A 72,089-nucleotide genomic window follows, 5' to 3' on the forward strand; every position below is an offset into this window, starting at 1 on the left:
ATTAAAATCTGCTCCTTCATCAATTAGAGCATCGATAGTATGCTCTCTTTTCGCGGTGAGTTTGACCCTAAGATAAGCAGGTGGTACTATGTCTTCATCTTCCGGGTCTTGGCTTGTAAATTTAAGCCTTCTGATAGATGCCCTTGAGTTCTCAACTACACGACCAGATGTGGATTCTCCACTGCTGTCTTGGATCGTCAATGCAGTGCTATTCAAGGTACATCTCTCGTCAAGAGTGTCATGTCTAGTCATCTTGGCATTTGTAGCTTGCTAATGTTGCATTCCGCTCTGACTAGACATGGTATGAACACAATGTCTTTGTGTTCTTGTGGTGTGGCCTTTTTGCCCTTGATGGCTAGATTGGCCCATTGAGGTTCTAGGGTCTCTGTTTATCTCTGTTCGGGTATGGGCTTTTGGTTGCTCTTTTGCACGTGAGAATCCATGCTCGTGTAGAGCCATTACTTCACTAGGGTCCAATTTGGAAGACCTGTCACGGCACGCATTTTCTCTCCAACCTACTCGGGGGATGTGCGGAGGGGGCAGAGCCCCCTCTACAGGGGTCCGGGGGGGCAGTCCCCCCCGGCCCGCAGGGCCATTACGGTAGACGCCATATGCAATTTGGAGGACTGTTTATAGCCAAATTTTGAACTACGTGCTCTAAATTTGGCCCGGTTATGGATCTGTGATATGCCTTCAGCTCTACATAGCCTTAGGGGTCAATCTCGGGGTTTAGATGTAACAAAATGTGTGTTCTAGACACGTGTCCGATTTTGACACTTTTTTTGTCCGATTCTCAGATGTCCAATTTTCAAGAGTCCGATTATCAGAATTGGACGTCCGATTTTGGGTTGGTCCGATCGGCCCAGTGGTTCGATTTTGGTCACATCCGATTCTAGGAGTCGGATCAAAAAGTGGTCCGATTCTGGGAATCGGATGGTCCGATCGGATGGGGTTGGTCCTGGTCCGATCGGACGGAGCATTCCAAGTCCGAGTGGTCCGATTTCCAAAATCGGACGGGCTGGTCCAAGTCCGAGTGTCCGAGTGGTTCGAGCAGGATTTTCACAATCTGACGGGTTGGTCCGAGTGCCATGTGGCACCTCCGATCGGGCTGGTCCGATTCTGGGAATCGGATGGTCTGAATCCCGAACTCAGGTGGTCCGATTCTGGAAATCGGACCACAGCGAATTGGTCCGAGTGCATCGGCGGCGGGCGCGATTCCCGCGCGTTTCACCCCTCCTCAGTGTCTGGTGCACACGATCACCACAGACTTTTCTAGATCTGATCAGGGCACTTGTTGGAAAACACCAGACTCACCTGGAGTAGCTCGAATCACCGACGCCAAGAAATCGAGGCAGCGCTTCCTCGTCCTGTGAACCAGAAGTTCTCTCTCTCTCTCTCTCTCTAACACAAGGCAAACCAAGGAACTGAGGTCTGTCCTGGCCTCCCAGGCCTCTTAGGGTCCTTTCCGAGCACTGTAGAACCTCACAGCTAGTTCCTTGTCCCTATCTTACCCAGAAACTTGAATCTGGTCCCCTGTTTCCCTGTTTCAGCCTGTTATACAGCAACAGAGAACCCTACTGTTTGCTTGTTTTTTTCTTCTTTTTCTTTGTTTTTTCCTACTCTAAATGCATCCAAATCACAAAATAAATACCTATACTACTCCATTCCACAACATAATTCACAGAAAGAAAAAAACCTACTTGCCAAGGAGATCGAATACCATCTTCAACCCCCTCGCTTCCTACCTATCTACCTCAAGCACCGGTTCGGGGGAAACCCCTTACTTTGATGCTCGATTCGAAGCGCGCAAGCGCTCAAGGCTTGAATCCGTTGGTCCCGGCAACGGAACCAAAATGTGGGAGCTTTCACTCAACCGCCAAGACCCATGGACCGCTTATTGTTTCAAGCGTTCCAAGCTGAGCACTAATGGCTACCTCTCACATAGCCGACGCGCCATCCATATCTACGGGTGTAGTGAGCTTACCTTGATGCCGTTCGAGTTACCTCCGCTCCCGCGCACTCCGGTAGCTCCACGATCCAAGTGCAAGCTTCAAGCAAGCTCGATCCTCCCGCTCCAAGCTCCAAGCTCCATTGCCGCGAGCAAGACAAGAGAAGAGAAGAGAAGAGAAGAAGAGAGGAGAAGATGGAGAGCTTCTCCTCCTTGGTCCCTCACCCTCACACACTCACTCCCTCACACTCTCACACTCCCTCTCTCAAGCACAAGCTCAAGCAAGCAAGAACAAGAAGAAGAAGAAGAAGAGGAGAGCTACTTTTGGCCACACACAAGAATGAGCTTCTCATTCACTTTTCAACTTTATATACAAAACCCTAAATCCCTTTTGGGTGGTCATCCCCTTTTTCCCTTTTTTACATGGCCGGCCATAGCCTAGACCCTTTTTCCCATTGTCCTTCTATCTTCCTAGCTTCCTTTCCACCACCCGTCTACATTTACAAATTGCACGGGTGAGAGCCCGGTGCTCTTTTACAAGATTTCAAGGTGCGCCTTTTTATTTTAAAATGTGCCTTTCCCCTTTTGCCTTTGCCTTGGACTTTTAAGGTTGCCCTTGCGCTTTTGGCCTTTTCTCCTTTTCTTTCTTCAGTCGGGCTACCTTTTTTTCGCCTTTTCCCTGCGTCTTTTCCACTTATTTTTGCTTTCTTCGTGTTGGGGTTAACAATCTCATTTGGACACATATTTCTCGAGCTAGAGCCTATTTAGTACCGGCAATTCACTAGCAGTTCACTATGGACAGTTCTGAAAATTCTTAAACAGAGAGGGGTATTGCTACTCCTAAATTCAAATCAGGATTTCTACTTGATACTAGACATCCTAACCTTTGAGTCAAGCTATCATACACCTTATTTGGACTTATATTTTTCAAGGAACAACATATCTCTTCAACTTGACTGCAATGGCAGCTGAGATCAATAGCTCCAGCTCTAGTGAACAAGGTTGGCTTCAAACATAGGCTAATATTGACAAACTTGGACAAGGTTGGCTTCAAACACAAGCTAGAATTGACAAACTTGGAGTTTTGGTTGATCAGTGTATTGCTCTTATAAAGGCGGTTATGGAAAAAACAGCAAGACCTGAATCAAATGCTTATGCTTATGGCCAGCATCTATATACTGATGGTACACTTGAATCAAATGCTTATGCTTATGGACAACATGTATATGCTGATGAGTATCATTCCATTGAACCTTGGCAGCAGAATGGCTATTATGGCCAACATGCTTATGCTTATGAGCATCCATCTCTTCAACAATAAGATTTGGATAATGAACAACATGATCAACAAGAGGATGAGCAAGAAGAAGACCAAGAAGATGTACGAGCCCAAGAAGATGTACAAGAAGGGAACAATGAAGAGCAAGATGTACAAGCTGATGGTATCTTCGTTGATGAATTACATGAGGCACTTGCAGATGAGCAAGATGTACAAGCTGATGGCATCTTCGTTGATGAATCACATGAAACATTTGCAGATGTAGATGGTCATGTTGAAGGTTTTAGACTCTTAGAGAAACCTCATGATGATATTTTTGGGCATCAGTTTACACTTAATCAAGGTCTACAATAGCCATTGAACGCATTTGATAATGAGTACTTGATCATGGTTATGATGACTGGCACATGTTTGATGATGATATAATACATGATTTGGGCATACATGAATATGAAGATGGCATTGTGCTTCCCTATGATCCAGGGGATTATGGATGTGATCATGGATTTGATTATGGGGATACTTCATCGTATCCATTTGATCCGGGTGGATTGGAGTATGTGGTTGAGAAGCATTCTATTCTCTTGGACAATCATTATGACGGAATACCTTTTGATCCAGGAGATTTTGAGCAGGATTTTGCACCTTCATTAGGCCAACATCCATATTGGGGTTCAGAATTTTCATCTTTGAGAGGCTTATTTGGCTGAAAATTAGTCCATTTATCTCTGGTTCTACTGCAGATAATTTCTGGACAGCTTACTGTTTTGGTTCACCTTCAATTCTGGTTTGATTACAGAAGAAGGATATCTATATAGGGAGCCATTAGGATTGACGACAAGTATCTTATAGTGGCCCATCCATCATTGTTGAAGCTTTTCAAATTACGAATCATAGGCTAGGACTAAGTCACCTTCCTTGAACTCCTTATGCTTGATGAAGCTATCATGATAGGCCTTTCTACGAGCTTGTGTGGCTTCCATGCACTGTAGAGCCATCCTGCAAGTCTCTAAACATTCTAGCTGCAAGAGACGGTGTTACAGTGACTCGTCATCTCCCAAGCGTTCTTTGATAGCCATGTGCAAAGAGGGTAACTTGAGTTTAATAGGAAAGATGGCTTCTATTCCATATACCAGTTGGAAATGCGTTTATCTTGTAGTAGGGTAATAGGGTATGGACTTACGATGGCGAATCTTGTACAGCTCTATCAATTCTTCCATAAAATTGTTAAGTGAGTACCTCTATTAATTATGAGCTCTAAAGTGCTGCCAAAACACAAGTGATGATATTCTCGTCGTACAGGAACACGGCCACACTATTGCCATCATCTCGCTTGAGAGCTTTGGCTTCACACCACTTTGTCACGTAGTCCATGCATACCAAGATGTATATGTTTTGTTTCCTTCTGGTTGGTGGATCAATGGGACCGATAAAATAATTTTCCATTTCTTGAACGGATTTAGGAGAATAATGGGTTAGAAGGGCATGGCATTGGATTTGGTAAGTTTTTCCATTCTTTGACAAGCATCACAATGTTTGCAATAGTCATAGGCATCTTTGTGGAGGGTCGACCACCAATATCCTGCAAGCAAGGCCTTTCTAATTGTCGCTTCTCCTGCAAAGTGTCTACGAGAAGGCTCATAATGGCATGCTTTCAATACTATTCCAATCTCTTCTCCTGCAACACATCTTCACAATACTTTATCTTTGCCTTTTTTATACAAAGCACGACCTAACAGGGTATAGGAGGCTGATTCCATAGTAGCTTCTTCTTCTCACAGCTCAAGATACCAAGGGGATATTGTTGGGTTGGCTATATCTGCATATCAAGGGGTAACTCTTTCAACTAGAAAAAGGGAAACATTAGGAAGGTCTGGATCATCCTGCTCTTCATCATCGCTCTCTGAGGGATTCGCGACAGATGATCAGCCAGGACATGGGAGTGACCGGGTTTGGTAACTGCTTCAAAGTCAAACTCCTAAAATAGAAGGAGCCATCTCATCATTCTTCCCTTCACATCGGCCTTATTCATCAGGAAGGATAGGGCTTCATGGTCTACATAGAATTTGAAGTGCCTCGACAGCAGGTAGTGTCAAAACTTCTCCAAGACAAATACCATTGCTAGACACTCAAGCTCTGTCACTGTGTAGTTTTGTTCTCTATTGGTTACTTTCTAACTTGCATAATAGATAGGTTGATCTAACTTTAAGGAACATTTTTGGCATAAGACTGCACATATGTCTTCAACTAATGCATCAATGTGCACATGGAAATCCTTCATCCAATCAGGAGGTTGCATGATGGGTGCTTCAATCAAACACTGCTTCAGGGTGTTGAATGCCCTGTCACAATCAGTGGTCCACATGAACTCTGCATCTTTTCTAAGGAGTTTATGCAAAGGGGCTGCCTTTGTTGCAAAGTGTGTAATAAACCTTCTGTAATAGCCTACATGGCCAAGGAATACCCTCAATTGTTTAAGGTTGGTTGGCACTATTAAGGTGGAAATCTTCTCAATCTTGGCAAGATCTGTTACTATCCCTTATGCAGAGACAATGTGGCCCAAAAGAACTCCTACTCACCAATTAGGCTATAGACACAGAGTCATCTAGGTACATGGATCCTCAAAAGGTGTTGAGATATCGAGCTCCACTCGTGATACGCCAGGGTGACCGTTGTGTATTTATGTCACCGACTTGTCAGTTGCAGACGCGGTTGGTACACCGCCCATGAATAATAGCTACATGATAGCTATCCTTATCTACTCTAGTTCATGGCTCAGTTAGTATGCCACCTTAGTTAGTTGAGTTTGGTTTGAGACCCATATATAGGGTTCTTCTATTTCTTTGTACTTGAGTTCTTTTGGCTTACACAACTAAGAAGAGGAAAACTGTTTTTAGCCTCCACCCTTGTGTGTCTTCCCCCATTGTGCAAGCAAGAAAGCTTCAAGCGAGACTCCTTCCTTCTCTCCCACAATCTTGACATGGTATCAGAGCCTTGTTCGTGGTAAGGAGCTCAAGAAAGCAAGCCAAGCTCGCGGTGTTCTGGTAAGAGGAGCAGTGTTGCTTTCATTTTCTGTTTCGGGAGCAGATCTCTGCAGGTAGCACAGCTAGAAAGTGCAGGAGTGCATTGTCTCAGGTTGAGACGCCCTTCGCGGTGAAGCAAAAGGGCAGTATATGCTGCGGGACAGGACTTTAGCCCATTGGCGACCTTGTTTTTTTTATTTGAGGCCATTTCGGGGCCTATTTTGGAGGCGGAAGTTTTCTACACGCACTCAGGAAAAAGCTCTGTTTTATGCCGTGCAACCACTGTTCTACAGGTCAGTGAAAAGTTACTGTAGAAATCGCATCGTATGCTTGTGCGCAAAGACATTGGGAGTTACAGAATCATCCCTGTTGCCTGTTGATGCAAAATCGTCACTAGGAAGTGACTGTGTGGTCAAATACCACTTTCGCCAGTTTTGCAGATTTGCCCTTGTGAGGATGAAGCTGAGTTTTCGCAGTGACATAATTTTTCGCAGTGTTCTGTAATGGCGTCTGATTCTCTCTCACAGATTGTCACTGAAAAGCTTGACAAGAACAACTTCCAAGTATGGAAGTTTAGAATGACGAATTTCCTTATGGGAAAAGGATATTGGAAATTTGTTGCAGGAAATGAAGAAGAACCAGTTCTTCCTTATGTTCCCAATCAACAGCAAATGCAGGCATTCAAAGCATGGCATGAGAGAGCCAGGAAAGTTATGTATTGGCTGTCTATCAGCATTTCAGACTCTATGATTGTGCATATTCAAGATGCAAGTACGCCAAAGGAGGCATGGGATACTTTGTCAAAAATGTATAGCACAAATACGCAAGCCAGGAAAATGCAGCTCAAGCAAGAGTTGCACAATGTGCAAAGAGAAAATATGAGCATCAACGACTACCACATGAAGGTGAAGAAGATTGCAGATGCACTTGCTTCCATTGGGTCACCAGTGAAAGATGATGATTTAGTTTATGTGACCTTGAATGGTCTAGGAAAGAATTATGCACAGTTTCGGACATCCATTTCAGTTCGTGAAAGATTTCCTGATTTTGAGGAGTTGATTGCTCTTCTAATTTCTGAGGAACAGAGAAATGGTGGTGCATCTTCTTCAGGAGGAACTTCAAAAGAAGCTGTCTTCTACTCAAATGCTGGAAGAGGTAGAGGCAGAGATAGAGGAGGCCGATATGGAGGCCGTGGTAGAAATCAGAATATGCAGCAAACTCAAGAAAACCAGTCCTATGGAGGAGGACGTGGTAACTCTAGAGGCAGGGGGAGCCAAAGAGGTCGTGGTGGATGGCAAAGAGGTCAAAATGCAAATAGTAATGTTGAATGCTACTATTGTGGTAAAATGGGTCATATGGCTAAAGACTGCTATAAAAAGTAGAATGGCATCATGAATGGAAAACTGCAACAATGAAATTATGCATCCTCTAGTAGACAGGGTGATGACAGAAATGAGCATCTGTTTATGGTGCAGCACATGAACAATTCTGTGACAAGTGCAGAAGAAAGCAACGATGTATGGTATGTTGACTCAGGTGCATCAAACCACATGACAGGTCATGCAGAATGGATGGAGGATGCAAGGAAAATAGAAAAACCAGGATTTGTGGAGACTAGTGATGACACTACACATCCTATTGTGCAGATTGGAAAAATTCCTTTGTCTATGCAGGATGGAAAAAAGAAATACCTGTCCGATGTATTTCATGTCCCGAATATCACCAAGAATCTAGTTTCTGTTGGTCAAATGGTTGAACAGGGCTTGCAGGTCAGATTTAATCCTCATGGATGCTTTGTTGAGGATATGAAAAATAAAGGTCGCTTGATAGCAAAAGGAAAGAAGAAGGGCAGAATGTTTACATTGGATGCAGACATGTCTGAATTGAGTGCAGCAATGTTTGCACATGGGACCGGTGTAGTTGCAGATATTGATATCTGGCATAAACGCATTGGTCATGTTAATGTACAGCGACTTAAATCAATGCAAGCCCAAAATATTGTTGCAGGATTGCCAAAATTCAAGGTTGCAGAAATGCATAAGGTATGTGAAGCCTGTCAGTTTGGAAAACAGGCAAGGAAACCATTTCCTAGACATGTTCAAGAGAGTAAGAAGCCATTGGAATTAATCCACTCTGATGTGTGGACTACTAAAGCTGCGTCTCTTGGAGGCTGTCATTATTTTGTCAGTTTTATTGATGACTATAGCAGAAAAGTTTGGGTGTATTTTATGAAAAAGAAAAGTGAAGTTTTTGGGCATTTCAAAACTCTTAAAGCAATGGTTGAAAAAGAAACAGGCCTGCAGATAAAATGCCTAAGGTCAGATGGAGGGGGAGAGTACCTCTCAAATGAGTTTGCAAGGTTCCTACAGGAGCATGGCATAAAGCAGCAATATTCATGCAGTCATACCCCACAACAAAATGGAATTGCAGAAAGGAAAAACAGGCATATTGGAGAGGTATCTCATGCCATGCTCAATGAAAAAGACTTGCCAGATTTTTATTGGGCTGAAGCAGTTGCTACAGCAGTCTACATAATGAACAGGACTCCCACTACAGCAATACATGGAATGACTCCAGAGGAGAGGTATACTGGTAGGAAACCAGATATTTCTCATTTGAAAATTTTTGGTTGCATTGCCTATGTACATGTGCCAGATGAGTTGAGATCCAAGTTGGATCCAAAAGCTGAGAAGTGCATCTTTATTGGTTACTCTCTGCAGCAAAAAGGGTATAGATGCTATAACCCTTCTACTCGTAAGTTTACAGTGAGCAGAGATGTTATTTTTGATGAGATGAGTAGCTAGTATAAACCAGTAAATGTGATTGATGATGTAGATGCACAAAATGGTAATGCTGCACAGAATTCACAGCAGCAGTCACAAAATATTAGTGGACCTGGAGCGTCCTCTAGCAATGGTTCACATTCTTCACCATGGACAGGTAGATTGAGATCAGGAGAATCTTCTCAAAGTAATACAGATAGTGGTATGCAGGTATCACAAAAAGGAAAAGAGAAGGTTGATCAACCCATGTTTGATGTGAATGCAGGTCACTCTTATGTGGATGGTGAATCCAGTGGCTCAGAACAGAGCATTGATGATGAGTTGGGTATTCCTTCTATTGTTACACCTGGAGTAAGGAATACCAGGGATGTTTTGAGAGCACCTAGGAGTGAACCTACTTTGCGTAGGTCTACGAGAGCTAAGTATCCTGTGGATAGGCTGAAATATGATGGATTTACAGCCATTCACTATGCATATATGGTCAAAGTGATACAGGAACCAGAACCCACTTCTTTTGAGCAAGCCATGGGAAAAGAAAAATGGGAGAAAGCCATGGATGAAGAAATGGATGCCTTGGAAGCAAATGCTACATGGGAATTGGTACCTTTGCCTAAAGGTAAGAATGCAATTGGCTGTAAGTGGGTTTATAAGGTGAAGCACAATGCAGATGGTTCTGTGAACAGATACAAGGCAAGATTAGTTGTCAAGGGGTATGCACAAACATATGGCATTGACTATGAAGAAACATTCAGTCCGGTTGCAAGGATGGCAACCGTAAGAGCAGTCATTGCTATGGCTGCATCAAAGGGATGGTCTTTACATCAGATGGATGTAAAGAATGCCTTCTTGCATGGTGATTTGCAAGAAGAGGTATATATGGAGCAGCCACCAGGTTATGTGCATGCTGTTCATCCTGAGTTTGTTTGCAGGTTGAAGAAAGCCTTGTATGGTTTGAAGCAAGCACCTAGAGCATGGTCTGACAAGATAGGACAGTATCTTGTCACTATTGGCTTTTAGATTTCCAAGGCAGATTTCTCACTTTATGTGAGGAAAACAGAGAAAGGTATTATGCTACTTGTCATTTATGTTGATGATTTGATTATGATAGGTGACAGTGATGAAGATATCCTTCATGTGAAAATGCTATTGAAGCTGAAGTTTGAGATGAAGGATTTGGGAGAGCTGCGTTATTTCTTGGGCATTGAGGTGATTAGATCACCAAGTGGGATACAGCTCTTGCAGAGGCAGTATGGATTGGACATGCTGTCCAAATATGGGATGACAGGCTGTAAGCCTATTTCAGTTCCTTTGGAGCAAAATGTGAAGCTGAGCACAGATGCAGGTGAGCTTCTAGAAGACCCTACTATGTACAGACGCATAGTAGGAAGTTTGATTTATATGACTATTACCAGGCCAGATTTGAGCTATGATGTTGGATTGGTAAGTCAGTTTATGCAGGCTCCGAGGAAACCACATTTGGATGCGGCTAGACGCATACTCAAGTATGTGAAGTCCACATTGCAGTATGGACTATTTTATGAGACTGGGGTTCAGATACAGTTGCATGGATACACTGATGCTGATTAGGCTGGTAGTATTTCTGATAGACAATCTACCAGTGGATATGTGTTCTCTTTTGGGAGTGCTGCAGTCACTTGGAGCAGCAAGAAACAAACTACAGTTGCCTTGTCGAGCACAGAGGCTGAGTACAGGGGTGCAGCAATGGCTGCATGTGAGGTAGCCTGGTTGCATAAGCTACTTTATGATATGCATCAGTCTACAGATGGACCAGTTGTCATTTATTGTGACAACATGAGTAGTATACACTTGGCAAATAACCCAGTCTATCATGCTAGAACAAAGCACATTGAGGTGCATTATCACTATGTGCGAGAGAGGGTTTTACTAGGTCTTATTGATCTAGTTTATGTCAGCACAGAGGATCAGGTAGCTGACATATTCACAAAAGCATTGGGCGCAGAGAAGCTGCACAAGTTCAGAGACCTGCTTGGTGTGCAGGAATTGGGATTGAGCTCGAGGGGGAGTGTTGAGATATCGAGCTCCACTCGTGATACGCCAGGGTGACCGTTGTGTATTTATGTCACCGACTTGTCAGTTGCAGACGCGGTTGGTACACCACCCATGAATAATAGCTACATGATAGCTATCCTTATCTACTCTAGTTCGTGGCTCAGTTAGTATGCCACCTTAGTTAGTTGAGTTTGGTTTGAGACCCATATATAGGGTTCTTCTATTTCTTTGTACTTGAGTTATTTTGGCTTACACAACTAAGAAGAGGAAAACTGTTTTCAGCCTCCACCCTTGTGTGTCTTCCCCCATTGTGCAAGCAAGAAAGCTTCAAGCGAGACTTCTTCCTTCTCTCCCACAATCTTGACAAAAGGAACACCAAGGAAAAGGGGTTTCTACTGCAAGAAAATCTATCTTGTAACATCAACAAGCTTTTATTTCAAACTTTAGAGAACTACAACAAGGAAAAGAATACCACTAGCAAGAAATATTCACGCAGCATCATAGAAACAATTCTCCCACTGCTTTATCTTCAAAAAAATTGATCATTTTCTTCATATTCTTCATAGAATTCATCAACTAACAAACAGAACACAAGAGAAACACCACATTGAATGGAAAAATATCACATATGATTCATCTTCATTGTCTTCTTAGTTCTCTCTCACAATCTCTCATAGAAAGATACATTGTTTGGCATAGATTTGGCTATCTCTAACTCTCTCTTTCTCTCTCTATCAATAGTACATCATCTCCTCACTAAAATACTCAATAATCACTCATAATCATCATTCTTTGGTTGTGGATGCCCCTTCCAAAAGGTGTGTCTGATATGAAAAGCCACCATAGCAACTACAATGAATCTTCATAACTCATCACTGTCACTTCACTCCAATCTTCTCTTGAGTCTAGAGCAGCTACTTCTTCCACTTCCTTGAGCTCTTTTAAACTTATATTCACCCCTTTCCAAGGCTATAAAACTTTTCCAACATTAGATACATATTCCACATAACACTTACAGAAGATCTACAGAACAGGAACAGGAACAGGAATAGAGGCTCTACAGAAGCTCAACAGAAAGCATCAAAACCACATAAATCATACTAAAACCATTCCAAACTATTAAAAATCAACTTTCAAAATACCTCAAATTCCATCAATCATGAATCCATGTTTCATACAAAAGAAAAAAAAAACAAAACAAAACCAATTAGAATCTCACAAAACCTATTAGAACATCATAGAGCCTCATATTTCTACTGAAAATCATCATGAGCTTTCAAAACATAGTCAATATCATTCAAAACACTTTGAAATATTTCCAAAACAACTAGTCTTCACTCAAAATCCATCAAAAATCAACCCTTCAGGTCTTAAAAACAACAAAAATCAGTCAAAAAACCAAGTCAATTCAGCATTCAACAGTACACCTCAATGAAGTCCTACAGATGGTTTTGGAATGCAGCCATCATCACTCGTTGGAATGTAGTAGGGGTGTTATAGAGCCCAAACGACATCACTCTGTAAGCATAGGTTCCCCATTTGGTTGTGAAGGTTGTTTTGGATTGATCTTCTTCTACGATTTAGACTTGATTATACCCACTGAATCCATCCAAGAGAGAATAGAGCTCATGGCATGCCACTGTGTCCAATAGTTTGTCTGTGAAAGGAATAGGGAAATGATCCTTCTTTGTCTTGGAATTTATCTTGCAGAAGTCCACATATATTCACATCTTTTCATCAGCTTCAAGGAGCTTCAACAATTCGGCCTTTACTAAAGCGGAGTAATTTGGATTCATATGCCTCTATCTTTGCTCTAGGCGTAGTGTCAGGGCTCTAGGTGGATGTGATGTTGGCACACTGTGGGATCAATCCCCTTCAGATCTTTGTATGACCATGCAAACACATCTAAGTTCTTCTTCGGTAGGTATCGTAGGACCAATAGCTCTTCTTCTAGAATATTTATACCCATCTTCAGGGTGTGACATTCAGTACCTTCAGCATCCATGAAAGTTAATTGCTTTTCACCTTCCACTTCATGGATGAATATCCCATGGACAGCTTTTGGATAGAGATCCGACTCTTTCAAGGGGGTGGTCTCCTCTTCTTATGATTCATTGGAACCAACTTTCTCTTTTAGTGGAGACTTAGCTTGCTCCTTGGGAAGCTGAAAGGGTATCATTGTGGTTTCGGGTTTGGTTTAGGGATAGCTCGAGAACTCGTCTTCCGAGGATGAATCCAAGAACGTCAGATAATAGGAACCCTCTAGGTTCTGTTTGAACTGCGGAATTGGTGGTTGTTGGCAAGGTGCATCGTCATCATCGTCTCGTGAAAGGGATGGATTTGTAAAATATTACACGGCGCAGCGAACAGAATCTGAGAAAGAGATAGAGAGTACACAACAGATAAGAGGAGAATCAGTAAAATTCTTTAACTCCAAACAACTGATACAAAGATGGCTCTGTCCACCCGTGCGCTTCCAATGAATGAAGCTTAGATGGCGATCTAGACAGAAGATAGGTGAAGAGCTTAAGGCTAGCTGGAACAACAACTCTGACTGGGTGAAAGATGAGTGTAAGATGGCTGCGAAGGGGTTTAGCTTTTATAGCCCGCGAAGGTCGTTAGGTCGGCCTGCTGACCGACCTACCATATGAGCCTCCACTAGTCGGCCAGGGAATATTCCAGGGAATATTCCCTTTACCATCGGGCCGGGGGCGCTGCCCCCGGACCCCCGCCAGGGGGGCCGCTGGCCCCCCTGGGACCCCCCAGCCAGGGGCCGCTTCCGCGGCCCCCGGACCCCACAATAGGGGCCCCTTTTAACTCCCTTACCACGCAACTCAATGCAATGTGCCTCGAGTTGCTACCAGCTTAACCACTCCGTCTAACCCAAAGATTAGACCCACAACAGTCACCTTTTTGCCATCCGGTCACATAGACCTCATCTGATATACAAGTCAGGACTCAACCAATGTCCGGGCTCACATTTGGCTTCTCCTCATAATGGGGGCCTTACAACTTTGAGCACCATGGATCATTGGTAGCACCTAATGAGGGTGGGGCATTGATCATATCTAACAGGATTAAGCCGGCAAGAACCACTACTGAAGGAAGGCTTGTTATTCTTAATCCATTTCTTATAGAGGTTTTGCATATGAGGTGACTCATTAATCAATCCAAAGGGTACCATAGTCATTCTATCGAGAAGCAAAGGATCTTTGGCTTTTGAGGCTTCCGGAACTTCTTCCTCATCTGTGCCTTTTGCAAGTAGGATAGATTCTTCTAGCTCGCTTTCATAGTCTTCTTCTTCACTGTCATCGTCGTCCTCTTTGGATTCTGTTTCTACCTTTGTGGGGGCTCTGTAAGAGAAGAACAAACTCTCTCTTATGTCTTCTACTTATGCTTGTGTGTCTGCCTCTACATCTATCTCTGTCTCTACCTCTGCATTTGTCTCTGGCTTTGTTTTTGCTACGGCCATGTAACAAGGAGAATAGTACATCCATGCTTCTATCTCACTATCAGAGGTGATTTTAGAAGTCAACTTGGGTTCAGGCAGGAGGTATTCACCCATTGACAAAGATATTGCTTCTTTCGGCAGTTGGCTTACAGTGCCCACTATCAAGGACTATGTCTTTGTTATCTTGAAAAAGATTTGTTTGACAGCTTCTTCATCTCTTGATGTCCCATTTGTTACTTCGATGGGGCAGATTCGGTTACAAATTCGATGGAAGTGGATCCATTGCCTTTTTTTTTATCCATACAACTTCAACACCACTTTATTGGGTTCTCTGCCTAGGGTTAGGGTTCCTTTGAACCAATCTATCCTTGCTCTTGCTTCAAAAAGCCAAGGTCTTCCTAGCAGCATAGGGTATGAGGTCCCATAGGAATTTGATTTGACCAATAGATATGTCAGCCACACCAATAATCTCTTCCTGTGAGGGTTGCCTTCATGTACGGGAGAATGCTCAAAGGCTTAATTCTACTTTGGTCTGCCAATCAAATAAGCCACTGTGTAGGCTACATTCCTTGCAAGCCTAGATATTTCATTGTCAAATCTGTCATTATGTTTACTGATAAGCCTCCATCAATCAATGCATCTACTATAAATCATACTTCAATCCACACACTAATCTCTTGGGTTCAAAGAAACATGAAGGTAGCGTTAGTCACCTCCACTTTTTTCACAGGCTCTGGGGCTTTGTTGGACTTGGTTGCTATTGAGGGAGCAATCCTTAGGCCTCATCTTCTTGTCAATATGATTTTGAATTTCTTTCGATAGCTAGGAAATAACATCAACAACTATCTGAATGTTAGGTTTGGTTTAAAAGTGTCTAGGTCTTTGACTAAGTCATATTCTTTGATAGGATCCACAAGCTTCTCCAATTGGCTAGGGAATGGGGCCACACCCACTTTTATCTTCCCTTTTTCTTCTAAGAGCAGCAACATCTGCGCTTCTTCTCCTTGAGGAGGTACTTCGTCATCCTCTATCTCCTGGACATCTGGTTTTGTCTCTGCAATTGTCTCTGTATCTCTCTATGGCTTTGTAGTGCTCTGTACTACATTTTTCTGTGCTACACTATTCTGTTTCTTCCTAGGAAGGTTGAACTTCACTGTCTTGACAGAGAGAATATTCTAATAGTCAGTTCTCCTTTCTTAGCACATATTATTATGGCAACTTCCAATTCCACCAAATTGAAAGCAGGTTCTTGGGTCTTATGTTGAGTCTTGGAAGTAGATTTTACAGAAGCGGGACTTGGACAGTCTTTCACTTCTCTTCCATCTCCCACTGGAGTGGATATATTGGTAGCATTCATCTTTAGCGTCTGTAGCTATTTTGTAATCACATCCATAAGCTCCTTCTTGATGCTTGTGACTAAATTGGACAGATAGTCCTTTAGATTTTTATCTCCTAGAGTACTTGTAGTAGGATTTTGGGAAGCTTTTGTAATCACTACATACACTGGTTGAGTTACTCTAGAGGGTCATCTGTTCTGGTTCTGATTCAAAGCCCTTGTTGAGACTTGAGGTTGTTGATTCCAATTGGTAAGATTCCACTATTATTGAGTCACCATTGGGGAAACTATTTGAGGCCACTGCTACTGTGGTTGAACCATCATTTGAGGCACTATCGTTTGCGGCCACCACTGTGGATTCGGTGCACTATACTGCGGCACTATTTGCATCTGGGGGTAGGGGTAGGGAAGTGTCCCTAGGACTGCATTTGGTGGGTATGCCATTCTTCGCATGGGAGGAGGTAAGACTCCTCTTCCTAAGGTCATTGACAACCTTGCTTCAACTCCATCATACAATCTTGCACCTTCCACTACAGCTTGTAGGTTGACTCACCTTCCCATTTCCACAAACTTGCAAACTTTTAGTTATATGTCTCTAAGGAAAACTCCCTTTTGGATGCCTTCATCCAATGATGGTTGGTCCATCTCTTCAGTATGGATTCCATTCACGAAACATAGGCTTCTACTCATTCACTAGTGACTTAGGTTCATGAACTCCTCTCGCATCCACTCTTCAAAACCTTCATGAAAGTTCCTATTGCTTGTCTCTCATACCACTGAAATGTCCCACCTTTGAAAGTGGTGGAGAATATTGCCAACCAATGCTCAAGGATTCTAGCATTGTCAGCCACACATGCTAACATAAACTCTACTAGATGAAGATCAGGGTCTTCATTGTATTCTCCCTTAAAGATAGGCAATGGGACTACATTTGCTAGTCTATCATCAATATTTCTAGGATAGATTTGATTAGGAAGGGAACCTTGAGTCGCCATTGGAACTTTTGTAAAGAGTGCTACTAGGATGTCAAAGGAGGCTTCTGCTCTGCTAGCTCATTCTCAGCTTTGATTTTTGCATTCTCTCTTCTAACATACCTCTAGACTCTTTCTAGTGCTTGCCTCTTGATTGTGTCATTCATCAGGGAGTTAGCTCCACCCAGTTGGTCTGTACTCAATTATAATAGAATCATAGGGGACTTTAATCTTTGGAGGACTCTTTGCCAACATTTCTTCTAATTTCTCCTTTTCTACATCTCTGAATTCAGCTTTCAGTCCACTACAAAGGGGAAGATGTTTAGTTCTGAAGGTATCAAAACTCATTCTTTTGAGCATCGTTGTGGTACCATCATCATAATAATGCCAACTTCTAATAGTTTCAATAATGTATGTTGTGAAGGAACACTCTATCTATAGCTTCTAGTGGATTGCCAATTGGACAAATAGGAGATTGTCAATGCACCATGCATCCCACGTATCCTACTCCTGAGCATCCATGAACAAATTTCAACTCTTTTCTTTCTTGTTTTCATGAACCTCCACTGACCACGACTCCTGAAGCTTCTTCACTATCTCCCACTTGATGATATCTAGAAACTTCTCAATGAATGTCAAATTTTCGGATGATCATTCTCTCTGTTTCTACACTTCAGCTTGTTCCCAAACAGTTTGCTACCAATATGCACGTCTCTGTTGCTTCAACAGGGAGAGAAAATAGTCCACCGCATAGAGCCTGTATCATGATGGTAATATGTTTCCACCATTGTGGAAAGAACCTCTTGTAGAAAGTGGCTAGTGACTATTAAGTGATCTCTATGCACGGTTTTTGCCTCATCTCACAATTAGAGGATATTGGTAACAATATCACTTCATATAGGAACCTTTTTTTATCCAAATAAAAACTCCATGTAAACATGTACCTCGATCTGACTAGTTGATCACCTCAAGATGTTGCTCAACTGCCACATACCCCCCAAACAGAGCTCCCTCTTATACTTTGTTAGAACCCTCATTTTTAAATCAAAAACATCAAACCCTATTGTAAAGATAGTAGAAAAGGGAAAATGCAAAGAGGAAGAAAGAGAGTGTATGAGTACGCGAGAGAGAGAAAGAAATGAGCACCTATCTAATCTTGCCCAAATTGATATCTGCAAAAGACAATAGCAAGAGTTAGTATTTACATGAAGGTATACTAAAAAAACAGTAGAAAAGAGGAAACATAGAGAGAGAAAGAGAGAGGGAGAGAGAGATAAGCACTTCTGCAATGTCACCCAAAATGATCTCTACAATAAAACAACAACAGAGGTTAGAACTAACAGCATGTTGTATTGAAAATGTAGCCACAAAAAGAAAACCAAACAAAGAGAGAGATTAACACATTTGTCTCTTGCTCCAAATAAACTCTACAAGAAAACAACAATTAGAACCAACATCAAGTTCTATTGAAAACACAACATAAAAGAGAAACAACAAATAGAGAGAGGGGGGGAAAGAAATGAGAGAGAGAGAGAGAGAGAGAGAGAGAGAGAGAGAGAGAGAGAGAGAGAGAGAGAGAGAGAGAGAGAGACATGAGCACCTTTACCTCCTGCCCAAAACAACCTCTGCAATAAAACAACAATAACAGTAAGAAACGACATCAAACCCTATTGAAAAAATAGCAAACAAGAGAAAATGCAAAGAGAGATGGGCACGTGTGTTTTGCCCAAAATCTGGGCTACATGGAGAAGAAAGCGCAAAGGTAAGCAGAACGCTCAAAACCCTAACTACTCTCACCCAGGAGATTCAATGGAGACAAAAATTTACGAGTATAGAGAAGAGAGGAAAAGTGGTATGTTGCTCAACTTTTGGGTCAAACTGATTTCGTAAGAGGGAAAAAAACCGAAATTGAAAATTCTCCAAAAAAATGGGAGAAAATACGAGGTGAGAAAAACTCAAATTTTGTGTACTATTCATTCTCCCTTTTTTTATCCCACACTACCCCTTTTTTTAATAAAAAATCCAAGATTTGGAGAGAGAAGATTCACCCTTCATGGATGTCAACATCTAGCCTTCCTATTGGACAATCCAAAAGGCCCACATCTTAAGCTATATTATTTTTGAGGGCCCATTTGTGAGTTTATTTTTTTCCTAATGTAGGAGAAAATAGATGTTTTAGCCACTTACAGTGTTTGATTTGATTGTATGTTATTACCTTTGCCTTTAATAGTCCACAAGAGGGCCTAGCTTTAGTTTGATGGAGATAGAAGACATTACATGTAAAAATGGTTGATGATTGCGAGATGCTCCTTTAAAAAGACTCCAAAAGACATTTAATAACAGAGCCATTGTTCTCAAAATTTGTGCTAAAAATGACGTTACTCATTCGAAAAGGGAACAGTTGCCTTTTTGCTATTTTTAAGACTACTTTTGGGCACGTGAGACTTCTTTTTGGACCTTTAAAAAGTGATTAATGAAAACATGTTTTACCAAGTATCACCAAGTGATCAATAATCACAATTTTAACTCCTGATTTAAGGCTACTAAAGAGCATGTGAGACTTCTTTTTGGACCTTTGAAAAGTGATTGATGAGAACATATTTTACCAAGTATCACCAAGTGATCAATAATTAAAATGTTAACTAGATACTTAACCCCGGCCCTTGTAATGAAGATTCATTTTCATCTTTTCATTCTAAGACAACCTCTTTTGGAATGCAACAGGCTTTCAAGTTCCAACAAGAGCGTTCTAGCAAGATTAACCCCCTCCACTAGGAGAAAACCATACTCCAAAGCAAAATCTTCAATAATCAAGTAAATTTACATACATAAATCTACATTTTGTGATCTTTTTCTGCCAATTTATCAAATGGAATGTGACCTTGACTGCCAATCTTAATCGTTATATTAAAATGTTGTGTTTAATGCATCGCAATCAAGTTGTTTTTGCTTGACTTTTCTCATGTCATATAGAATGCAACAATAGTTGCCCAATTTCTAATCTCATTAGCTTAAACTCGTGTTTCATACATTTGCTATCTAGTCTCTATTTCCATGACTAAAACGTCCTAGTTTGAGTAATTTTTTATTACCTAGAAACCCTGTCGTGTGAAATGCAAATTTTGTTGCATGGTGCTTTCTTCCACTAGTCTATTTTTGTGTTTCATATGCTTTGTGTTCATTTTTCTCTATCTATCGAATGAAACGTGATGTATGGATCTTTTTATTGAATGTATTAGTTTTCGTGGTCCATACATTGAGATTCAATTTGGTAGTTGATAACTATTTTTCTTATCATGTTGTTGCGATTGATTTTATTGAGTTATGGCTAGAACTAAGGCTACTACAAGGAAGTAAAAGGTTGATCCTAGGAACATTGCTAAGAAGATTCATCAATCCTCTAAACCATCCAAGCCAACCAGAAAAGCATAAAAGGAGATTCTCATAAGGTGTGAGATGTCTTAGGGAAATTAGACTGGCAATGAAAGCTCTTCATAATGCAATTTCAAAGCTACCATTCCAAAGAGTGATCACAGAGATATGTGAGGGACATAGTTGTAATAGTTTTAGGTGGACAAGAAGTACCCTTACTTGCATCCAAGAGGCTACAAATGATTTTTTGATTGAATTTTGTCAAGATGTATACATTTATGCTACCCATGCACATAGGGTGACACTTATGGATAAGAATATGACTATCTTATGAAGATTGAGATATAGATTCTCTAAGGTTTTAGAGTCAGTTCCTTTTACAAATGAGAAGATATATAATATTCTTAATGTTCACCATACAAAAAGAAGGGCACATGTCCTAAAGTGAAGGATATCACACATAAGAGAGACATGAGATGGCATGAGAAGGAGAAAAAGGCTACAACGGAACAAGCAAAGAAATGGAGGGAGCATAATAGAAAGCAAAAGAAAAGGAAGCAAAGCAACTAGGACCTCTAGAGGATGAGATTTTCGACATGCTTTACAGGATCAACCCAATAGATTTCACTCTATATTGCTTCTTGCTTGATGACATAGGTAAGAGAAATAATATTGTTTTTTTGGACTCACTGTGTATGTAGATCCTTAAGGATAAGAGGAATGACTCCATCCTTCTTGCTAGATTAAGATAAAACATATTTAAATTTATTTATTTTTTAAAAATATATTTTTCTCTCAATAATTATTTTCTATATACTCACTATTTTATTGCCTTTACTAGGTGTATGATGCATAATTTCCTTTGAATATATAATAAAAGGTTGAGATTCTTGATCTTTTAATCTTGCACTACATGAGGCTAAGTGAGCTTGAAGCAAAATACATTGGAGCTTGTTGTCATTCCATATCATGAAAAGTAAGTTGTTTGTTATTTTTCCTACTTTCAAAAGAGTTTATTATGCTAAATTATTTACCTATGATTATTTTTAGATCTCATTGGAGTGTGATTACCATATAGATTATGTACATAAGCATTGTTTTTTTTATCAATTCTTTGAAAAATTACATGAAAGTATTAAGATGTAACTTGAATTATCCCAAGGCTCATTAATCATATGAACCTCTATTTGTTGTAAATACTCTAAATTTTATAATTTTTTGATATGGAGATGCAAAAATATTAATTAAAGTCCTATTTAAAAAGGTCTCATATGCCTTCTAATCTACTTACATTAATGGAGTATAGACAAGTTGTGGTAAATTTATTGCCAAATATATTAAGATACTTGATTCCATAAACTACCACAAATAAGTTATATAATTTTGCTTTGTGTTGTTATTTGTAGAGCCCTCATCGAAATGATAATCATTCTGATTGAAGGGTCAAGTTTATTTATCTTAATGATGATAAATTTATCAAGATAATATTGAAGGTGTTTAATTTTAAGATATTGTTTCACTCAAAAGATAGTGTGTTGTAAAATAGCATTGAACTAGCATTCTTTTGTTTCGAATGTGTGATAATTTTTCAATGATTGTTATTATAGTGAGAGTGTTTGACATATATGAGCAAATATTTTCAAGTAGATACTTATTAATTGCATACAAGAAGAACAAGGAGACAAGAAGGCCACAAATAAGGAGGAGATAAAAGAGGACATAGAGAGTGTAGAAGTAGAGAAAAAGGAGCCCTCAACACTTAACGTAACCAAAGCATCAAAGAAGGGAAAAAGAACTCCTAACAAGAATATTTCTCACAAAAAGAAATAGCCTTTTTGTATTGTCTTGTAAAACCTCATGTATATAGATCACAAAGAAAGCAAATACAAATTTGCTACAATATTTGAACTTATATTTATATTGAAAGTAAAGATATGTTTTTTTAAATGTCCTTGCATTGTAACTTTCTCTCTCTTCTCTTTAATATCTGTAAAAAAATTTACCATATATGTTTACCATTTAAGAAATGGAATCAAATATGCATATACTATGTGTGACTTGATGTACAAACTTACTCTTTCTTGTTAAGTTGGAATGCAAATGAATATGGTAATTCGATATCTTCATTCTGTAAATCCAACCTCACTTGATGTAGTGTATATGATGATCTAACCTTTATTATTGTAATAATATCCTCATTGAGCCAAACATCAAGATTCACTATAGAATCTTTACTAAAATCCTCAAAATTCTAATCTAAAGCAATTAAAGTATTACCAACATAATGACATCTATTGTAATAAAAGCTAAATATGAAATTTTGAGTAGCAAGCATATATTGACTTCCATCATGGTATCCCACCCCTCATCAACAAATTATAGAACATGATCACAAGCTAGCCTCTTGGTAATAGCACAACCTTTGATCTTCTTATCTTAGTATTAGAAAAGAGATCAATAAAAACATTAATAGGAATAAAAAAGGTAATATTTCTTAGCCTACTTGAGACATTAGGTTTTAATGTTTTTTGTATCTAAGAAAAGACTTTATATCTATAGCTATCACTAGTGGGACTGGACTTAATAAAGACCACTCAAAGCTTGTAAAATGGGGCAAAGGAAACAAGGATATTACTCCCTATTGGCCTTTATGCATAAGGATAATATTAAAATAATCATTGAAAAATATTTCATTCTCTCTTAGTTGTGTTTTTCTCTTGCCTTTATACATTTCTTCTCTAATCAAACCATGTATAACATCAATAATAGACTCGACAAGCTACCATTCCTCAAGATTAGAAGGATAGACATTTACAAATAAAAATAAAACTTGTTATAATAAAACCTAATACCAAGTTTAATAAAACAAAAGCATTGAGAATAAAATAGTTACAGTTTAATCTATACGATGGAAGCTTTGAAGTTCCAGGTTTCAAATGCAACTCTCTACATGTTGTACTAAAGCCTCTTTTATCCCTTTCTTATTTGCTCCAAGTCTAAAATCTTTGATATTGCCCTTTTAAGCAAAGATGAAAGAGCTCTCACATCCCTATCTTTTCCTACATTTTTCTTATTGCATGGTAATCCACCTATCTTTGCTAATAATGATAGGAAACCATCTTCCATCTATTTGAAATTATTTAAATACAAATATGGATGTGATTTCAGAGCTTGGGCACCTTATTGGAGATCAAGGGGTGAGAGAGAAACTAGCTACCACCAAAAGGAAGGAGAGATTAAAATAGCAAAACAAGGGAGAGAAAAACTATGAACAGTAAGCTTTTTAGTAATTTAAATTTAGTTTTAATTATTATTATCATATAATCCTATATATGTCATTAATACAAAGTGGTCAAGACTCTATTAATGTAAAGAGAGAAAAGAAAATTAATTGTTGTTGTTTGTTATAGTAGTGGTAATAGTAGTAGTTTTTTTTCTTTTCTTGTTTATTGTTGTTTAGTTTTCTTGTTTGTAGTAGTAGTAGTAGTAGTAGTAGTAGTAGTTTTTTCTTCTTTTCTTGTTTATTGTTGTTGTAGTAGTAGTTGTTGTTTTTTTTTCTTCTTTTCTTATTTATTATAGTGGTCATAGTCGTGGTAGTAGTAGTGGTAGTGGTAGATGTGGTGGTCGTAGTCGTGGTAGTGGTAGTGGTAGTCATGATCGTGGTCGTGGTCGTGGTCATAGTCGTAGTCATAGTTGTGGTCATGGTCGTCGTAGTCATAGTCATAGTCGTAGTCGTAGTCATGGTTGTGCTCGTGATCGTGGTCGTGGTCGTGGTCATAGTCGTGGTCGTGGTCGTGGTCGTGGTCGTAGTCATAGTCGTAGTCGTGGTCTTCGTCGTAGTCGTAGTCGTGATCGTTAAAGAAAATGAGAGAGGGGGAGGAAAAGAAAAAAGAAGAAGGAACGAGAGAGAGTGAATAAACATACAGCATAATAAAGAAAGAGAAAAAGAGAGAGAGATGGAAGGAGAGGAGATAATGAATGGATAAAAAACAAAGAGAGAGTGGTGGCGAGGTCCGATGCAACACCACGAGATGGGAAACACTCCGACATATATATGTTAATCTGTGGGTGGGTGGGTGGGTGGGTGGAGACTTTACATACATTAATTTTTCCTGAGTTACAAGAGAAGAAATCCTGTCTCAAACAATTTAAGGAAAAAAAAAGAATGATAACAAAAACAAATTATTTGTCGTAACGTAGACAAAATGGAAAATGATGAATGTCTTGTTGTTCCAAATCATGAGGCATATCTTAATCAACGTGTCCCATGTCCTTGCTCTCAATGCAAGCTGGCAATTAGACAAAAACGTCGATTGTCTATAGAACACGTACGACGCTTCGGCGAGTTTCAATCTGAGATCATTGATCAAGTGATCTTGGATTTTCAGAAAACGGTAAGAAAAGTTAATATCAATCATGCATTGTACTCGCAAGCTAATTAAATACCATACACAAGAAGATTGGGTGTGGCTGGCAAATTTTCTATCTAGAGAGGTGATGTCTCGTCCCAAGGAGGAGTGCACCCTTTGCGGTTAATTAGAAGAGTTCGTGGGTGTGCGATGGATGGAGTGCCTAAGCCAATCCACCACTTGGAAGGTACTACCCAATCTATACCGTTAATACCAGAGGAGACAGGCAGCCTTCTAGACCTACCTACAATCTTGGAGCCTGAGATGGAGGCAATGATCGATGCATTGATTCCCATGGATGTCGAGACTTCTGATCCACTGAGAGGAAGCATCCATACCATTATATGATGGGTGCCGAGTATCTCGCCTAAAGACATTCCTTGCACTCCTAAGTGTGCAAGCAAAATATGGGTGAAGCAATGCGAGTGTGACCGAGTTGTTCAGGTACCTTGTACGTACACTTCGTTGATTTCTTTTCGGCACTATCATTAAAAATATTTGTGCTTTTTCAAGGTGTTTTATGATTTTTTTCAAGTTACTGAAATATCATATATTATCACCTGCAAATACCATGCCTGAGTCTCGTAATGATGCACGACATGTTTTACGAAAGCTTGGCATGGACTACAACAGCATCCATACATGTCTCAACGATTGCATACTGTTTCAAGGAGAATACGAGACTATGGAGACATGTCCAAAGTGTGGTGCTCACAAGTATCGACAGGACTTGCAAGGGCAAACCATCCCTCAAAATTTTCTTAGATGCTTTCCGCTTATCCCCTGCATAAACCACATGTTTCGTACATCCAGCATGGTGAGCTTGACAACGTGGCATGCGTAGAATAGCTCCACAGATGGAGTTCAACGAATATCAGCGGATTCACACGCATGGAGCCACATTGACTGTACCTTCCCAAGCTTTGCCCGAGACCCAAGGAATCTTCGGCTCGGTCTTGCAATGGATGGCGTGAACCCATTCGGTCTGCGCGCAACTTCTTACAGTGTGTGGCCTATAGTCCCTGTCAACTACAATATCCCTCCCTGGATTTCTACGAAGAAAGGACATCTCATCCTTAGCTTACTCGTCCCCGACTACTACAAAGTCAAAAATATGGACATGTATCTTCGTCCATTAAAGTCGATGAGCTTAAGATTTTGTGGGAGGAGGAGGTCACCATGCAAGATATGAGCAAGCACGATGGTCGACAATCTGTCAATATTCGAGCCATTCACATGTGTGGACGATGCATGACTTTCCAGGATTTGGAGAGTGCTTAGGTAAATAGGCTTCCGCTCTTGTTTGTAATATCTATATTTTATCTCATTCAAATTTGTATTCACTGGATAGAGGTGTTGGAACAGGTCTGGTTATCTCAGGTTATCATGCATATCCATTGTGTGGACCACAGTTAGACTCCCGAAGGTCACGAACCATGAAGAAGATGGTATATCAAGGACACGCCGCTTTCTTGCCAAAGGGTCATAAACTCAGGGAAGGTTTTCTTGGACGACCTCCAACACGTATGAATGTCGCAAGCTGGTACGAGCTGAAAATGGTCCATGCGGAGTCACATCCAAACGGAATACAACAGTTTCAGTTTTCTACGAGTTGCCATGTTGGACCCACTTACAGATCAACCACTTGTTGTTGGATCCCATGCATATTTTCAAGAATGTGGACAGCTTGCTATGGGACCACATCACAAGAAAGAGAGACACTATAGGGGCACGAATGGATTTGAAGGAGATAAGCAAGATGGAGATGCTTTGGCCGCACTCGAGGTGCTGATGGTCGTGTGCAACTACCTCACACTCCTTGGGTTTTGTCCACTAAAGAAGAGTGCATTGTGAAGCAAGTAGTCAAGTCTATCTGCACTCTGACGGGTATGATACATTCTCTCAGGTCTGCATTTTCTAAAGACGACCAATTATCAGGGCTAAAATCCCATGACTAGCATAAGATATGTCAGGTTTGTACTACGAATGGATTGTAATTGGCGTGCGCATTTTGCTATTTGGAGTGTAGCCATTGTTCATAATGCTTTCTCATTTGTGGCAGTTTGTACTACCGATCGCGATCGCAGGATGCCTTACTCCAGAAATACGCAGGGCCATTTATAGGTTGTCGAATTTAGTGCAATGGATCTCACAGAAGGAGATTAAAACGTCCTCTATTGAATCCGCGAGGCAAGGAGCAATGGAGACGGTCTGTCTCTTTGAGAAATACCTGCCTACCAACATGCTCACGATACAAATCCACCTTCTTGTGCATCTTGTAGATGAAGTGGAGATTGCTGGACCTGTCCATATGTGATGGATGTTCTTCTTGGAGCACTTCATGAAAACCCTGAAAGGCTTTGTGCGACAACGAGCTCGGTCAGAAGGTAGCATGGTTGAAGGTTGGTTGGTGTCTGAGGCGCTAGTACATATTTCACAATGGCTGCCAACGGTGGATCCAGACAACAAAATGCTATGGCCGCTGAAGGACGATGATGGACTCTGACCAGAGATGTGGTGGTTGGAAATGGGGTAGAAAAAAGAATGGATGCTGTAATGGAGGAGAAGGTGAATCGCTTTTGTATGTTGCACCATGCCTCTATGGAGACGTGGCTCGCTAGGTACCAGATCGCTAGGCAAGATCGAGAGGAAGCACGATCTGAATTTTAACATAGTACGCACCATCAAACGATTTGATATCCCGAGGGCATGGAGGAGATGCTGCAGTTCATGTCAACGCGATGGTTACATGGAGCTTTGACCGCAGCATCTCGTGAAGGGGCGGAGGTCTCAATTGAGGAGTGGAAATTCTTGAGGGGATATAGTCCAAAGGTGATGACGTGTTTAGGATTTGTCATATCTATATTTTATATGCAACAACTAATTTGAGTGTTTCAATGTACATTACAAAATATATAGTACAGCGTGGTCGCGCGGACGGCATTTTCGCGTGGAGCGTATTGACAAAATGCACTCCACAATGGACTCTGGTATCATGGCAAGGTTCGAGTAGGAGAGCCGACGATGAGCAACAGATCCAAACACGGTTATAGATGAGATGGAGTATTTTGGGAACTTACAAAGTATTGTTATGGTGGATTACCATAGCTTCTCCATGATACCATTCGATGTGCAGTGGTTCAAAGTGGTACTTGAAGGAGCTAGAGCAATAGTTTGATGAGGTCCATCTGGATTTCTCAAAATAGATTCAAAAAAAAAAATGGACGGATTTGCGTGACACCTTTGTGTTGCCGGCCCATTGTGAACAGGTGCATGAACTCATTTGTTTATTAATTGTATTACGACATGGTACATATCACAATAGTTTAATCTCTCTTGTACGTGTCTGTGAACATGTAATCTTCTATCCAAACCCCTGACAACCTCGATGGTGGTATGCTATACCTTCAGCTCCCCAAGGTGCGAGAGTATATGATCAAAGCAATGTTCCGACGGGCATAGATGAGGACAATATGCAAATAGAGGGGTCGATATTGCAAGTGGTGGAGGCCACTGAAAGCTTGGAGCATGTAGAGGAGCCAGCATTGGCTAACAATGATGGAAATACAGGAGTCCAAGAATTCTTTGAGAACAAGGTGGACTCATCCTTTTTTGTGGTGACATGTCTATTGACCTTCCAGTGTATGCATAGTTGTGTCAGGAGATTAACATGGGACCATAGGATACTTCATACTTGGAGCATCCACTTAATTCATTAACTAATCACTTATAAGGGTACATAAGATATACATTTTAAGTGAGATCATTTTTTTAGGATTTATATTACCGTGCTTTGTATGATTTAAATTGATTATGCTAACATCATTTTTTGTCTGTACAGGTGACCTTTTCAGGATGAGTCGAGAGATGAGCGATGAGGAGTTGCAGGATATCTTCACACGCATGTCTCCAGATCAGATGGCAAGATTCAGAGATATGGCGGACCAAGAGCTGTCTCGGACATCATCAGGCCGCTCTATTAGATCTACTTCGACGTGATCAGATGCTTCAGCTTCGAGCAGACGAGGTCGACGCTCCAGACTTGGGCCAGAGAGAGGAAGTGCTTTAGGGTCAGGGGGATGCTGGTAGAGATACGGAGGCAGTGAGCTCGCAGTCAGCACGGGATACATGTGCGACTCCTCACTCTCGTAGCGATTCCAAGGAGAGTGGCTCATGTGGTTGCTATGGAGACACGGACACAATGTCTCTGTCTCGTCGTTCTGCTGGGATTGCGTCACCTCCAGGATTTGTCACATCTGTGAGAACGTCTACTCCAGTTACTCCAGCTTTTGCTTAGTCATATGTAGGTGGCACCCCTATGGGTGCTACACCAATAGATAATACCCCAGTCAGTACACCGGATGTACAGGGGTCTCCTGGATATGCCCAAGAGCGTGGACCCAGGTGGGAGAGGACCCATCTTAGGCATACCCCAGAAGGGATATACCTATCTTGTTGATGATAGGTCAGAAGCCATCATCATGAATGATGAGGAGAGGAGGGTGATGGCTCGCATGAGAGAGTTGTGCCAACAAGTTTTTTGGCACGTCTTAGATCATTGGAAAAACATATCGGAGGGGAGCAAGGACTACGTAGTAGCATCCTTGCATGAGGAGTTACCGGTTTCAGCCATAGCAGATATATTTTCTACGGGCTGGATGATGGACTGCATGCGTGCATATATGTCACGCAAACGATCGAACGCATGCAAGAAACTCAAGAGTGGGGTTACAAAGCCCGAGTGGCTAGACGTGGACGACTGGCGCCGACTGAGGGAGAAGGCTATAGATTCTCCAAGATGTTGGACTACTTAGCAGCGTGAGGCGGCGAGGGCACGACTAGAGACCGGAGTGGTCCATCATATTGGGAGTAGCGGCCACAGGACATATCTGGAGGACTTTATAAGTTTTTCTTTTGTTTTGCTTACTTATTTTTTTGCAATATCCTTTGTACTAACAATCATGTTTCTAACAGTTAGTATTTTGTTTTCTTTGCATCACTCCATTACAAATCGCGATCCGACCGGCCTTGAGACTCGATATGCAGAGAGCCACGGTCTCACTGCATTGATCGACCGATTGTATAGATGCGGCGGCCCTATAAGTCACTCATCTTTCTTGTCCGTAGTTACCATGTTTAATTAGAATGCATTATTGTATGGTGGACTAATGTGTAGTTGTCTCTTTTTTTGCAGAGTACGTTCGATGCTCCTTTGCGGCGGGTTCAGATGGCGAGGATATATAGCTCGCCCTTGGATCCCTGGAGCTCACACACCCTTCTTTTTTGGTCGCCTGATCTGTGTAGACATTTTCTATGTAGTGATATCTTGTCATGATTATACCAGTCGCTTTCATTATACGATCATGTATTTATTTCATGTATCAGTGTTATGATTTAAGCACACTTTTTTTTTGTTTACACGAGCATCGTACACCGTGCAAAAACTATTTTGTATGGCCCAAATAAAGCACACATTGCTATATGCTGCCCTGCCACAAAAAAAAAATCCATGTTCCTACACGCGTCGTTATTTGCATCGCAAAGCGTCGTTTTGAGCGTCGCTATTTGCTATGGCGTCGCCAATAACGATGCTTTTTGCGACGACAAGGGTAAATTTTGTTATTTACATTTTCGTCGCTTTTAACATCGATATAAGGCCTATATCTTATAGTGCTATGCTTCAAGTATTACTAAAAGGATAGGGATTTTGACCTTCACATGTGATGTTTTTTTTTTAATTACAAAAAAGAAGAGCACAAAAAAGAGAAATAGAGACATATCTTATACACTAAAAATGTCGACAAAGGGTTCTACTTCCCATGTGGACCTTTTGAATAACATGAGAAGGACCAGTAATGGAAATTTGCACAATGTATGGGTGCAATCTAATCACACCCACCAAGTTTATGTAGCTAAGTTATCATGGCTTACCACATCTAAACACCAAAGTAAGAGTGCCTATTAACTGAAGTCATATGATGGGTGATTATTAGTGTCACTATTGGTTGCACTTTGCTTATGCAATAAGGAAAGAGAACACTACTATCCAAGTGTTGCTCTAGGAATGGTTGAGCTCTATAATATAGCAATTTGAATACTCATCAATAGATTTTTATGGGTTCATGGCTATCAAGTTGGGGCAAGCGAGTTGCCTATTAGAATTATGTTCAATGGGGACCCTAAAAACATTGTGGAGGGGAAAGAGAGATCTTGCTTGTTTCACTGCAAGTAAAGCCAGCACCAACATATAAGGAAGTATTTCAAGAAGGAGAAGCAACAAGAGTATTGTTTCATGTGTGAGCAATGGAGATTCGTGCAAAAAAAACTAATGCCATGACACAAGCAGCCTTAGTAAGAAAGTGGTTGCAGAAAGATGATGTGTAGAAAAGTGGTACACCATCCATAAACATTTGGCTTAGTTGGTAGGAAAACCAATTTTATTATTAAGGCAACCTCATGTCTACTCATAATACATATATTTCCATTCATTTCTTTGTGTGAGTTGTGTGGTGTTGACTTCCATAGATTCCAATACACTTCCAAGTTTCTTAGCTTGATGTAGAGGGCTTCAAGAACAAGTCTATGTTACTCTACAATTCATGTTTGTCGAACATGGCCAAATGCTATACTTCACAATGCAAGACATTATGCATATATCCTCACGATCATCTTGGGGATAGCCTAAGAATGGAAGCACTTTTATAATAGCTTGCAACAAAGAACATCTTAAGTCCACCACAAGTTGCATATATGACATACATGTTTAAGAAACTAGCAAACTTGCAAGGGAACAAGGAGATTTTTGTCCAATGCAAAACAAGATATCTAATAAAAAGCAAACTTTCTCTTACAATAGAATTTTTCATGGGAACTAGGAATCATAAACAAAAAGGGTTCCCTCACAAGATTTCATTTGATGGTGTGGAACAGAAACTAATACACTTGTAATGGCTAGTGAGTCAATTCCTCCAACCCAAAATCATCAAGATCTACAAAATGGTGGAATGGGGCTTTTCAAGATGTAGCCGAAAGGGTTGCAAGTGCAAAAAGTATGGTTCCAATCCTTGTGCATGAAGCTGCCATTAAAAACTTGGCAACGAGTGATGCTATGACTAGTGGTGGCTTGTATGAAGTGCATACTCAACTATGGGTAGAACAAGACGAGGCCTGCTTTATATCTAGTCTCCAACAATTGCAAACCCTGGCACTAGTCAAGCTATCCAGGAGCTCACATCAAAGCTTTTGCTACATCAAAAGGTGGCTCATGATGTGTGGGTAGAACAAGACGAGGCCTGCTTTATATCTAGTCTCCAACAATTGCAAACCCTGGCACTAGTCAAGCTATCCAGGAGCTCACATCAAAGCTTTTGCTACATCAAAAGGTGGCTCATGATGTGGTTCTCATCAAGTTTGGAAACCACAGTCTCGCGCTTGCATTCAAACCCGTCAAGCTTTCGAGGTGGCTCGTGATGTGTCTGCAAAGCGCTGGCACTTGCATTAGTGCTCATGTTCCGACTGAGGCTCCAACTCTGGCACTTCACCTAAGGTGCTGGTGCGGAGTTCAGTAGCACAGCACGGTACAACGAATTCAGGCGGATTGTCATGCTTGACGATGTTCACTGTCGGTGCCGTTGGTTTTTTGTCGCACCTTCATTGTTTGGTATGGCTGAAAGGCTCCTATTTGCAGTCATTTGATCGACCTCGATCAACTCTTGTGCAAGATCGGTGGGTATAAATTAGAGCTGCTTCTCAGAAAGTCTATCATGATTCTCTCGGAGCAAAAATATGCATAAATAAGCAAATGTTTTGCGTGGAACGTTTGATATCTTCCATGTAGCAGCAACCCACGATCGCGATAACGGAATTGGAGAAGGAGAACCACGCTGGAATAATTATAAGATGTCGCACCGAGCTTCTCTCTCTTGATGGACGACCTTAATGGCTAATAGTAGTCAACAATGCTGCTACTAATACTGCAGCTAGCGCTTCACCTCGAAATCTCCTCAAAAGCTGATCCAATGATGTATGGATGGCGAGAAGCTTGGCCTTCTCTGACGATGCGCCGTGTTTGGTCTCATGATGGCGGCTTAAAAGGTGACTATAACTGAACTTTTGACAATATTCAACAAGAGGATATTATTGATGCAGCTGCTATTGATCCCGGCCGATGCGGCAGGGGGGTGGTGGCCGAGCTAGAGCTCCTCGACGTTAGGGAGGAGGCTGGGGAGGGTGGAGTGGTAGCCGGGGGCGGAGCGGACAGGAGTTGAGGTGCTAGATGAAGCGGAATCACCTTCACCGGCGGCTGCAACTTAAGTAGATAGTGGCTGGGGGACGAGACTAGGTAGTTGTTTGTGAGGTGAAAGAAAGGTGCAATTGGCGAAGCTCGTGGGGATGGTGCCAACCGATAGGCTGGAGGACAGATCGAGCTGCTGCAATTGCTACAACGAGGATCCAAAGGCACATAGGATAGAGCCGATGAAATTGTTGTTGGTGAAGTAGAGATGATGTAGGCCAATGGCTGCGCATCGGCATAATTGTAACCACTTCAACTCAGGTTCAAGCTCCAGCTCAAGATCAAGCACGAGCTTCAACTCCGGCTCAGGTTGATGTTTTAGGTCCAAGCACTGTTACTGTTTTGTGTCCAAGCGCTTCAACTCAAGCTCCCACTACAATATTGATCAATCATGTCACTCTTTTCATCTTCATCTTCGAGCTCAAGGTTAAGCTCTCCTTCCTTTTCATCATCTTCTCCTTCCGAAAACTCCATAGAGGCTCCTATTCAAGATTTCGATTTTATGGATCTCTTAGGACCATGTCAAAATGTATGAAGAAATACGACAACAACTAGGTTAAAACAAGTATTACCGTGAGAATCCATCATCATCCTAGTGTAGGATGATAGATACGATGAAGTACTCGGAAAGGAGGAATTCGAAAAACAAACTTGAGGAGTTGGGCCCATGCATAGAGGAAAGGTCATAAGATAGAAATTGATAGACTTGTAATTTTTTCCCTTGTATCAATTGTTGTACAATAGATGGCAATACACCCACTTTCAACATGCCGTGTCAAACACCAAGCAAGGACCAAAGCCATATAAAGTGGGACTTGATGAGTTGCTACGGCTAAAGAGATACAACTTTACAAGTCCTTTAATGGCACGAGGTTCCTATGCAAGATGGCCTCAAAGGTGGTGTTTTGTGTTCAAAATATCAATCAAAGGACCAAAACCAAGAGTAGATAACTCAATCTTAGAAGACTGAAGTTTAGTGTGATCACACTTACTACTTACAAGACTAGGCAACAATGGCGTACCACTTTTTGATAACACTATCTCTAGTACCATGTGAAGATATGCTAGGGTTTACATGGAGTCAAAATGTACAAACACGATTGTAACTCAAATAAAAATGCAAAACACATACATAGGGAGGAATAAGATATGATGTATGGGTGAATGCTCAATGAGGAATGCGTAAGATGACGATATAATATGATGCTCAAAGAGTGGTCTAACTCTCATGGGAGCAAGTTGAGAGTGCTAGAGAGTGTTATCCTGTGTATGCAAACCTTGAGTGCAACAATACCACCAAATTTGAAGATGTAGTCGATTGGAGCTAAGGATGATATCATGCGAGAGGCAAGGACCAATCAGAATGACAAACAAGTATAGGTCTTTTCAACAACCTACTATGGATGCAAGACCAAGTTCAACCTCCAACACAAGATTGAAAAATGCAAACCAAAACCTTTTCTTTAAGTATACTTTGATAAATTAATTTGTTAAGAATTTATCAAAACACAATTCACAAACCCTTAATAAGTAGCATAATTTTTTAAATGCGTGGAAAAGAAGCCTACTTTGCAATCAAGCTTTTTCTTTCCCTTTCTCTACATGTCCTCTTAAAATTGGTGAATCACCTAAGTGGCACTTTGCATGTCATGAGGACATGTATTTTTGAAACCTCACTTAACATGTGGATTAATTTTTTATCACATATTTAAGTAAAGGTTGCACATGTGAGGTGCAACTGGGGTTAAATTAAATTTACAAGCCTGAGACCCGAAGAAATCACGGGATGTCAAAGGCAAAAGTTGCTATACGTTATGCCACACATGTACTTGGTGCTATCATGTGCCAATTGTTGGCCTAGGTTATCCATTTGGCCATAAGTGTCAGTTGGAGCCACTAGAGAAGTGGCGTTTAATGGTACCTAACACCAATCTAATGGACAAAGATAGCGCAGATACACTCGAAAATGGAAGTTGCCTAGCCAATTTGATTATTGGCCAGTCACATTATTTTTCAGGGCACCAAAATAATTATTATATTAATTTTCAGTATTTAAAGGCTGAAAATTAATCTTTAATTATGAAAAATGCTAGAAAAACCATTTGGAAAGATTGCTACTTCTCAAAAATGCCCATGCAAGACTAAAAAACGTCTTTAGATGTTTAAATTCAGCCTGCAAGAGAGAGGGAGGGGAGACTATTGGTCTGATTTGCAGCCATTGGAGGACCTTCTGAGGCTGCCAAGGGCACGAAAAGTCTAATCAACAATAGGAGACAACATCTACAAGTTGTTGAGACAGGGTAGCAACAATAAATGACTGGTTTTCTTCAGTTCTTTACATCTACAAGCTGTTGTGGTAGGGCAACAACTGCATTTGACTAATTTTCACTCATTCTTCGCAACAAAACTCTAAATTTATTCTCCCTACAGCTTTCCATTTCATCTCCCGGTCATTTCACAGCTTTGCTCCGAAGATCTCATCATTTGGACCCTTGGAGGCAGAGAAATTTCATATTTCTCTCCTGTAAACTCTAATCTATAGCAGAAATTAGGGTTTCGCAATAACCTCGAGAAGCGTGCTAAAATTTGGAAGCTCCAAGACTTGGATTCAAGAAGATTGAAGCTATTTTTAGCCTGTTCAAGTGGAGGGACAAGCAAATAATTGAAATTGGGGCATTTTTTCATCTCCATCAAAGCAAGTAAAGGCCAATTGATTGCCCAAATCAAGGGACAAATGAATTTAAAGACTTGCTGGTGATTCATCACTACAAGGGGAGTTGGAATACTAAAAGGGATTAGGAGAATCCCATTGTAAATCAACTTCTTCTTCAATAAAGCTAAAGAAATACCGAAAGAGGCACCAATTTTGGGGTCGATCGAGTGTGCATTGTCCAAGATTAGTAGGTAAATTTGTATTTTCAAATTTGCACTATTTGTTTGCTGTTGTAATTAAGTTGTAATCACAGATTTACCGCCCATCCATGGAAGGAAGGCTCGTTTCATAGTTCCATTACCGAGATACTACTCAATCCCTTGATTTGGTGGGCCCGAGGTACCTAATTGCAAGCCAAAGGTTTGTACTAGTGCTGATTTTTACTCTCACATGAGAAATTACAGCACTATGTCTTCATACAATGAGATGGACTCAAGCAATGATGATGCCTCTCAGTATGAACGTTCACATAGGAATGAAGGAAATGCAATGCTAACCTTGGACAAGGCTCAGATTATGGACAGCAAGCCAAAAATGTTGTTGTTGGGAAAGATGCACAGCCTTCAAGGCATAAGGAGACTGATGACCAACAAAGTGAAGAGGAATTTGATGACCAATTCAAGAATCCGATGAGGACATCAACAAATCCCTTTGTTGAATTGGCAAAGGATCCCCAATTTACCCAATTTTTGAATGCTCCAAAGAAGGATAGAAAAAGGCAAGAAGAAGAAGACCTCTTCTACACCTTCGGGACAGCAAGATGCACTAAAGATAATGCCAAACCCTTCATTTAAAGCTCTCAAATATGCTAATGAAATAAAACAATTAATACCTACAATGCAAGGAATGCAAATGCAAGGCCATCATGGAAGTGCCAATCCAGTGGATTTTGGATAGCCAGGCGTGCATGCTATGATGGGACAGCCATGATATTTTGGTGGAAGCACGATTTTTCATACTATGGGTGGACAAGGACCGCATACGGGAATGTATGGCACAAATCCCTATGGTATGTAACAACCAATGCATGGAGTGCAAGGCCCAATGTATTCAGCTATGACTAGAAATATGCAAAACCCTATGTATCGCAGCATTGGCTTGATGCCTGGGACACAAAGTAGCATGTTTGGTACTCCATATGCACTCTTGAATGCTTATGGGGCTCAAGGAGTGAATGTTGGTCACGCAAATGCTCCATTTGGTGTTGATTTTGATGTAAATTCAGCAAATCTACCCTTTTTGTAGCACCCAATGTATGACAACTTGACACCCAAAGGGGCAACAAAAGACTATGATGAGGGTGGAAAAGGAGTAAAGTTTGATTCGTTTAACAGTGTACAAGATAAGCTGAAAGCTTTGACTTTCATTCAGCAATTTGATGTAGCCTATTCAAGGGGAAACTTCACAGAGTCCTCAAAGATTCGAAAGGCAACCACTTTCTTGAAAGGGAATGCATTACATTGGTGGTTCACTCTTTTGATGCAAGGTAGAGCACCGTCAACAAGGGTACAATTCAAGCAAATTTTTGCATCGAATTGGTTGACAAGGAAATGCATTACATCGGTGGTTCACTCTTTTGATGCAAGGTAGAGCATCGTCAATAAGGGTACAATTCAAGCAAATTTTTGCACCGTCAACAAGGGAATGCATTACATTGGTGGTTCACTCTTTTGATGCAAGGTAGAGCACCGTCAACAAGGGTACAATTCAAGCAAATTTTTGCATCAAATTGGTTGACAAGTACCTTTGAGGTGGACATAATAACAACTTCGAATAAGCTGGATGCTAAGGAATGTAAGAATTTGGAGCAATATAATAAGAAGTTTTGGGATGCATTGCTGCCTATTACTTCTTATTGCCCCGTACCCCTTCATGAGCAAGTGGAAAAATATGTTTGTGTACTACCCAAACAAATCAAGGATTTTTGCATTAAATCCACCGTGTCTAGCATGTCTCAGCTTATTAGAGACTATTGCTACAGCTGATGCTTTGCTGCATGGGAAGGATTTAGACTTCTTAGAGAGTGGGGTGAAGTCGAATAAAAAGTTATTTAAGGCTAAGAAAAGAGGCAGATCTGAAAATCAACATGAAAAGAGGCCAAAACAACAAAGAAATGGCTTGAAAATATTGGCACAACATAGGAAATTGATGGCTACAAATAAATGTTTTATTTGTGAACAGGAGGGTTACATTGCAAGGGATTATCCAAATAGGCAATACGCTGAAAAATCAAAAAATCAGGGAGATTCTAAAGAAAAAATACCTAAAATATCAATGGGGTTGGTGCCCGATGTTGTTAGTGATCAGCCCAATAATAATGCTACTAAGTTGTGCAGATCATGGGGCAAAGTTAGGAATCAACATGCATTGATTTTCTTTAATAATGGTACACGCGCCAACTTCATCTCTGTTGACATGGATGCCCGCCGTCTAGGCATCAAAGAGGATGAGATGAAATCCATGGGGGAAGTTGGAATGGCATGTAAAGGCCATGCAGAGCCTGTCACACTGCTCATTGGAAAGATTTGGTTACACATACAAGGATATGTGGACAATGGAGTCTTTCATTGCTCAACTTAAGGGTTATGATGTATTGCTTGGTATACCATGGTGTCATCGTATACATGCAGTGATCGATTCTCGTGCAAAAAAAATCACTGTTCAGCATAGGGGAAAGGTACTCACACTTGATGTAGAATTGAAAGGTGAATCTGTCCATGTTATATCCGCAGCTATCATTTCTAAAGTAATTAAAAATCATCTTTTAGTGTACTTGGTTTTTACTAAGGATAAATATGATAGTGAAAATGTTGGGAACATATCTAAGTTAGAGAAGAATCACATGTCATATCTGAAAATGTATGTTGATTGCTTTACTCATTCACTTGTAGGGCAGCTACCGCCTGAAAGGCCAGAAGATCGTGGCATAAATGTTATCTCTGGAAGTGACCCACCTAATGCGCCACCCTATAGAGTCAATGCAGCCCAACAGGAGAAGATTATAAGTCAAATAAATGAGCTGTTAGAAAACGGGTTGATTCAACCCAGCTCATCTCCTTTTTGTTCTCCAATGCTTTTGGCGCAAAAAAAGGATCATGCATGGCGTATATGCATTGATTATCATGCTTTAAACAAGATCACAATAAAGAATCACAATCTGATTTATCGAATCAATGATGTTAGGGATAGATTATAAGGAGCAGCCATATTTAGCTACATAGATTTGAAAAGTGGATATCATCAAATACACATTAGACCAGAAGATGTGCTTAAGACAACTTTCAAGGCATCTTTTGGATTATATGAGTTTCTTGTTATGCTTTTTGGACTTACGAATGCTCCTGCCACTTTTAATCGGATGATGTATCATATCTTCAAGCCACATAAAGGATTTGTTGACACTTTCTTTGATCACATGATTGTTTATTCAAGAAAGAGGTAAAGCATAAAAGTGTTCAATGAATTACGTGACCATAGACTAGTTATCAATGACAAGAAAAATGAATTCTTCTTGCATGAAATCCACTTTCTGGGGCATATTGAATCGGCTGATGGTATTCGCATGGACCCTACAAAAGTTGAAGAAATACGATCATGGCCACCTATGAGGAATGTGCATGAGATCTACAACTTCTTGGGTTTATGTTCTTACTATATGAAGTATGTACACGGGTTTGCTAAAATTGCATCTCCATTGCATGCCCTGCAGAAAAAGCATGTGCCATTTAGATGGACAGCAATGAAAATTTCAACATTTGAAAAGTTAAAGGAAAAGATGACTTTAGATCCTGTGCTTGTATTCCCCAATCTAAGGGAGTCATTCATAGTTCAATGTGATGCATGTGGTAACAGCATCATGACTATTATTATGCAAGACGGCCAAGCTATGGCTTATGAGAGTCAAATTCTCCACAGTGCAAAAAAAAATTGCAAGTCTATGAGAAAGAGCTCTTGGCTATAATTCATGCACTATCTACGTGAAAACATTATTTGTTGGGGGTTGATTTTACAATGTAAACAAACCGTCAAACTTTGAGGTACTTTCTAACGCAGACTAAATTGTTAGAGAAGCATATGAGGTGTGCAAACTTTCATATTGATGGTAAAAAGAAGATTAAGGGGGATGCATTGTCACGTAAGCCATAAATTTCAACCATCAACATGGTTTATCACATTGAATTGGATGCCATGAAAGAGCAATATGTTGCTAATTCGAACTTTGCTAATGTTTATGATCAACTTTGCAATGGCCAAAGGCATGAACACTTTGTGTTAAGAGATGGATTTCTGATGATACATCTACGTGAAAACATTATTTTTTGGGGGTTGATTTTACAATGCAAACAGACCATCAAACTTTAAGGTACTTTTTGACACAGACAAAATTGTCAGAGAAGCATATGAGATGTGCAAACTTTCATATTGATAGTAAAAAGAAGTTGTGGCTGATACACTGTTACGTAAGCCACAAATTTCAACCATCAACATGGTTTATCACATTGAGTTAGATGCCATAAAAGAGTAATATGTTGCTAATTCGGACTTTGCTAATATTTATGATCAGCTTTGCAATGGCCAAAGGCATGAACACTTTGTGTTAAGAGATGGATTTATGATGATGCACGGACGACTGTGTCACAAAGCAGTTAAGGCCTAGAGTTATCACTAAAAGTCATATTCCTCCGTATACAAGACACAAAGGTATTGATGCCACGGTCAAGGCAATGGAGCATTTCTTTTATTGGCTACTTTGAGGCATGATGTGGAACAGTTTGTTAAGACATGCATTGTATGCCAAAAGGTAAAGCATGATAGGCAAAAGATGTCAGGTTCATTACAACCCTTGCCTATTCCAGATAGGCCTTGGTAGAGTATTACAATGGACTTTATTTTTTGGCTTCCTAAGACACCTACAAGGAATGATGGGATATGGACTATCATTTGCATGCTTAGCAAACAAGCCCATTTCATTCTGATAAGGAAGACAATATAGGCTAATCATATGGCACAATTGTTTTTGCAGCATATCTTTAAGTATCATGGTACGTCAAAGTCAATCATCAATGATCGAGACCTCCGAATGGCCAATTTATTTTGGAATGCTTATTTGAGAATATGGATACCACACTAAAATTCTCATCATCCTTCCACTCGCAAACACATAGTCAGTGTCTGAGAAAGTGAATTCCACAGTGTTAGATCTTTTGAGGTGCTATGTTTCAAACCACAAGACACAATGGGAGCAATATTTGCCCTTGGTTGAGTTTGCTTACAACAACACAATACATAGTTCGCGCAAAGCTCCATTTCAAGTGGTTGAGGGTAGCAAGAAGGTACCACCTATTCTCCAAACAAATGATAAAATCTTTGAGACTAATCGTTATGTGAAAAACTTAAATGTAGCATATGCAAAGATAAAATATGCACTTCAGAGATTGCAACAAATGCAAAAGATGACAGCTAATTGCCACATACGTGCTTCGTAGTTTGCGGAGGATGATTATGTATTGCTGTGTTTTGAAAACGCAAGGTTGAATAAAATGAAAGGAATAGAAAGATTGTATCTGAAGTTGAGTATGAAATACTATGGGCTCTTCCAAGTATTAGAGAAGATCAACGATGTGTCATATCAACTGAAATTACCTCCACATTGGTGGATACACAATGCCTTTTATGTCAATTTGTTGAGGCCTTTTCATAATGATGTACCAGAGAATGTCTGTTGAAATTCAACTTGAGGTTGAGAAGCTAGATGAGATTTTAATACATGAGCAGATAGCACATAAAAAAAGAAAGGTAAAATGTAAAGTTTCCATGAGATACTTCGTGAAATTTCAAAATTATTTACCAATGGATGCCAAATGAATAGAAGAGAACGACTTGGCATACCATCCTCAATTATTACAGCTTTACCTAGATATCTTTCAGTTAAAGCTCAAGCTCCATTATGTTCAACAAAGCAAGGGTGCAAAGTATTATCTAACACTCAAGGGAAAGGTAGCACTTTCACTCCTCCAGTTATAGATAGCTCTCAGATCTAATGAATCTCAGATATATTCAATATGCATCCAAGGTACTACACTGACAATATGTTTGCCATGAGGTCACTACTTAGTATAGTAATCATTGTGAGGTGTACATAGATAAGTACGTGTTTCCCCTGAGTACTAGAACTATACTTTTGTATCACCTTACGATCGATTTGGCATGACTTACCTCAATTTTGAGACAATAAAAAGAGATGTCACGAGGACTTGTATTTTTGAAACCTCACTTAAGATATGGATTAATTTTTAATCACATGATTAAGTAAATGTTACACATGTGAGATACAATTTAAGATAACGTAAATTTACGAGCTTGAGACATCAAGAAATCACAAGTTATCAAAGACAAAAGTTGTTATAAGTTATACAACACATGTACTTAGTGGTATCTTGTGCTAGTTGTTGGTCTAGATCATTCATTTGGCCATAAGTATCAGTTGATGATACTAGAGAAGTGATGTTTAATGGTAGCTAATACCAATCCGATAATCAAAGATAGCACAAAGACACTTAGAAATGAAAGTTACCTAGCAAATTTAATTATTGAACAATCATTATTTTTCAAGGCACCAAAATAATTATTAGATTTATTTTTGTACCTAAAGATTGAAAATTAATCATTAAATATAAAAAGTACTAAAAAACCATTTGAAAAGACTACATCTCAATTCTTTAAATCTACAAGTTGTGGCAAAGCGACATCTACATTTGCCTAATTTTTAGTCATTCTTCACAACAAAAGATTGAATTTTTTCTCTATAGCTTTCCATCTCATCTTCCAATCATTTCACAACTTTGCTTTAAAAATCTCAATATTTGAATTCTTAAATTTGAGAAATTTCATATTTCTATGCTATAAACCCTAATCTGTAGCAAAAATTAGGATTCATCTACAACCTCGAAAAGCTTGTCAAAAATTAAAAGCTCCAAAACTTGGACTCAATATAATTGAAGTTATTTTTTGCTTATTCAAGTGAAAATACCAACAAATAACTAAATTTGGAGCATTCTCTATCTCCATCAAAGTAAAAGAAAGCTAATTGATTACCAAAATCAAGAAACAAATTGGATTAAAGACTTGTCATCACAATGAGAGTTAGAATATCGAAAGGAAGCAAGAGAATCCCATTGTAAATCAAATCAACTTCTTTCATATAGCTTTGAAAATTAAAAATACCAAAATATATATCGTCCAAGATCAATAAATAAATTTGAATTTTCAAATTTACACTAATTGTTTGCTATTTATAATTAAGTTATAATCAAGGATTTACCACCCATCCACGAAAGAAAAACTAGTTTCATTACACTTCGAGATGAAAATAAAATTGAGCTAAATAAAATTCATACTTACTTTTAATATAGTAACCAAAGAGGAGGTCAAAATAAACATGCCAAGATTATTTAACAAACATAATAAAACCATTAGACTTATATAAACGCTTTTTTTCAAGCCCAAATGCAATTTCATTCAACATAATCCTTATGTCTGAATAACTATATTTTCACATTGAATATAACAATGATTACCGAAGACACATGAAAGTACATAAGAATTTTTAAAGGAATACAAGCAATTATGTGGCCTAGATTGGAGCATCAAACAAGGTAATGAAAGCCTTGTAAGACATGAGAGCAACCATCATTAAAGCTAGAGACTTGGTCTAGCAAAACACTCCAATGAATGCTCTTCTCCTTTGGTTTGGAGGAGATAGATCTAGTAGTGGAAGCCATAAGAGATCACTTCAACTCTTAATTATCAAAAGACAACATGGATAGGTACTTAGAGGAGTTTTCCATGACCAATTAGAAAAGGGACGTGAAAAGGATAAGAAAGTTTCAAACACAAGCCAAATTTTTGAAAGACCTTCCCATGTTATTTGTAACTAAGATAACCAACACAACCAATGATGTAGTAATAATAGTAGTAATAGAGAGGGTGGAAAACTAAAGAATGTTTAAAATCCCCTAGCATAGGTGATGAGTGTATCTTTGAAATCCTATTGTAGGTTATGAGTGTAAAACTATCATGCATGTTTCATAACTTTAGATATTTTGTAAAAGTTTCACAAAATGATTAAAGCTCTCTATTTTCATGGGATTCCTTCCCAAACTCAATGGATAATTTCCAAAACACTTGCACATTAAACCTCCTCAACACATGAGAAAGCTCTTACTGATTAATACAATAGAACATGTACACACACACACACATACACGTTCAAAGGTGTATAAGATAAAGAGACACCCATCACAATTTTGCCCTTTGGCACAAAAAGAAACCTACCTTGGGATGCCAAAAAGAAAAGCAATTACTAAAGCTATAAAAATTTACTACATACATAACACCCAAAAGAAGTTAATGCTTGGGCATTTTGAACATTTGTTATGACTTTGCCACCTCAATAAATCACGCATCATCATCCTTTTTTGAATGGCTACAAGCTAATGCCATCAAGTAAAATATGCAAGGCATCTAGTTGTCCATGGCCTACCATCTTAGCATCAAACTTGCTCACCTTTACTCCACCTTACATGATTCTCCGCTCTCACAAGGATCCTATCACTACTTGCTCAATGGCTTGGACAAGCTTCTTGAATGCAACTTCCATCATGGCAAGGGTACGGTTGGCCAACCTCAAGCGAGTAGCCATCTCCAACACTCAATGTTGATCCCTACTCTACTTCTCTTTTGGGGTTCCTCTTCTAGCACGAATGCACCTACAACACTCAAACTTGATTCCTCCTATGCTTCCTTGTTCTTTGGTTCGTCTTCTAGCCATGAGGAAGAAAGCAAATAGGCTAATATTCCACAATTCCAGTAACCATTTTACCAAACAATAAAAAGGCAAGCAAAATGGCCCTCAAAAAAGAAAGCGTAATGGTTGTGCAAGGATGCCTTTACATCTATTTGTTCTTAAGAGTATAGAGCGTACGCGCCAGTGCGCCCGGGCGACGTGGTCCTTCACCCGTCTTTCGCGTCCGCGCATGCAAGGCCACGCGGGCACGGTACTACAGAGACAACATGCCATCCATCAATCATGATCATGGTGGCTTCACAGTGCGACTTGTTTCGGAAGCTATCGTGGAAGATATGAAGGGCTTGCCGTGCTCAGAATGTCTTACTGTGAGTGACAGGCCACCAGCTATGGTTTAAGCTTTAATATTATATCAAGCGCGCATCATAGAACAACTATGTCTTACTGTGCGTGGTAAGCCACCAGCTATGGTTTAAGCTTTAATATTATATCAAGTGCGCATCATAGAACAACGGTGTCAGCTTTGCATCCATGAGTGTGTGCGCGCGTACAAGGACAGGGGAGTCAGGTGCTTCACATCTTCTGGTTTTGGGGGAACCTTGTTGAGAGAGACTCAAAGGAAGCTCAGAACATGCACCGCGTTTTTCACTTGCCAAGCGCACACAACCCAATTTACCAGTCACATTTGGACGAGTAGTCCAAGCTGCTTTGAAAGTTTGTGTAAGGAATTCAGTCACAAAAACGACGAGGAAGGAAGGAGCTTGACGTATGGCATCGGTGCACGTTTTGGCTGTGCGGCCGCCAAATTAGGGGGGCGTTGTTGCTTCAGTCTGTTGGTTGTGGTACCACCAAAATAGGTAAAATTGACTTAAGGCCTCGTTTCCTGTCTTGGCTGTGCTACTGCCATCAGCTACAGACAAGACGAGAACTCTCTTGGTTTAGGCAATCCATAATATTGACTCAAGAGAAACAACAAAGATTATTATCCCACGCCATCTGATTTGACCCACCTCTAAACCATAGGAAGGTGCAAAATTCAAGCCGGCTGCTATGTCATGGGCAGGATTGTCACTGCCAGGTTCACTTCTGAAGACATGCTGGTATGCACGTAGAGCCACAAGGGATATGAAAGCTGCAAAAATATCCAAGCATGAGCATTCAGATATAGCCACCAACACAGTCAGCCGTCCTTCTATGTAAGCGTGATGCTGCTCACCCCCACATAAGCGAGTTGAGACAGAGGAGAAATTCCATGCCAAAGCAAATGCTCCAACAAGGACTGCTTTCTTATGAGTACAAGCTTCCCATGCAACCCGAACACGTTCGAAACCGTTCCTGACTGAAACATGCACAATAAAGGAGACAGTTTGCTCACGTATTCCCTTTTCATCCAACACATAAGCATTCAAAGTGGCAGATGTGTATTACCCTGCCCGCGTATCAGCTCATTGTAACTTGAGTAGCATTTCGGAACGACAAAGAGAGCAAAGTAAGCTGCTGACAGCAAAAGCAGATTCAGTAAAGCCAATTTCACTTTCACTGTCTTCAAGTCTTTGGCACTTAGCTATGTGCTTGGGTACAAAGCCATGAAAGGGTTACCAATTCTTGTAAAACTCCACAAACTCATCATGGAGCCAGCTTGAGCCAGCAACCAAAGACCTGCCGCCACCTGACATAATTTGGGGGGGGGATAAAAAAAGAGAGACTCCATGATACCCAAAAATTAAAAAAAGTACCAAATTCAGAAGGAAATACTCGCACGTCTACAGACAGACAGGTAAATAACCGCAATGAGTCCAACATTCAACCCGTTAACTCGGCCAAGAATTTGACCAAAACATCCGCATACTTGCATATTACTACCTAAGCAAAATATCAGGATTTGCGAGTTGACACAGAGTTTTATGTAAAACAAGAAGGACGCACCTTTAGTGTAGCAATGGGCTCTCCAGAAAATAATTGCCCTAGCTTATGCAGCAGAATGTTGACCGGTGGCAACAATAGCCTCACGAGTCTCAAAGCATCCGACTCAGAAAGCATATGTATAGATGCTGAGGGGACAACAGGAGAAGCACTGTGTAGCAGGGCAAAATGTTAGAATTGAGCAGTTATGCAAACAAGCATTGATGGCATGTTTTGGAATTTAAATTAGGACTCGTCATAGCTCACCTCCGAAGAAATGTGCGCTTGATAAATATTGCTGCCAGATAGAAAAGAGCAACGTGTGCCAAAACGGAGATTGCACTGTATAAGCAAGAGAGCAGTTACTACAGCACGTGAGAAGAATTAAAGCCTCTATGAGTACTCTACCTGTATTGCATGTCTTGTACGAGTGATGTTGACATTATGCAGAAACAACCAACTCCAAACAGCAAGGCTGACCGAGGAATGTGCCTCCACATGAATATGTCCACTATACCAAGCAGCAGATTAGAGATAAGAAGAGGTAATTAGCTATACTAGTACAAAAGCCAAAAAATGATGATTTACCCAGAAGCTGCAGCCAGTCTGTACTCTCCACAAGCATTGCCTCTGCGAATGCATACAGAAATCATTCTTTGTTACTGATAAGAACACAAATGACAAGAGGCTGCAGCAACTGCAATGTAGATTCAAGAGTCTACACTAAACCGCTAACATGAAATGAGGAGATAACCATCATTTTCAAAAATGCTACCTCTGTGATTCCTTCTCAATGAGGGCGGCGATGCACTGGCAGCACCATGTGCTGTTCTATGAACAGAAATATATGGATCTACCTCTTGATGGTGATGTCTTTCGGGAAAGTAAGGCTCTGGTGTGGATGAAGCCGTGGGCATGGACACAATGATGGGCTCAGCAGCTTTGCGCTTGTGCTGGCGCGGATGAGGGCGGGAGTGGCTGCGTCGGGTAACTCGGTTGGCATCCCCCATCCCCAAATCCATATCCTGGAGATCCTGTGAAGTTCCAGCTCTGGTTGCTCTTCTGCTGCTACTTCTTGTTGATTTTCGTTCACTTGAAGGCATGATACCAATGCCCTCTGGGCCCTCAGTTAAGATGATAGATGGGGCTGCAGGCTTGGACCTTCTAGGACTCTTTCCTCTTTCCAAAACCACCCATTCTGATGGGTTCCTATCCTGCGGTGCGTCTGTCATTCCCCTTGTGATCCGAGCCATAGGCTCATGTTCCATATGTGGCATGGGTTCCGTTCCTTCCTTGGACCTGCTAGAGGGAAAAGGACCTTTCTGATGCTGTAACCCTGCAATATCTGATCGGCTACGTTGCACAACTGCAGCCACGGAGGGCTGATCGTCATTCTCCTCCATTTCTCCAACCCTTGCAGGCATTGTGGGGCTCTTCTGCATGCGCATGATGGCTTCCTGGAAATCTACTGTAGCCACCTCTGCGCCAGGAATCCCTGGCGTGGGGCTGCGCAATGGCGACAGGGACCGGGGGCTGTGAGAGGGGGTCAGCCCCATGCGAGGGCTTCTGGTGCCAGACACAGCGGCACCTTCCAGAGAGGCGGTGCGCATTATGTTGCGGCCACCCTGCAGAAGCTCCTCTCTCTGCAACTTGTGAAGCATGGAGGAACTCATACCTTGTTTTGCAGCAGACGAAGAAGCAGGCAGCACTGGCGATGTTGCGATCGGAGGGGATATTGCAGGTGTGGCTGCGGAACTTCCTTCCCGCCCAGAACCCATGGACAGAAGAGGCCTCTGTGCTGCTGCTTCCAACATATATATCAGGAGCGAGCTAAAAGGGGAAGCGTATATCCTCAAGCCAAGCTGCAGGATGTGCCGTCATCTTCCTCCTCAGCAGCCAAGGCTGGGCATCAGAGTTAAAAGAGGAGATGATGCCGATTTGAAATGTAAAGAGAGAACAAAAAAAGAGAGAAAAGAGGAGAAAGAAGAAGCACATGATTGTTATTAGTAGAGAAACAAAAGAAAGAAAGAAGGAAAGAACTTACCGCTGGCAAAGAGGAATGGAATCGTTGCAATCTCCTTTCCTGCTCTTGAATTAGCCTGACTAGCACAAGCAAAGAGACGGGGCGGGTCACGGAACTTGGAAGAAGAGGAAGAAGATGAAGAAGAGGCGGCAGCAGCAGCAGCAGCAGCAGAAACGGCGATGGCCATCCGTCCAATCAATGGTAAACGGGGCCAAGTGGGTCCCACTTTTTTGAATTTTTGAACAGATTTTGAGCTCCTAACCGTTTCTCGCTCATCTTACAAGAACACTTCAAAACTAGGTGGGTTCACCATACACGACCGAAGATCTCTAGAGAGGGGGGGAAGAGAATGTTTTTTTGTGTGGAAGCATGTGAATCGTGATCGTCGCTTCAAGGAAAAGTGAATTGCCTCTAGAGTCCAAACCCACTCGAAAATGGGCGGATTTCCTCCCTCTAAAAAGAAATATTTCTACCCAAAAAAGGTGAATGTGGTAGGCCCTAACGGCCCAAGGGACTTTGAGCCCACCACATGGACATAAGGTCGTTTGATATCCATTTTTCTATGCATTGCCTCTACCTTGTTTAAACAAGAGCAGGGTAGCTCTAAAGAAAAGTACTTTCTTTCACTGCACTCATCTGAACTCTCAAAGACAATCTATCTTCTTCTTACAATGGTCACCCTAGGAGTTGTCTTTGTGAGCCGATTTCTTAGAAAGTATTTCCATGGTTTTCTACAAAAATCAAAAGCCACTCTTAGCCACATGGTGGTGTCCTGCCATTATGCGGACACAGTGTGAAAAACTTTAGAGTGCATCGCCATTCGGTTTTTTTATTGATCTAGAGAGTCAATGCCATATTAGTCACTAGTGTCAATGTTCGTAGTGTTGATGGTTCAAAAATACTAGATTTTTGGACAAGTTTAGCTTATTTTTTATATTTTGGATATTATTTTATATAAATATCCAAAAGTTGTAGACAACTTCTAAAATAGGATGACATGTAAAAAAAAGCAAGGGGCTTTCAGTCATTTTTGGGAGATTTTATGCAAAAAGAAGGATTGGAAAAATCGCGCGACGTGCGATTAAAGTTTACAGACAACAAATTGCACTCCGAATTGGGAAAAGAATGAGTGATTTGGGAGAATTCTAAACAGGTGTCCTAGTATTTTACCCCCCCCCTTTCGTAGCCAGCGGAAGCAACAGATTGGCGGTCTGAGCAGTAGAGAAGAAGCTACTGTTTGATACACATTTTTTGTCTACAAGGGATTTATCTTCTCATGATGCAAAAATAAATTGACAAGCTTCACCTCTATAAGTATTCTTCTACATCTTCTATTTCTTCGAACCCCTTCTCTTTCATCAATTGCTCTCCCTGAATCTCCATTCACCCTATTGTTTCTTATCCCCGCGGTAGACTTTCGACCCCAAACGCTCCAATAGCAGATTCCTAATTTTTGTGAAAAATTTGTAATTTCATTAGGAATACCCCATAAGCAATATTCGTGTGAGAAATTTGCCCTATTTTGCATCACATATGCATTATTCAACCAATTTAGGGTTTTTGTTTTTGTCACCAAGTGATGTTAAAGCCCACCTCTTTCAAAATTGCATGATGGTCATGATGGTCAAGCTCACTGCACCATCCCCTTTCACAATGTATTTCTTAGCTCGTCGCCTTGCCCCCCCTCTTCCAAACACCCCCACCTCCCCAAAAAAAGTAATAGCTTGGGCATCTATATTATATTATTTGAGCTCTTGCCTTGTGGATTTCCAAACCTCAAGGAAGCTCTATTGGTCACCAAGTCTGACATGAGAAGAATTTTGAATTTCCAACTTTTAATATAGTAGATGTGATATATCAGTCACCATCATTAATATATGTCTCGCTTTCTATTATCTTTCGTCCTGCAAGCTCACACGTGTATGCTCTCTCTCTCTCTCTCTCTCTCTCTCTCTCTCTCTCTCTCTCTCTCTCTCTCTCTCTCTCTCTCTCTCTCTCTCTCTCTCTCTCTCTCTCTCTCCTTTTATGGAGACAACACGGGTGAGAAGTGAGGAGAGGGAGGGTAAGCATGACATGTTGCAAAAGCCAATATTACAAATCCAAGGGCTAGTGTCGCCACCGGCATTAATGCATCTTGATGAGCATCTCTCATGACACACAATAGCAGATTTGAGTAGTAAACAAGAGAGAGGCTTGTGCCATAGTGGATCTGAGCAAGAAACAAGAGAGGGGCTTCAAGCAAACTCATTACTATTCTAACCATGGTTCATATTCATTCTTTCATTCTTTTTCTTCTTCTCGTGATGCCTTCTAATATGTCAAGAAGTGAACTAGAGAGAGAATACTCCAAAAGAGAGAGAAGAAGAAGTGTAGAAGTAAGAGAAAAAGAGTGACAAGGAGAGAGAAAGGTAGGAAAGAATAAGAGAGATGGCTGGAAGCCATGAAAGGACAGGAGAAGCTAGAGAGAGATGAAGAACAAAGATGTATTATTGTGTCAAAACTGATTTGGTGCACAGATCGAATGTCGTAAGCGCTCGTAGTGAGTGTCAGAAGGTCCCCAAGAACAAAAGAACTCTACTTTTTACACACAAATCAATGTAGAAAGCTTGCACGACATGAACAAGAGACCAATTGGGTGCAATCTCCCCCCATGCCTTGTGTGAGCGCTCCACAAAGCATGTATTTCATATATTAATCATCTTCAAGCTCAAATAATAGCCCAAATTACAAAATAGTACGCTTTAGCTTTTGAGTTTGCTTTTGTGCCAAATAGAAATAAAGCTAATGGGTGCCCAAGAAGTCAGGCGTACCCAAATACAATGTCCAAATACAAATATCTAAATCATGTGCCCATGTGCATACAAAAATAATAATAAATATCAAATGCCTTGATAAATAGGCGCGACAAAATATAGGTGCCATGCCTAAGGTATGCGCCCATCAAAATATTGACGATAACTTGAATACACGCTATCCTCCAATGCTTTCCACTACCACCGTTGATATCTCTACACATCAACTGAAGCATTCACAATCGTTAGTAAAATAATACAATTAAACCGACAAAAGTGAATACCTAGCAGTCTTCAGCTACATAAATAAATTGGTTAGAAATCAATCCTAATCTTAATTTATCACGAGTGCGCACTCTAAACTCATAAACGTTTATTAATTTAAATATGTATTTTACAGAATCACCCATGTACATATAAAATTAACAAAATGCCCAAAAAGGATAGGTGTCCCCATCTACTTCTCGTACAAAGAATCCACTTTATGTATAAGCCCCGGTAATAAAAGTTTACGGAATCCACCGTAAAACCTCACAGAATCCACCATGGCACGGAATCCACCGTGGAATATGCCTCCTCGCATCATGATTACATGTATATGTGTCATTTTTCCTTTTATATGTCCCTAATTCAGTTCTTTACATTCCATCCCCACTCGGATATTTTTATCCTCAAAAACAAAATAGCACTTATTACAAATTGCCAAGTGGTGGAAAGGGGCAGGGTACTATGCATGGACTAAAATTAAATGGCCTAATCTTCAAGGATTCACGAAATAACTACAATTAGAGTGCTGAGAATCAAATACGAAGCATTTACAACCATTGAAATATATGAAAATGAAATCTTGGAACAAAATGTTGCCATTAAGAGCTTCTTCCAGATGAAGACTCTAGTATGTTGTCCACTACAGACCTTGCTATACTAAATGTGTAATAACTTTGGATTGGTTGATCCAAATCAGACACTCCATAGCTTGCCAAAAGGTCCCACCCCAAAGAGACGCAAGGCATCGGGAGTAGGGCACCCGTCAAGGAAATCCCTACATAAGGCCTTGGAACTAAAGAGGTTGCAAACACCATTGTGCATGGAGTACCATAGCATTTGGAAGCCACCATAACAAGATGGAGGAACAAGCATAAAGAGTTCTTCTTTACATAAAGATGGAATGGACATTCATGGTGCTCCTTTGAGTTCAACAGTAAGATAACTTCTCACACCCACAAATGGCAGATCTCCAAATGTTTCTTCATCAAGGTTTTTGGTATTCAAACCTGGAGTGCTAGAGGATGCCTTGTTTGAGCCAATGTTATACTTCTTGATTGTTTCAACGGGGCCTCTAGTCCTGTGAATAGCGTTCACAGCCTTCTTATCTAACAAACTAGTAAAAGCAGCAAGTTATGTTTCCGTATCACTTTCTATCAACAGCAAAAATGATGCTACAGATAAAGCATCATTTTGAAAGTATCATTCTCACAAACTCTTCGTAATTCACTGGTTCATCACCATCAACATCTGCTTCACGTATCATTTCATCAGAGCTTCTCCCCAAGATTTGTCATCACATGCCGAAGCTCAGCAGCTGAAATAAAACCATTTTGATCCTTGTCAAAGACTTTAAATGCCTCCTTTAGCTCTTCTTCAAAGTCAGTGTTCTTCATCTTTCGAGCCATGAGGTTGAGAAACTCAGAGAAATCAATGGTGCCATTTCCATCTACATTTGTCTGAGGGAACGCATAATTGTCCCCAATTCCTTAGTTGTGATGCTACCATCTCTGCAGTACCGATTTGAAGAAAATGTCGAGACGATTCTACCTGTTGGAGGCACTCATTGTAGCATCAATCTCTAAAGAAAAGGTCGACGATGCTTGGATCCTGCGGAGAGGAATTGAAGCATCCTCGATCTTTGGCTATTGGATAAAGTCCGCAGTTCAAGGGAGGGGAAAGATACGCAATCCATAGCTGTTTTTTTTTCCTTATTTTGTTCCTCCTCCTTTTGTTCTCGACGGATGTAAAGCATGTCAAGTGAAGTCCATGAACGAAGCGACGGTGATTCAATGGGGAAGGAGGGAGTGATCGGGTGCATATTGCAATGATGGAGAGATTGAGGGGAAGGGAAACAACAAGCGGAAAGGAGATGCGGGTTGGGAAAGGGATGGGGGAAAGGCACTTGGAAAATGCAGGCGGTGACGGGGAAAAGAGGGAAAGGCAAAAGGGGGGAAATAATGAAGGGGAGGAGACAGTGAAGAAGAAGAAGAAGAAGAAGAAGAAGAAGAAGAAGAAGAAGAAGAAGAAGGAGATGAAGATGGAGAAGAAGAAGGTGCAAACTTGGCAAGAACTATTCTCCTCCAGTGGAGAAGGAGAAGAAGCACAAATTGCCTTCGTCAGGCAGGCTGCCTACATGCTCTAATCTATTCTTGTATATTCTTATTTATTATCTATTCTTACTTATTATTTTGACTGGAGGTTCGGTTATCTCTCGAACTTTCATTTTTCTCCCAAGCCTCCGTTTTTCTCCCGAACTTTCATTTGAATTTGAATTGCATGCATGCATGGGAGGTTGAGGTGGCTTTAATGCCCCATGTCTTCACGTCCTCCCTCTCTCATGATGAGGATGAACTTAGATATAGATCGAGATGCAGGGTGGAGAAGGCTTCGTTTGTTGAGGAGCTTTAGTTGAGGAGCTTGGTAAAGGTGTCGTCTCTGTCTCTCTCTCTCTCTCCAACTCTCAGATTCGGAGCTTCATTCGTTGAGGAGCTGAAGGTGCTCTCTCTCTCTCTCTCTCTCTCCACCTCTCTGAGAGTTGTCGTGTCCACCCTGGGGAGCCTTGCTGTGGCACCCCGCCCGCCAGTCACATTGCCCCCCCCCCCTTCCCCCCCGCGAAGTCATCCTCCCCCCCCTCCAGTCACGCTACCCCCCCCCCCTTCCCCCCCGCCAAGTCATCTCCCCCCCCAATCACGCGCCTGCGGCAGTCACGTCGCCTTCCCTCCCGCCAGTCACGCTCGCCAAGTCACGTCACCTTCCCTCCCACCAGTCACGCCACTACCCCCCCCCCTCCGCCAAGCTGTTGCCAAAATAATAAGAGAGTTATTAACTAATTATTAATTAATAATAGTTAATAGTTAACATTAATTAGTTAAGTTATTAATACTTATTAATTAATTGTTAATATTAATGTTATTGTTTATGATGTTAATGTGAATGTTATTGTTTGTGATGTTAATGTTAATGTTAAATAATTAATGTGAATGTTAAATACTTAATGTTAATGTGAATAATGTGAATGTGAATGTGTTAATGTTTGTTTGTTTGTTATTATTATTATTATTATTATTATTATTATATGATATTATGATTATGATATGATATGATGTTATTATGATATGATATGATGATGATATTAGTTTATTATGCTAATGTTAAATACTTAATGTTAATGTTAATGTGAATGAATGTGAATGTTAAATGTTAAATAGTTTTGTTAATTTTATTAATGGTTGTTATTTTAACTTTGTTATTGTTAGTTTTATATTGTATTATATTATAAATATGTATTGTTAGTTTGTTATTATTATTATTATTATTATAATATTATAATTATGATATGATATGATGATGATATTAGTTTATTGTTAGTTTATAGTTTATTTTATTTATTATTATGGTATTATTTTATTTAGAGTTAGATATTATTTTAGTTATTATTGTTATTATTATATTTTTTGTGAATGTGAATGTGAATGTTTTATTATTATTATTTTATTATTATCATTTCATTATCATTATTATGTTATTATATTATTATTATTATTATTGTTATTGTTATATTATATGGTTATATAGTTTTGTTAATGGTTGTTATTTTACCTTTGTTATTGTTAGTTATTATATTATATTATATTCCATTTATTGTTATTTTAATTGTTGGTTTAGTTTTTATTGTATTTTGATTGATTTAGTTTATTATTATTTTATTAGTATAAATATTAGTACAAAAAACTAATAATAATAATGTAAAATAATGTGAATAGTGATAATATAAAATAATTAGTTATAGTTATAGTGAGTAATGATATAGTTGTAGTGCACCACCTAAAATACCAATTCACTGGTCATTGTGGCGTTGGCTTTGATCCTTGACTAGATACATCCATTGTGACAAAAAGCATAATCTTCTCTCAACTAGGGAGCCATGAGAATTTGCTTGAAATAATCCAAATGCATCTTGAAGACCCACTTGAGTCTTATGTGTGGGATAAACAAATTGAAACCTCACTCTAGATGCTACTTACTATAGCAAATTCTATGGTAGTCAATCATATGGTCTAATGCACGTATGTTTAAATTTAATGCATTGGAAGTTAATCTAATGTTATCTAGGATTTTCCACTGTTTCTAATTTAATATAAGATAAGAATAGTTTATATGCACCTTGATGTTGACGCATGTGTTTTGCGCAGCATGGAGGAAAAAAATGTGTCTGTAGCAAATGTTGTGCAGTGCGCTCCCAGTGTGCAAATGAATGTGTGCAAAGGGAAAGAGGTTATAAGGAAGAAGGTAGTTCCTCGGGGGGTTCACTATATATATATTCTCTATATAATGTGCATTCATGGCCTATTTATAAATATCCTAATCTATGAATTTTTCTTGAATAAAACACAACCCTTTTCTATTGAATCTGTAAGTAACCCCTTTATATGACACCCTTCTATATGTAAAAAATGCATAAAAATGGTGTTTTAAAAACCCCTTATTTTGAACTTACGTTATATATACATATATTCATGAGTGACCCCTCCGAGGGCAGTTCGTCGTGCACTCAGGCATGTTGGAGGATATAAAAGTTATGTTCATTTTTTTAGAGTCATTCATCACTTGGATGGGCTTGAGAAGCAAGTAAAGGCACTATTTCGACGTCAAAGGGCTTCAGTTTCTCTTGGTGAGAGCATTGATAGCCGTCTACAAAGGATTGAGAGAATTTTGGAGGAGAAATACAAAGGAAACCTTTGTGATGGTGTAAGGATACATGATAAGTTGGAAGAAATCAAGGGTTACATAGGGGAGATATATGAATATGTTCGAAAGTATTGGCTACGTATTGGATCCTTGGATGATCATGATGAGAAGACGAAAGATCTTATTGACAGTGCTGGTCGTATAGATGATGGCGTATGTGAGTTAATTGCTCACAAGAATGAAAAAGTTTCCCTTGATGTGTAACTTACTTCTTTGAAAGTTTCCCTTAATAGGTTTTTGGCAATGTTAACCCAGATGAATCACTGTGTGGGGTCATTCCCTTTCACTCGAGAGCATTGCCCTTGATGTGCAATTTGCTTCTTTCAAAGTTTATCTAGATAGGTTTTTGGCAATGTTAACTTGGATGAGTCGTCGCTGCGTACAGACGTCCTTGAAAATCTCCATTTTGAAAAACATTGTCTATCTTTTCCAAATTGAAAATTGCCACGTGCTTGATATATATAATCTTTGTAAGACTTTTTAAATGAGTTATGTTTTATTCGATTGATGAAAATCTCCATTTTAAAAAACATTGTCTATCTCTTTCAAATTATTAAGATTTTTTTACCTCATTTTAATAGTTTACATCTTACTTGAAAGTGCTTGGACCAATGTTGATCTATTATCATAATAATAGTTTATTAGTTGATCTATTATCGTCTCGCTTAGATAGATATTATATCTAATTAGTTTATATTTATATAATATAATATTATATAATAATAGTAATAATAATGATAACGATAATGATGATGATGATGATGATGATGATGATGATTGCTGTTGTATTGTTTATTAGTTTATTGTTAGTTTATAGTTTATTTATTGTGGTATTATTTTGTTTAGATTAGATATTGTTTTATATTATTGTTGTTTTCGTATTGTTTATTATATTATTATTATGTTTTGTATTTTTATTATTGTATTATTTTATTATTATTGTTATTGTTATATTATATAGTTATATAGTTTTGTTAATGGTTGTTATTTTAACTTTGTTATTGTTAGTTATTATATTGTATTATATTATAAATATGTATTGTTAGTTTGTTATTATTATTATTATTATTATCATTATTATATGATTTGATGATGATAATAGTTTATTAGTTGATCTATGAAAGTGCTTGGACCAAGCGTTGAACATCTTTGGATCTTTAACACATTCGAGCCTTTGGCAAGACGTATTAGTAGGGCTTGCACAGAGAGAGAGAGAGAGAGAGAGAGAGAGAGAGAGAGAGAGAGAGAGAGAGAGAGAGAGAGAGAGAGAGAGAGTAAGGCATGGCTATATATTTGGTGAGTGTCATGTGCTCATGCATGATTATTTACACGTGTTTGTGCATGACTATTCTTTTGTCTTTGAGTCCAATACACTTTCGATTTAGGGTTTTCAGTTGAAAATGTGTTTGTCTTCAATGGCTTTGAGATTTCTCTATTAGGACTCTTATACTCTATTGAAAGTTTCGTGTAGTCATCATGGAACAAAGCAAAGCTATGGACGATGTTCTAGACATAGTGCATTCGACTCCATTGAATGCAATTGATTTGGTTGAATCAAAGAAAACAGCCACAACATCATCTCTTTGATGCTTGTCTGCTTGGAGCTGTTCGCATGGGTATGGGAGATAGTTATTCTAATAATTGTATTTTCACCAAGGTATTGTGTTCTTTTTGGGGAGATAGTCATTTGTGTATTTTGTTGCAGCCAAAATGTGGAGTTTAATGGAGTGAATAAAGTTAATGTGTGAAAGATTAAAGAAGTGGCGAGGTAACAGGGAGGGCATGTTAGTAAATCCACAAGGACATCAATGATCCAAAGAAACCCAAAGGCTGCTTCAAGTTCTTTAGAGTTTAAACGCCTCGAGACCAAGATGAATGACTTGATGCAATTGCAGACGAGTTTATCCACATGTATCGATTATGCACTTGCTATTTACTCTGCAGAATTGCATGAATAAGCTAAGGGTTTGTATGGTATTGTGTGCGAGATAAAGCACACCCAGAGTGTTCTTCAACAAGTCTTGAGTGGTTTGGGTGGTGAAGTGAGGGAACTTTCAGCAATTGTCTCTGAGACAAGTAGGTTGATGAATTTGTTGTTGAATGATATGTGGGCATCGTTTTGGGGCCTTGGAGATGACCACGAGCCTGTGATTTGCCAGAGGGTTTGTCGACTACCGTTTTTATAGTTCCAAATGAATGTTAATAGGTTCAATGCCTTGCTACGACAATTGAGTCGTCAAATAAACGGTCCCAATTGAGGAGGATTTGCTTGGCTGAGGCTTATGATCTATTATCGTCTCGCTTATATCTTACTTGAAAGTGCTTGGACCAATGTTTTTTTTGTGATGATGTGTGCTTCCTTTTTGTGAAGCTTATATTGGTTTTATTGTAACGATGTGATACCTCTTTCTTGAGGTTTGATCTCTTTTTGTCTCTCTCTTCAACATTTGGATGAAGGTTATGATCTATTGTTGTCTCGCTTATGAAGATATTGAAATGCTTGGGCCACTATTTTTTTGTGATAATGCGTGCTCCCTTTTTTTGTAACGAGACTAAATTGAGTAAACTATATTGGGTATCTACAATGTGGTGTGATGTCTGTTTCTTGACGCTTGATATCATATCAAACAATGTGGATATATCATATCATAACTTTATTCATTTTTATGGTGTAATGCATGTGAGTAATATTTTCTAATTCTATGGTCTAATTGTAATATTCTCTCCCTCCCTCCCTCTCTCTCTCTCTTTCTCCAGTGTTTGGTTCAATTTATTAGGGGTGATGCATTCTTCTCTCTTTTAAAGAGTTTGTAAACATTGATCTATAGTTTATTTATAGATATAATTATTATGTGTTGCAATGTAGTACGTATCAAAGAGTAATATTCTCTGTAAAATATGTTTCAATGTCTAGGTACTTGCTATGGATTGGAATAAGATTGTGTATTCTTTCTCTTTTCAAGAGTTTGTAAATATGTGATTCTAGATTGATTCTGCTTTTAAGTCTTTTTGGAAATACTAATCCCAATCAAGTCTCTACTTGAAAGAATGCATGTTTTCTCTTGATGTGCAAGCTTTGTGAGAATCCAAACAATATGGGATTAAATAATCAGAGAACTAGCAGGGATTATGTGTTGCGTATTCATAGGCATAGACTCAACTCTACACGATATAGACGACAACAGATTGCTAGGCTTAGGGCTCAAATGGCAAGACATGACCAGAGGGGGTATAAAGAGATGTGTTTTACTATAGTTGAGTGCTGGAACATTTTGCAAGGAGGGGCTTTAAATCATGATAGCTTGATTCGTGAGGGACTTCACAGTTTGATTGAGCAGCAATTTGCTAATGATTATAATTGTGATGCTAAAAATCACCAAAACCTAGGAAATGCTGTGATTAATGAGTCACGTGTCAATAATGCTCAAACCTTTAGTGCTCGAAATGGGGGTTTTTGCTCCATTTTATATGATTTGCCTACAATGGATATTCATCTTGCAACTATAATATTGCTATTTCAAAACCCGATTGTGCATTCCATGGAGAGTCTTTCTGAGATGTGTGACCGATGTTCAGCTAAATTGTGGAGATGTGAGACTCAAGTGCAGGGATCAGTTTTGTTTAGTAAACATTGTTGTCGAAATGGAAAAGTAATGTTGCCACGGTTGCAATATCCACCACAACTATTACATGATTTGTTGCATGGTATTCATCCTTAAAGCAGAGTATTTAAAAATAATATACGAGCATATAATAGTGCTCTTGCATTTGTGTCACTTGGTGCCAATGTTGATGAGCTTTTGTCTGTTGTGGGAAATTCTTATACCTTTAGAGTGCATGGCTCCATTTATCATCGTATAGGCCCTTTGATTCCTAATCTGCAATGACAAGAAAGGCCAAGATTTGCACAACTTTATGTTTATGATACTGAGCATGAGTTATCTAATCGGTTGGATGTTATGCCTAATTTATTGCCAAACTTGCCTGGGGAGCTTCAGTCTATGATGCATCAACACAATGCATATGCACAAGCTTTTAGATCCATAGGTATACAATTGCAAAACAATCCCTTGCATGATTTTGAGAATGACTATTTTTGGGGTTCAACATGCTAATAGACAATACTTAGCTCCAGTGGCAACTAAGGTTGTAGCTATCATGCCAGGACAAGGTGATGAGAATACTTGATCGTCGAGACATACATGTTTATAGTCGGGATGGACGATGTATTGCTATTTTAAACTTGCATAGGGCATATATGCCAATGCTATACGTTCTTCTTTTTCCTATGGGTGATGATGGTTGGCATGTAAAGGTACCTTATAGTGGTGTTAATGTTCCAATTAATATACATGGATTGTCTAATAAGGACTTTGTTACTCAGATGCAATTTTATGCATTTCGACTACAAGTGCATGAGGACACTGAGGTGTGCATGTTGCGGGGTGGCCGATTGTTGCAAAAATTTATTGTTGATGCTTATTGTAGCATAGAGCAATGTAGATTAGCTTGGTGTCATCAAAATCAATCAGTTTTACGCTCGAAAGTTTATAAGGGCTTAGCAGATATGGTGGGAGTGATGGATGATGGGCCCATGGGGATTATTGGTGCCTCTATTGGAAAAAGGGTGGTTTTGCCGTCTTCTTTTATTGGTGGGCCAAGACACATGTATCAGTTGTATCAGGATGCCATGGCTATAGTACGAAGTAAGGGAAAACCTGATCTGTTTATAACGATGACATGTAATCCAAAGTGGTTAGAGATAACTAATGCTTTGTTGCCTCGACAGACTGCTTATGATCGTCCTGATTTGACTGCTCGGGTATTCCATAAAAAACATGCTGATATAATGCATACATTGTTGAAAAGGAATCTGTTTGGAAATGTTGCAGGCTATGTTAGTGTGATTGAGTTTCAAAAGCGGGGGCTACCACATTCTCATACTTTGCTAATTTTGAAGCACACTTTTAAACCCTCTGAAGCATGCCATTATGATAGATTTGTTTATGTTGAGTTTCCTAATAGGGCAAAGTTTTCAGCTTTGTTTGAAACTATCTCAAAATGTAATGTCCATGGTCCTTGCAGTGTAATGAATCCCAAGAGCCCTTGCATGCGCAATGGTCAATGCACTAAAAAATTCCCTCGGAGGTTTGTGAATGTAACAACTGTTGATAGCTCTGGCTATCCTGTTTATAGAAGATGAGATGATGGAAAGACAGTCACAATAAAGGGTAATACTATTGATAATCGATGGATTGTTTCATACAATTCGTACTTGAGAAAAAAATACAATGCACATATAATGTTGAGGTATGCTCAACGATGGCAGCTGTTAAGTTTTTGTATAAGTATATATACAAGGGACATGATCGTGCAACGATTAAATTTTTTGTTGGAAACTTAGGGTTAAATGGTACGACCATTCATGAAGTGGATGAGATCGAGAGTTATTTAGCTTCAGAAGCGTGTTGGGAAATATATGACTATGCATTGCACAATGAGAAGCCTGATATACAACGGTTGTAGGTGCACTTGCTTGATGAGAATTATGTGGTGTTTCAAGATACAGACAATATATCAGATGTTATGCAGAATGAAGATATCAGAAAAACTACTCTTACAGAATGGTTTGTGTGCAATCGTATTCATCCAAAGGCTCGAGCTATTCGGTACCAAGACTTCTCGATGTATTGGGTGTGGAATGCACAAAGAAAGGTGTGGACGAAGAGAAAGCGTGGAAATACGTGTGGCCGAATATGCTTTGTGCCGCCCACATCTGGTGAGTGTTATTACTTGCGAATGCTCTTGACAGTGTCTCAAGGATGTATGTCTTTTGATGATTTGTGTACTGTTGGCAACGTGGTGTACAACACCTTTAAGAAAGCCTGCATTGCAAAGGGCATGTTAGAGGGTGATGATGAGTGTGTTGTGTGCTTGGAAGAGGCTGCATCTGTACAAATTGGTGCCCAGTTGCGTGCTTTGTTTGTTGCAATTTTGGTGTTCTGTGAGCCTGCGCAGCCTGGTCAGCTTTGGGATAGGTTTATGTCACTGATGGTGGAGGATATTTTGTATAAGTTACAGCTAGAGCATGTGCATATATCTTCTACAATTCTACAACAAGAGGCATCAAAGAGGGCTTTATTGCATCTTCAGGATCTTTTGCGACAACATGGGTGAAGATTGTCTGACTTTGATGGATTGCCAAAACCTCATCGAACAGATTCTCAGTTGTGTGCTAACCCTCTTTTAAAATATGAATATGCATATGATATACTGGAGCAATGTAGAGTTTGTGTTTATATGGAGGCAATGTTGAATGATGGACAGAGGGTTGCATATAATGCAGTTATAGGTGCCATTGGTGGAAACTTTGGGGATGTTTTTTTTTTGGATGGTCCCGGTAGGTCTGGAAAGACATTTCTTTACAAGTGTTTGCTTGCTAGGTTGCGCAGTGATCGTCATATAGCATTAGCAACGGCATCATTTGGCATTGCTACTTTGCTTCTGCAGGGTGGTCGTACTGCTCACTCGAGATTTAAAATTCCATTGGATCTATGTAATCGATCCACCTATAATATTCCTGTTCAAGGCGATCTTGCTCAACTGTTCAGAGGATCGAGCCTTATTTTGTGGGATGAGGCTCCCATGATGCACAGGTTTGCATTTGAAGCTGTTGATAGAACTTTAAGAGATATTATGAGCTGTGATAAACCATTTGGTGGAAAGGTTATTTTGCTTGGGGGTGATTTTAGGCAAATCCTGCTTGTTGTGATGAAGGGCTCCCGTGAAGATATTGCTAATGCAGCACTATGTTGCTCTCATTTATGGCAGTATGTTAAGGTGCTAAGGTTGTCTAGGAATATGAGGATGTCAACCGCTGGTGGTGTAATGGATAATGGATTTGTTGCTTGGATTCAAGGGATAGGGGATGGAGTAGGTATTACGGAGAATTGTGATAAGTTACATATTCCATCTAGCATGGTATTGAAAGGGTGCTCTATTGAAACCTTGGTTAACAGTGTGTATGGTGAAGTGTCGGCGGTGAGAGACTTTGGGGCATATTTTAGTGAGCGTGCTATACTTGCAGCGCGGAATACAGAGGTGGCTTCTTTGAATCATTGTGCATTGCAATCAATGCCAGGAGAAGTTATACAGTACTATAGTGCGGATTCAATTGCAGAGACGGGTGATAGCTCATTTTTGTACTCTGTAGAGTATTTAAATACACATGATCTTGGAGGTGGATTTCCTCCCCATCTATTGTTGCTAAAGATGAATGCACCTATTATTCTGCTTAGGAACTTAAATCCAGCAAAATGTTTGTGTAATGGTACACGGTTGATGTGTAAGGCATTCAATAAAAAGGTGATAGATGCTGAAATAATAAGAGGGACAAATGTAGGGGAACGAGTTTTTATTCCTAGGATCACTTTTATTCCTAGCACCTTGCAATTTCCATTTGCTATGAGGCGGAGGCAATTTCCTATTCGATTGGCATTTGCTATGACGATCAATAAGTCGCAAGGCCAGACATTGTCTGTTGTTGGTCTTTACTTAAAGACACCAGTATTTACACGGACAGTTGTATGTTGCATTTTCAAGGGTGAAATCCTCATGCGGTGTGAGGGTGTTATTGGATGAGGATGGAAGCATTATGAATGTCACGATGAGCATTGTGTACAAGGAGGTACTTTAGAAGATGCAATGAGGTGCATTGCTTTTTTGCAAAGATGCATACAGAGATGAACTTTTTGGAGAGTGGAAGATATGCTTGCATTTTTTTAGAGATGTATCTATTGAATTTTGATGGCTTTGTAGTCCTTGCTTGGTGTGTATGTGAGATAGCCTCAAAGTTGTACTCGGTTGGCATATACTCGATGGTAATTGAGTATATATTCCCTACATTGTATATAAGTGTTTGCTTGACTTTTGCATATGCCTACTCAAAGCTGGGGTTATTATCCAGCTTCTGAGTATCAGAAGGAACTGCAGTGTAACTTGTGCGCAGTGACAACGAATGATATTATAAGAAGAACGCTTGCAAGGGTCATTGAGTGTTTGTATGATGATGTCAACATAGAGATTTTACTTCCAGTCTTTATTGAGGTGGTGCATTGTGGGTATACTCAGTGCTTTCGAGTGCATATGGGTGAAGCTGAGTAGGACAAGAGGTTTCGGTGATAGAATACCGAGGGGGTGGCCAGCATATGAATTTAAAGACCTCAGTTGTTTTGTGATGCTACATCAAGCTGTGACAATGCCTGCCAAGTGGTTTGCAAGTATTAAGCTAGGTATTGTTATTCCAATGTTAAGTGATCTTTGTCAATTGTTGGATGTGTTCATGTTTACGTTGTGAGCTTTTAAAATTTTAGGCGCAAGAAAGAGAGGAAAGACTATCATGTCCCCTATACCATTACCGGGACAAAGAGTGGCAATGGGACTTGCTTCTCCTAAGCATGCTATGTTGGAGAATGGAAGTTTTCCTAGTGATTCCTCAAAGAAAAGAAAGCTTCATTTTGGTTAGGCCCCATGGAAAGTTTTAACATCTTTGTAGCGTTTGGATGTAGATGTATCTATATCTATTTATCATAGGTGTAATCAAGAAGTGGTACTTGGGCTTTGCTTCACCTATCTGTATTTGATGCTTGGATATGCTTATACTTTGTGGTTCATTTCAACGTAGCAATGTTATTTCTGATTGTAACATCAAATGATCATGTAGAGCTACTTCTAGCTATTGCGCATAGCAGGTATTGTTGTTTTAATGTTAAGTAGGGCTTTGCTTCACCTATGTGGGTTATTAATACTGAGAGTTTGCATGCAATTCTTGGACAAACTTAAATTTGTGGTGTGGTTCATACATCTTTCATTTGTGGTTTGTTTCACCGTAGGAATGTTATTTCTCATTGTAGCATCCAAGGATACAAGTTGTTTCTAATTGTTGTGCAAAGCAAGTATAGATACAAGTTTATAAGTTTGGTGCATTGGTCATTGCATGTATATATGAGTCTATGTACTCCTTGATGCAAATGCATATTTGGCCTTTTATACATGTGTGCAAGAGAGAGAGAGAGAGAGAGAGAGAGGTTGAGAGTGATTGAGTGAGTGAGTGTGGATACAGAGGGGGGAGGTGTAAATGGGATGAGAGATAGAGGGGTTGTGAGTAGAGGAAAGTAAAGCATATGATGTTTTTGTGATAGCATTACCTATTGTGCGATAGGGAAGTGAAGCTGCCGTGCTATTCACTTCCCTCGCACCCTGCTTCGTGGCAGCAAAGCTGCTACGAAGCGGGATAGCGTTCCTCTGCGTGCGCAAGGAACGCTAGTATTTTCTAATGAAGGTCTTCCTGCTTTTGATCTTGAGAGCATATTTTCTTCAGGAGTGAAGCCCGGAGGGAATGGGCTTGTATTTGATGGAGTTGAACTTAGAAACTTGTAAATGAGGCTGTTAGAACAGCACAGGAGGTTGCACCTCTTGCGGGCTGAAAATGGCTACCATCACTCCATGAATAATTTCCTCTGTGAAAGCTTGGAAGAAAGCTCAAAGAAGAAGAAGAAAATGCATGTTCTAAGATAGAAGGAAAATATTCTCCTCTAAGTCTTCTAAAACCCTTCTTTAACCAAGAACCCTAAAATTTACATCAAAGTCTAAATTTAGTCTTCCAGCCTCCAAACTTAGTCCAAGACTCCATTAATGCTCTAGACCTATAGTCCTTGTGGTCCAGAAATCCTTGGTAACTCCACTACTGCTCCATGTCATGTCTATACCTGTGTACCTGTGGCTCTTAGATGTATGTGACTGAAAAGGATAACTGAATGGAATGTTGGCCAATTATATAAAAAATCTATGGCTCTGATACCAATTTTCAATAAGTGCATTAGAGAGAGATAAAGAGGAGAGAGAAGATTGCAAAAGAGAGATGATTGTAGAAGAAAGAGAAGAAGTGCAAAAGTGAGAGAAAGAGAGTGACAATGAGGAGAGAGAAATACTAGAAATGGAGAGAGAAAGACATGAAAGAAGAAGAGAGATGATTGGAATCCATGAAAGGACAAGAGAAGCTAGAGAGAGATGAATGACAAAGATGTATTATTATTTCAAAATTGATTACATGTACATGTGTCATTTGCCCTTTTATATGCCCCTAATTCATTTCTTTACACAATATCACCATGTCTACTTTCATCCATTGACTTTACATTCCTTCTTTTGCCTTTAGCATCCCCTTGCCATTGTAGCTTGAGGCTAAGGGACTTCTGACTTTATGGCAGTGGATTGTGAAGGTGTACTCATTGAGGGGGTGGCAAACTCTGAAACTCGCTTTACATTCCTTCTTTTGCTGTAGTATCCCCCACCATTGTAGCTTGCTACTAAGGGACTTCTAACTTTGTGATGACAGACTATGAAGGTGTAGTCATTAAGGGGGTGTTGGACTATGAGGTCTAGGAAGAAGGAGAGGTTTTGGCTGAAGCACCAAAAGGAGAGGGTGTATGGGAGCACCCTCATGTCCACCCCACTGGAGGCCTCCACTTTGGTTGTTCGCCCACCCCAAGTTCATCACTATCCTATGCACCCTTTGTGTGCCCATCACCAATGACACTGTTATTATCGATGGGTAGTTTAGGTCAGTTAGTGATATCCTCATGTATGCATCATCCATCCCAGGCACCTCGACATCAATAGTTGCAATGTGGCCTGTTGTGCAGCATTCATTAACAGCAAAAGTGGGCCAAGACTTCCTTCTCACCTATTGTTGTCATGGTCACTTTGATGGCAATGAATGACCACAATGGATGTGAGGCCTTGAATAATAGTGCTACCCCTGAGATGTGTGGGTAGGACATGGACATCTTGGACATGATGTTGTAATGTAGCCCCATGTTGTAAGTGACAAGGTGGCAGCTAGGTTGCTGGGGGGGGGGGGGGGGGGGGGGTTGGGTGGAGGGGGAGAGTGAATGAGTGAGTGAGTGAGTGAGTGAGAAAGTGAGAGATTTGTTGAACCAATTGGCCTATTATAGAGATGGGCTTCCTACTAAGAGAGAGAGAGAGAGCCAGTCATGGAGTTGGGCTCGAGAGTAGTTGCAAGTTAGTTGCCCATGGAGCTGGTTTATGTGAGGTGGCCAAGTTCTCTTTCTTTGTTGTGACTTTTCTAATCACCATGTACTTTGATTCAATTTACGGTATGTTGAGGTGTGTTTCTTCTTTGGCAATTGCTATTGAGGGGAGTTATGGTTACATAGCAAGGCTTAAGTTGTGGTCATCAAAGGTTGCATTGTGGTGACTCATTTTAAGTGCTTTTGTATTTCAAATGTGATGGTTATCTTATCCTTAAAACACATGCTTATGATAGTTGAATGGAAAAGAGATTATGTTAGTTTACATCATTGGAATATCCATACATATGCACCTTACTATCTTCGAGATGCCTAAAAAACTCACATTGTAGGGTGAGTGTCCTATGCTCTTATGAAAGCCAACTATTTTACTTTTTTATCACTTGAGTATGTGATAGGGCAAAGGGCCAAGTGGTAAGTCTCTCCATTATATTAGATGCTTTGGATTCTCAAGGAAGCTTAGTGGAGCTCTAAGCTCATAAATTTCTTGTGAATGTAAAAGGAGTGCAATCACATAAATTTCTTGTGACTATAAAAGGAGCACAATCACATATAGCATGACCTTGTAGGGTAGGAAAGTCCCATCCTAGGTGGGATAGTTTTCTTCTCTTGTAGAAGAGATGGATTTTGTTCCACTGTTGCGAGACTAATGATTTTGTATAAAGTCTATAAATTAATGAGTTAGTCTTTTCAAAGCGTTTGTCATGTGTTAAAGGATGAGTTAATAAGTAACCCATGCAAGGGATTAACCAAAGTGTTTGTCATGTCCTAAAGGTTGTGTTAACAAACCCTGCATAATGGATTAATAAGGTGTTTCTATTTGTTAAACAATATGGTAGCATACCTTACTTAATTAGATCACTATAACAAACAAGTCGAGGAAAGTAAAAGACCTTGGTCCTAACAATTGATCACCTAGGCTAGGTGGACTCGAAAGTCAGATAACATTTCTAAACACTAGATAGGCTACTAGAATGTGAACCCCCAAATTTAACATGATAGAATTGGCCTAAAATCATCTCAAGAGACCTAAGTGTGATTGAGTATGAACCTAATGAGCATGTAAGTTTAAAAGATAGCTCCATCTCTTTGAGCCAAGTGCCATGTTAGTCCACTCTCATCTTCAATTGATTGCAAAGTGACCCTTCTTAAGTGGGTGTTAGACTATTATTAGGGGTAATCATCCTATGCTTCTCTATGAAGAATAATCGAAATTTTTGTGCCCAACTAATTATGTTGTTTTCTAAGGGATACTAGAGGGTGATGCTCATGGACTTGTTTAAGTCGACTAGTAGAGAGTATTTGTAATTATTTTGTGTTGATGTACTTATAATGATATAGAGATTCTGCAAACATTGTTGGATGTTGTGGAAGCATAAGTTCTAAGTGCAATCCACATGGATGGGCTTAGACTCCATCGATTAGCAAGGTTGGTAGTTTGTATTGACTTGCATATATATATGTGTGTGTGTGTGTGTGTGTGTGTGTGTGTGTGTGTGTGTGTGTGTGTGTGTGTGTGTGTGTGTGTGTGTGTGTGTGTGTGTGTGTGTGTGTGTGTGTGTGTGTGTGTGTGTGTGTGTGTGTGTGTGTGTGTGTGTGTATTAGAATTTGAGAAACCTAAGGTTTAAAAGTATAATCGTTTAGGATGTGAATGTATGAGATAGTTTCCATTTAAGTTTTAAATCACAAATTATGTATTTATGTTGATTTATGTTGAGAGAGAGAGAGAGAGAGAGAGAGAGAGAGAGAGAGAGAGAGAGAGAGAGAGAGAGAGAGAGAGAGAGAGAGAGAGAGAGAGAGAGAGAGGTATACACACACATAGTTTCGAACATGGTCAAGTTAAAAATTAGTTTTATATCTAAGATTAAGATTAAAATAGCTTACGATGTGAATATTAAGCTAAAATTAGTTTAATATAGAAATAATTGATTATATTTGAGTTGAATTGAAATTTTATTTGTTATTGAAAATAACTTTCAATGATAGTTTAATATTTTGATTGAATATAAGAATAATTGAATTAATTTAATTTAACTTAACTTTTATTAAAAATAATTCAAAAATTGAGTTGTAGATAAATTTTACTATTTAAATTATATTTTTATTCAAACTTAATCTATATTCAAATCATATAAAAGAAGTACTTCAATTTAAATTAATTTTTTTCTAATAAAAAATAATTCAAATACTTGAGTTGTAAATGGATTTTGCTATTTAGATTATAATATAAATTGTCCTTGCATTCAAAATTAATTTATATTTCAATCATATTTTTATTGCATTGGCATGTAAAATATTTGAAAATATTTTAATACTTAATATTTTTAAATTAATCTTAAAATAAATTTAAACTAGAAATAGTCTTTTATGTATTTATGATCCTTTTGAGGTACATTTACATACATGTGCATGTGCACACACATGCATGCACACATATTTCAATTATTTCCACACGTGTGTGTACACACACATGCACACACACATATTTCCATGCTTAATATATATTTTTTAAAATCTAATTTAAAATAAATTTATATTAGGAATAGTTCTTTTATAAATTTATGATACTTTTTAAGGTACATCACCTTAGAGGACGACTTTAAATATATTTTCACATACACACACATACAAAATATAAATGTGTATTTAGTGTTATATGGAATATTAAGATTAAATTAGCTTAATATTTAGTTGGATATAGGAATACTTTAATATATTATGCATAGAAAATAATTTAAAATTTTTAGATTATAAATAAAAAGTATTTTAAATACTTGAGTTGTAGATGAAATTTCTTATTAGAGTTATCACTTAAATTGTACTTGTGTCAAAAATTATTTTATATTTAAATTATATTTTGATTATAATATCATTAAAAATCAATTTAGGATATTTCCATGCTCAATATATATTTTGCCATTTACTTTTAAATAACTTTTGATAAGAAATAGTTTTTTATGTGCTTAGGATATTTTTAAAGGTACACTACTTTGGAAAGTGACTTCACACACACACACACACACACACACACACACACACACACACACACACACACACACACACACACACACACACACACACACATCTAGGCACAACTTGCCTTGTCTCTCTTATAGGTAACCTCTTAGGACTTAATAGAAGAAGACATTGTCATAGAACTTTGTCAAAAATTGAAACCTCAGGGTGTGAGACCACCTACCTAAAGCCCTAATGTTCCCATAAGGCATTTGATTTAATAGAGAGAGAATAAGGGCCAAAGCAATAGGTGACTAGGATTCTCTCTCTCTCTCTCTCTCTCTCTCTCTCTCTCTCTCTCTCTCATTACACGTGTGAGACATGCATGAATGCACGAAGATAAGCAAATCCAAAGCCGCATGTTGCACCAAAGTTAAGTTTAAATAAACTTTCAAAAGCTACATTTTAATTTAAGTAAGAAATAGTCTTTATATAATCATGTGGATGTAATGTCACTCATAAACACACATAGAAGCCTCACCCTAAAATATGCGCCTTCCAAACCCTAATCTAAACCCTCTAATAATTCTTTCATATATCCAAGTTAGTGTTAAGTTAGATTGTGTTGGAGGTTGATTTAAAGCATGTTTATACACACACTTAGAGAGAGAGAGAGAGAGAGAGAGAGAGAGAGAGAGAGAGAGAGAGAGAGAGAGAGAGAGAGAGAGAGAGAGAGAGAGAGAGAGAGAGAGAGAGAGAGAGAGAGAGAGAGAGAGAGAGAGAGAACTAGGCACCTATTGCCTTATCTCTTATGGAATGTAATTTCTTAGGACTTAATTGTAAGAAGCCGGGAATAACAAATAAGTGTTAATAATGTTGATATTATGCTATATCACACTGACATTGGTATAAAAGGAGAGAAGATGTATTTTTTCACATCTTTTTGACACATTAATACAATTACAGACTTTCTCTCCCTTCTTGCTCACAGCTTCTATGGCTTCCCCTTTTTTCTTGTCTTTCTCTCTCTAAATCTAGTATTTCTCTCTCCTCGTCATTCTTATTCCCTCTCTTCCTGCAGTCTTTCTCTCTCCTCTTTCTCTCTCCCTGGTTCTCTCTCTGACAAGTGGTATCAGAGCTTGAGTCTTTGATCCATTATTTTCTTCCATTTTCAGTCCCATTTTCCTATTTCAAAATCAATTTCAGACAAAAATGGTACAAGACAGTGACTAGTGGAGTGCTGCAGGACACCTACAGTTAGCAAGAGACTACATCTGGAGATATCCAAGGTCAGATATGGCGGGTAAAGGCTTAAATGGCTGGACATCATCAAATTTCATGCAAAAATGGAGGTAACTAGGGTAAAGGATGGTTAATCGGGCTTAGTTAGAGACTAAACTACAGTTACTTTTCAAAAGAGGTCTTCCTTTCCTCTTTCTTCAAGCTCTGCCCAAGCTTCCATGGAGTTTGCTGGCTGAGATCTCTTCTTTTCTCACACTGATCCTTGCTCTCCATCAACAATGGCCTGCATAATGGCACTCTAGACATCAAATGCAACAAGTAGAGCACCATTTCAAGCTCTGTAGAAGCTGCCACGGGGCCTGGACAGCAGCCCGAAAATTGCGCTGATTTTTTTCAGCCTGTTCTTCATCTTCCCTCAGTTAATCCTCAGCTATGGAGCTTCTAATTCATCCTTGGCAGTGATTCCTTCAAGTTCCTGGTGTGTTTACTCCAAAATAGAGCTATATTCCTCAGTTTTTCACTCTCTTGAAACCCTACATGAACAGTCCATGGGCAGTCATGAAAGCTTCAGCCCAAGCTTTCATTTCTTAACAATTTCTTGAAGATTCTTCATCCTTTTGGCCCGTGGAATCA

At 39.5% G+C, this 72,089-nt stretch overlaps 1 protein-coding gene across 1 annotated transcript; it reads right to left on the reverse strand.

Annotated features, from left to right (window-relative positions):
- Positions 1-44,881: 44,881 nt before the first annotated feature.
- LOC148027350 (uncharacterized) lies at positions 44,882-48,655 on the reverse strand. The gene is made up of 11 exons (XM_087691913.1): positions 48,362-48,655; positions 47,093-48,219; positions 46,906-46,947; positions 46,726-46,828; positions 46,585-46,659; positions 46,342-46,489; positions 46,015-46,084; positions 45,844-45,909; positions 45,632-45,754; positions 45,426-45,547; positions 44,882-45,325 (listed from the first exon to the last, which is right to left on the reverse strand). The coding sequence occupies exons 2-11, from the start codon at positions 48,129-48,131 to the stop codon at positions 45,284-45,286; spliced, it is 1,830 nt and encodes a 609-aa protein (XP_087548039.1). The 5' UTR covers positions 48,132-48,219; positions 48,362-48,655; the 3' UTR covers positions 44,882-45,283.
- Positions 48,656-72,089: the final 23,434 nt, after the last annotated feature.

This window comes from Lygodium microphyllum, chromosome 13, assembly GCF_053477565.2.
Source record: "Lygodium microphyllum isolate KBCC chromosome 13, Lygodium_microphyllum_v1.1.10, whole genome shotgun sequence".
Classification (NCBI taxonomy): domain Eukaryota; kingdom Viridiplantae; phylum Streptophyta; class Polypodiopsida; order Schizaeales; family Lygodiaceae; genus Lygodium; species Lygodium microphyllum.

Bases quoted from the DNA above. Each gene is read 5' to 3' on its own strand.
- LOC148027350 (XM_087691913.1), bottom strand. From the start codon at position 48,131: ATGTTGGAAGCAGCAGCACAGAGGCCTCTTCTGTCCATGGGTTCTGGG. The intron at 46,490-46,584 runs GTGAGCTATGAC...CCTGCTACACAG, and splicing joins AAGCGCACATTTCTTCGGAG to TGCTTCTCCTGTTGTCCCCT. The intron at 45,548-45,631 runs GTGAGCAGCATC...ATATTTTTGCAG, and splicing joins CTCAACTCGCTTATGTGGGG to CTTTCATATCCCTTGTGGCT.